The sequence below is a fragment of the Cuculus canorus genome, chromosome 1 (genome assembly GCF_017976375.1).
Source record: "Cuculus canorus isolate bCucCan1 chromosome 1, bCucCan1.pri, whole genome shotgun sequence".
Taxonomy (NCBI): Eukaryota; Metazoa; Chordata; class Aves; order Cuculiformes; family Cuculidae; genus Cuculus; species Cuculus canorus.
The window spans coordinates 167,811,501-167,883,589 of record NC_071401.1 but is presented as its reverse complement, the minus strand read 5'-3'; the positions used below and the strand labels follow the sequence as shown (position 1 = coordinate 167,883,589).

At 38.0% G+C, this 72,089-nt stretch overlaps 1 long non-coding RNA gene across 1 annotated transcript; it reads left to right on the top strand.

Annotated features, from left to right (window-relative positions):
- The first annotated feature begins 19,306 nt into the window (after positions 1 to 19,306).
- LOC128850633 (uncharacterized) lies at positions 19,307 to 47,925 on the top strand. Its single transcript, XR_008448027.1, has 4 exons — positions 19,307 to 19,682; positions 33,063 to 33,160; positions 45,244 to 45,328; positions 45,957 to 47,925. It is a non-coding gene; the product is annotated as an uncharacterized LOC128850633 (long non-coding RNA).
- Positions 47,926 to 72,089: the final 24,164 nt, after the last annotated feature.

The window sequence follows — 72,089 nt, the reverse complement described above, 5'->3', positions numbered from 1 at the left end:
AACAGTGACTAATTCAGACCAACATTTTTCTAGATTGTCAAATAGAAGCTTTCCTCCTCAAGAGTCCTACCACCTTCTCTGATAAGTACACTTAAAGTACTCTTGAAACCTACATAGATGTAAGGAAGAAAGCAGCTCAGAGTGCTATTGCTGAATTTTTTGCCTAAGGGAAAAAGGCATGTTGGGAAAGGAAATGTACATTCATCTGGTGGTTAGCGTACTTATCTGGGATGGGAAAGAGCAAGTCTTATTTCTCTTCTCTGCCCGAAAACATCCCTCATCTGAAAAGTCTCTGCAGGGCTTCCCAGCCCATAAACAATGAACCATACAGACAATCCTTAAAAGTCCCATTGAAGATCTGTTACTGTTAAAAACATATTACTGTTAAAAACCAAATCTCTTAATATTCAATGACATTTGCATGATTTTTTCTGTTTTTTCCATTTCTATAGTTTATTAATCTTTATACTAGAAATAGATGGCTAATAATTTACAGAAAACAAACATTAGAGAAATATGAGTACAACTGGAGCAAATTCCTGTTTTTTGCAAGTCAGAAAGTTACTTTAATTGTCAGTAAGTAGTTTTGTGTTTGGAGATGTTTTGTGTATCTTTATGTTACTCATTCTACTCTCATGTACTCAAACTCTGTTTCCAGTAACATTGCTTATTCGTATTCCACACAGCCCATCAATTTCTGCTGCAACTTCTTTTATTGACTGAAGTGTTACAGACAAGAACACACTATTGATTTATATAATATTATAATTCATTTGATATTTCTGTATTTTTGTTTGTAATAACATTGAAAGTTGCTTTTTTTTTTAATGAATGGAGTTATGTCATCAGCACACATATTTACTGGTGCATCCATTCTGACTGATAAGATACCTCTGTGGATGAATGAAGTTATTTTGGATCTTTGACATTTGTATGAATATTTTTCAGCATTCCTTCTTCACTTTTCTATATATCAACCCTGAAAAAGTAGTTTGATGACACATTCAGTGACAGCAACAGATTTCTCCAGCATTCTACAAAGAAATTTGTAATATCTGGCAAAGATATTGTTTGACTTCACAGGGAGAAGCTGTTCCATGCAATATTTTTTTTTTTTTATAAATTAGGTTACATCTAAATCACTAATTCATCTAAATGACTAATTTCAAGGAGCCAAGCATCAGTTTTGAAAGTTTGGCCCTATAAGTTTTGGGATTAATTTCAAATAAGTAACACAATGAATTATTTGAAGAGTCACAAAGTCTCATCTAAAGGTTAGTGAAATAAATTTGAGGCTCTTTCCTTTTTTCATTAGACTTCAATAACCATTAGATGAGGCCTAGAGACCATGAGGTTATCATCTGCAGTGAAAATCTATACAACTATATTTAAATATTCTGTGAGAAAGCAGAAAACCAACATGGTTAATTAAGTCTTTTTCCACCATCTCACAAGCAATTGAAACTTTCTTTTGGTAATACTTTTGGAATTTCTTTGGAAATCCTGTATGGCAATAGTGAATGGATAACAATATTGCAGTAAACTGGCTAAACAATTATACTTCATTCAGTTCCACCTCTTTTATTTGAAAAGGAACAAGTTATATTTGAAAATTGTGTAGAAATGTTTCTGAAAACTGACTATTCATCTTATTACCTAACTGCACAGGTGAGAAATTGAATAACTTTTTTACTGTGTTTCTTGGGTCTTACTGTAGGACATTCTTTGATAAAACCTGGTGAAGGGGCAGAATACAGCAAAAGATGATAATCTGCTGGGGACAAATCACCTAGGAAAGCTATTGTGTTTCCCTAGGCAAATTACTTCTCATCTCTGTGTAGTTATTTTCCTTCCTATCTGTGGTCTACCTCATTTAGACTGTAGGGTTTTTTAGGCAATTAGGTGAGACACACTTCACCAATACATTAGCCATCTAACAGTGAGAAATCTCATTTCAGTTATTTATCCACAGTCCCTGCACATTTAATAGCAACACAAAGACACTTTCAGAGGATAATTCATCTTTCTCGTTTAAGACTGGATCAAAGTGAATTGCTCTCTCGATGTTCCTCTCACTCATTACCTCTTCCCATTGACAACTGTTAAAAATCAGATGCTAAACTACAATAGATAAAGTTAGGTTAGATGACTCAAGCGCTTGTTGTACGCTGTCTGCCACCTCATCTCAGTCATGATTTCCAGATAGGACAATAATAGAAATAAATAACAATATATTGGGCCAAATGGAGGTCTGATATAGTTTTACATTGCTATGATGACAAGTTCATAGAGATGTTATACTTCAGGGCAGATGATATCATGTGGAGTGGGGAGGTGATGACTATTGACAACATTGACTTATTCTAACTTGCTAAGGATGCTTTATGATGAAATACTTCAAGGATCCAAGAACGAGACTCTAATGAACTTGTGAACTATATAAACCTCTTTAGGAGCAGCAAAGGGTCTCTGGTAACCTACCTCCTCAGTAGGTACTAGCCCTGCCTGCAGCTGCTGAGACAATGGTCTATCCATGTGGTAGGGAGAACATTTTAATTACCTCAGAGTCAAGAAAGTATATAGCAGGCCTCTACCTCCAAAAAGCTTTTCATTATTCCTGCTTGACTGCTAAAATTGCTTTTATAAAGCTCAAGGTACAGTTTCTTCTTGTCTCATTTTCTTCTGCCTTGGTGTTTAGGCCAGTTCCCCAGTCATGCCTTTTTCATCTAGGAGCTTCAGAAAGAACTGAGGTTCAGATCTATTTCTACTCATGCTAACTCAAATCTAAGTGTGTTATAAAAATACTCTGTCTGAATCAACTTTAATATAGTTTTATAGACCCTTAGTGCCATTCTGAAGCTGCAGAAAGCCTAGACCAAAAATCTAGCCTGTAATTCCAGATGCATCTCGTAACACTGCACCCGAATGGAGGGTGTTTATTTGACTGCTATGTTCTTTATCTTCTCTCAGTGTCTTAACAGTGCTTTCTAACCCAAGGAAACGGATTTTCAGCTCACATTTGCTGCACATCCTTAAAAGCTGAAACAACACTCAATCTTTAATGGAATTACCGCAAGAAACATATTTTAGATAATTGGTAAATTACAAATTTGGGGTTATAGGTACCTAAAGAGTGTTCAGTTCAAAGCAGGAGGCTCTGATGCAGTGTATTCTGCATGGATACCTCATTCTTTTCACTCTATAAAGGTGTTTTCCCCTACAAATGATTTCATGCTAACCTCAGCTATGCTGGATCACATGGAGCAGTGAGGCAGTGAATTATTTCAAGGCATTACAGACTATCCACTCATCCTTATCCAGACTCCATCTGGGCCAGGTGCTTCTGAACTTCACTATATCAATATTCATGTTTTGGGGAAGTTTTTAAAACTCTTGCAGTGTGTCTTACTTTACTTATGTACCTTCACATATGTAAAGCATGCCGCTATATAAGCCTTTGCACCTCTCTGTTGCAAACTGCCTTTTTAGAGAATCCGGGATCACAATGGCAAAAATGCCGTGTCTAACATTTCTGCATAGTTGTCTGAGCATCCCCGAACACTTCTGTCAGTAGTCGCCTTATCAGATATCTGAGTTCAGCTGTTGCAGGCTTTCGTTTACACTTTGGGAAAAGTCTGTCCTGTGAAATAATTGTCAAATGTTCTTGAAAAAAAAACTCAAAAGAAGAATTAAATATTCATGATTCATATGCTAAAATTCACGTTTTTTTTATAGTCTGTGAGTGTTGATTTCTGAAATACATACAGCAGAAAAAGGAAAGAGGATCTTAGCTTCACAGATGTTATGAAGGTAAAGAATCTGATGTAGCAATTTTACCTTTGCTCCTCCTTTTATTGTTATGCTAGGTTTGTTACCACCTTTTGTGCCTGTTCTGCCCTGTAGTATTTAGTCTCAGTTTACAGGACAGCTGGTCGTCATTCAGTGAGAACATCCTCCTCTTTGAAACGTTTTAAGTCTGTTAATTATCTTCTAAAGGATCTCAAGCTAATTCTAATTCACAGTTAAATATATAAATTTGAATATATGTATTATGATTTATTCTTTCACTTGCCTACAACAGGATCCAAATAAGAATTGAAATACCTCATTAAAATGTAGTTCAGTATGGCTTTTGGGGCCCAGAGAGACACAGTTTGCAAGACAACAACCATTAGAAAGGGAGGATATTTCCCCAACTTGTTATGTTTCAGTAGAAGTAACTGGCACTTCCTAAAAGTATATGTAGTCAAACAGGGAATATACTGAACTTTTCATTTTCAGCTTAGCTACCATAAAAGCAAATTCTCTTTTCTCTACATCACAAAATCTCCAAATGAAGAAAACTCACAAATATATCCCTCAGGTAGATCAACAGAAAAATAAGCTTCTATTCACAGAAGTTATATTTGTATGCTTCTGTCTCTGAAGGTTGCAGTGACTATCAAAGTTCGTCTCTAGGCACCATTGTGACCTATTTATTCTTTGTATATCAGAGCATATTTTTTTAAGGTAAGAAAAAAAATACACAAAGTGTGAAAACAATAATCTTCAAATATATTCTGTGAATTTGCGTATATAGGAGCAGAATTCTTTCTCTCACTGATGCTCTACATCTTCTGCTAAACTGACATTCATATATGAATACATGTTAATAAACTAAATACCTTTTCTGATTTAAATAATAGAGCAACATCTTCATGTAAAATTTTCCATGTGATTTTTAGATGCTGCTGAGTAGGATACACAACAATTACACAATTACTTTCAGGCAAACTCACTCAAGTATTCACCAAATCATGCATATTTAGGAATTATCAGGAGAACCTGTTTCTAAAGCCACGGACCAAACATTCAGTTTGATTAAATTGATACAGGTCTAGTAAGTCAACAGAGCAATGCTAAATAATATAAGTAGAATCTAGCTCAGCGCATAAAGACTATTTCTAATGTCAAACCCACTCATTATTACTTGATCAGATTTTGAGGAAGATGAAAAAAGTGAAGATTAATCTCTCTTCACCTTTAATTAACTAAGCATCTCTCTGTACTCATTTTGAAGATACAGATTATGAAGGCTATCAGCTAATTCTATAAAAATAAGATGTGATGATTTCTTAACGATTAGGTCCCCAGCATTGATCCTTATGCTCTTCCGAAGTGGTGTTAAGGATTCAGTATGTTGGAAGCTTGAACCAAAGCCATATTGTAATTCCATGGAGTCAGGACTTCCTCTCAGCCATTTTTTGTTTCCTCAGTCCACTGTAGTAGCCCATTTCCTCAGCCACTGTGCTGTATAATGCTGTTCACCAAGAGATCTAACTGCACTGCCTGAATGAGACTTGAACCTCAAAGCCCTCTGGATTCTTACCTGCACCGCAGCACTGACTGTGCTTCGTCTTCAGAAACCTCATGTCTATTCTTGTTTGTTTGTCTGCTTGTTTGTTTGTTTGTTTTTCCTCTTTTTCTCCCCACTAAGTGTGGCCTGGAGCCCCAGAGCCACTCAATCCTTGAGTGGAATCCAGCTTGTCCCTAGAAAAGCCCAAGTGTCTCAGGAAGAAATCCACAATACCAATAAGGAGCCTATATGAGCAAGAAAATCTGAGGACAGGGACAAATCTTAAATTTACTTGGCATTCTTTGAAAGATGCCTACATTCTCTTGAGATTCTGACTTGGGGATATGAATAGCCAGGGTCATTATCTGAGGATTAAGAGAAGTAAAGGGTATGCCTACTGACTCAGATGATGCATGAGTAACTACAGAACCCCAAGTAACAGAAGTATGGGTACTTGCAAAATGTGTTAGTGGTGCAGACTTCAGACATGTGGGTATTGAAGCGCTGTGAGTACTGGCAGCAACTTAATGCGGGCCTTGAGAACTTTGATTTTGATCCTGGACTTAAGTTCTTAGGTCCTTTATGGCACTTGTCTTACATGACTAGTCACAAGGAAATTGTGTCTGTGTTTAAGAACTCATGTTGCTCCTTTCTGTACAACTTTAAGTCTGAATCCAGCACGACTGATGGCCACTACATATACAGTGAGATGGATTTCAGAGAATTTACTGTAGTGAAAACAAATTTGTTTCATAAATTAATGCATGGACTACTTGCACTTGTGCATGTTTGCACATATTATCTTCTACAACATTTTTCATTCTAGCTTTTATTTTTTCCAGTTCTTGCTCAGTATTTAATCTTTTAGCTTCTGGTCATTTCTTTCCATCATTTCATTTTGAAGAACGTGGTAACAAAGAACAAAAACTTAGTATAACTAACAAGTATAGGTGCAGACCTTCTAGGTCTGTGATGAGCAGATTAATGATCTGCTTTGCTGCTGTCATTCCAGGAGAATTACACAATTCACAGCCATTTTGAAAACCCAGCGTGTGCATCTCTCTGCACGGACACACATGTGCCACCCTGGCATATATGGAAATACACTGCCGAGGAACAGAGTGTTGCTTGTTCATATGATCATTTTTTCAGAGTAGCAATAATTCAGCAGTAACTTGTGGAACATTTTATCTTTTTCACTTAACAAAATGACTGCAATGATTCTGTGTATTTTTATGAAACAGAAAATTTATTGAAAATGCTTGCCTTATGAGAATTTGAATTATTTATTTTGCAAGATTTCTGTTACAGCTATAGAATAATTACTATCCCATTTGCTGTTTATGATGCTTTTTGGTTTTGTTTTGATAAATGAAAGTACTTAACACTGGCCAAGACACTAATAGACATTTCAGTTTTGCTATTTAATTCATTAAAATCCAGTTGCTCAGTAACAACATGAGTTACATTTGAGAACCCCTACCTGATGCATTTTTTTTCACATTTGTCTATCGCCTTTTTAATAATGTTTTTATTTTAAAAGAAGATGGTAATAATTGTAAATATGGACATAATCTTATTTTATAAAGTATGGTAAAAGGAAATCTTTGTATCCATCTCTAAACGATAATATGATTACACAACATGAAACAAAATACTTACCTAAAAGCCTGTATAACCAGGTACGGTGGAGAATAAGAAACCTAATGGAAAGACAGAGGAAGTCAGACAGACCTACGGCTGATACAGCCAGAACAGCACAATCTGCTCACAAGCGAACAGGCTGTATATGCAAAAGAACACAACAAAATGCAAAAGACATTATTTATGCCACTCTAACTCTAAATTTATTCATTCTTCATATTCAGGTAGCAATAAAGGGAATCATGTGGTATCACGTTGTCCATTAAAGATGCATGTTCTTATCACAGAGATATATGGTTTCACCCTTGCTCTCCCAGTCGGCATAACATTAGACCTCCTTCTGTAGATTACTGATTGCAGGCTCTTAGTGAGTGACCAGATTAATCTCATGATGGAGACTGTATGCTCAGATCTGTGCAGCGAGCTAGCTACAAGCTGTTAAAAAGATATGACATTTACATAGATTCTACTGGTGTGCTGAAACATCCAGAAGAACAAGAAGTTGTAGACTTAGGTATACATATACATCAGGAACCGGAAAATTCGTTATGCACTGTAGGTCAGGAGAGCATATCTAACCAACAGAATACTTAACAACACTGAAAACCAATCCTGCGCATCAGACATAATTTCATTCCACATGTAGAGAGCAATCATTTGCTATCGTTTGTTATGTGGCCATGGTGGGTGCTTGCTATTAAAGGAAACTCTTTCCTTTCTACTGGTTTCAGTTTTGCAAAAGGCTAGGGGAAAGATCTTAGCATTTCCCTTCCATACTAACTAGAGGCTCAAGATGCACCCTGAGAGGCAATGTGATTAATAATTCAAAGCTATGTTACCAAGTGACACAGTATCTGGCTCCGCATGGAAAATTCTGCCCCAGGGTTCAGCAGAAGATATACACTCTTATAGCTTGCTCAGCTCTAGTGTTAACATTTTTCACTTCTCTGTTTTGAGTTGTATACCAGCCAGCCCTTGGTGAGCCCTTTTTCATTTTCTTGTTGATTTTTGCTTGCAGATTGTTCGCTTTGTTTCATTTTTAACAATTTGTTTTAAGATACAGAAACAGCAGATATTTTCTTCAAAGCCATTTCAACTAACAGGGCTGTACTCAAACTTTAGGACAAATCAACAAATATTAACCTCCAAGCAGTAAGAAAACAGAAAATTTTAGCCCCCAAGAAAAGCAGTTGAAACAGTTACAGAGAAGCAGAAATGGGACAAATCTCTCAGCCTTGTCAATTGTGGTTCTATATTCTTTATGTGCTCTTTTGCCATTGAGCGTGGACTGGACAAAAAAGTCTTTAAGGCCAGAAAAGCTCCTTGACCAATGTATTTAAGTATCCTTCAAGAGCATAAGTATCTTTCAGAGGAGGATTTACGAACATGTATAATAAACATGACTGTGTATATGTGAAATGTCAAGGAAGTAGGTGAGAAAGACCGACTTTTGACTTACCGATCTTATTTTTCACAACCTAAGCTTCTTCAAAGAAGAAAAATCCTGTTGTTTGGACATCTCTTTCTGTTTAAATGACCTGGGTAGCCTCAGGAAGTCTCTCCTTTTACAGATGAAGCATACGATTACAATTTTATTTGTGGTGTCAGTTTTAGATTTTAAACAACTTGTAAACTGGGTGCAAATTTAGCAGAAAGCCTTATCTTTACATACTGAACCTTCACACTGGACACTAGGACTTTCATAGTCTGTTTTTTCTCTGTATGTTCAGGCTCAATTAAGCCTAATTTTGCATGGAATGTCAGTCTGAATTTTTGTTTATTCAAGAACATTCTTTTGTTTAGTGAAATAAACAAAGAAGTTGCCAGACATATCTGAATTTGAAATACTTAGGGTACATAAGTTGTTAATTTTCATAAATTTTCAACTATCAATGAAATCTTAAAATGGTTCTTTATACAAATATTGAATTATATGACAAATACTTGTTGCTATAGGCATAATTTTAAGTTTATGTGGATGTTAGAAATGATGTTTTAAGTTCTTATGTTACAAGTTTTGGGAGTGCACATAAACCCCCGAATCTTAATTACATCTTTTCTTTCAAATGCCTGAAAAAAGCACAACTGTGAGTTTCAAAATGGAATATGCACATTCTTTTGATGTTTCATTAAAAACTCTGAACTGAAACATTCCATTCCTAGCATCATGTTCATCAGTTTCTTCACCATGAAGGTGAAGAAACTTCTTTTGGTTAGACCTGAATATTGTTAGAATTCTCTTACCTGTATGTTAATGCCATTTCACTATTTCTTCTTATTCACAGGTACTGGCCCCCACCTAATATTCCTCTGTTTGCCTGTTCCAGCAAAAAATCTTATCTGAATGAAGTGGCATAGCATTTCCCGTGGAATCTATCCCTTTTTCCCTCTCCCTGCACTATGATATAAAATGATTTTTATAACCTCTGACTTTAGTATTAAGAAGTGACATCTTAATTTCCTGGCTGAATACCTGCTGTCGTTGTCTTCAAAATAAGCAAACACGTAAGCCTGTCGTATAGCTTTGACTCCTCCGAATCTCAACAAGAACTCAGTGATGAATTTCAGGTTATGTCAAGTGTTTCTTTGTCAATCTTTCCCAGCCTCCACAGCTACTGACAAGAGGCCTCGCTTCAGCTACGTTCACATACTAACCCTGTCCTATTGCTGCTAGTCAGCTTTTGAGAGGTGATGAACCAATTTTTTTGATTGCGTTTTAATAGTAAACCCTTTTTATAGTAACTGTAGAAAGTTTAGATTTTAATGTGCATAATGAGCAAATTCTAAGACATTTAATGTTTGTCTAACAAAATTTCTGAAATTAATATTTAAGCAATTTTATAGGGACTTGATTTCAAAGGGACATCAGCATAATGGAAAAGAGGTACAGATTCAGCAGTTGAAATAGTAGCCTACAGTCAGACGATATCCTGCAAAACTGTAGACTGGAAAATTAATATTTGCCCTACAGGGACTGAACTTGTGAGATCATCGCTCATACAGTCAATATGTAGATAAATGTTTTGGCTTCTGCGGCCACTGTATTTTTTAAATTTTTCAGAATTTTTCTGGCACTCGTAAGTGAGCATTTCGAGCTCAAACTAGCATAGGGTCAAATTTCAGACATTAAAAGAAGGCAGAGAGAAATATTACAGGAATGGCAGAGTGTGTGTTTACTCCTGGGAAAAAAAGTTGAATTTCACTGGTTAGGAAAAATTTCAGCAGTATAATATGAACATAGTTGTCTAGAGCTGGCTTTTTACCTCCTCTGTTTTCAAATGCTGACATATGTCACATATAGTTGGTACTTTTAAAAACCTGAAACAAAAAAAAGAAATTATAATCATAGGAAAGATGAATATTTTGCTTAGGTGTGCTATAGCTGTCAGCTTTTTCTCACACAACAGAAAATGGCAACTTTCCACATGCTGGAAATACATTGCCTTATTATGGGATTGTGCTTATGTTTTGAGAACAACTTATTCCTTAGTGGTAAATGTAAATGAGCTCACTGAAACAGAAGAACACCTTCTTTATTCGCCAGGATTAATTGATAAAAAGGCTTCATTCCCATAATCTTATTTCTGAAATGAAGTGTCTGTTTTGTTACTGTAAACACAGGGATTTTAAAGTATAAGCGAGACAAAATTTATAAAACCAGATATATTTACTGCTAGGTCAACTGAAGTTTTAAAGAAATAAAACCAGACAGGCTAAATCTTGAAACATGTCTTTTTTGCCAACAATATTGTCTGACCTACTTGAAGATACTACTTGCAAACATGGCATGACGAAATATGTTATCTATGAGGAAGAGTGATAGTCACAGGCTTTATATCTTGTACGTTTTAAGGGCTTTTTAGTAGAAAAGTAAAATCAGGGAACAGACACCTGAGGGAAACTTGCTCATCATCTAACAGGCAATGGTAATTTAATCTAAAACTTTGAAGTTAATTTCAGTTTCCCATCAACAATATCAGCCTTTTAAATCAGAAACCAGAAAATCCTGTGGCTTTCCACCTTCTATGTTATCATGCAAACCAATGATCTATTATTGAAATATTTTTTATTAGTAGCACAAACAAATTCAACTTCTACTCGAAGAACAAGTGCTACCTGTACTTACTTTAAGGAATAAGTAGTCAAGCATTTATGAACTATGTAAATTATCCTTAAATGACTGTGGAACTGTAGAGCAGTTTTATATAGCATCCCGTATTAAAATTCTGGTGAATGATTAAAGGGTAGGTTGGTTTAAAGTACATTTATTTATTTTTAAGCAAGATACATATGGTATGAGCTAAGAAAATTTGGATTTTCTTGTAAATAGATATGTCTTCTCCTCTCTTTGTCAAAGCCCAAGTGTAAGTAATTTATATTATTATTTTCCATGGTTTGACTAAGTGCTATTACATCTTGATCTTCTACCAAGCCAAAAAAATGGTAACTTGTGCAGAGAACAGAGGTGGAAGAATCATCACTCCTGAACTGCTTCTAGTAGATACAAGGAGATATGCTAGGCTGCAGATCCGTTGATTTGCATCTCTATCCGTCCACGACTCTATCATCCCTTCTTTAGTTTTGCTCAGCTGCCAGCCCCAGTGGATGTCCACGTTCCTACTTAATGTTAAGGTCAGGCTCGTTTTGTTTGCAGTCTGTCAATGTTTATGTAAGATGGATGTGCTGCATTCACGTGGACTTTTGAAGATAAAAGGCAATGCAAGTTTGGCCCTATCAATAGCAGTCTGAGTTACTGTTGTTATCTAGAGTTCTTTATCTCTGGGTAGCTTCACAGCTTTCCCTGAAGCTTAACAAATTCTGATGCATTGGACAGGAATAGGAGCAAATTTCATATTTCGTCTAAGAAAACACTTTACCAGCAGCACCTCATCACACAGTTGTGTATAACTCACCTGACTCCAATGTCAGTGTTTATGATGATCTGTCAGAATAGAAAGCTGAGGGAAAGGGAGAACTTTTAGGGAATTTAAATCTAAATCAGACAGAACATTAAACTTCAGTGCCATTCATCATTCATATCTGGAACTGAATTAAAAGGTTACTTGAAACTTTGCTGGAATAGAGTTGGATAATAAGGAGAAAATAATAGCTGGAGAAAGATGATAAAAGCATCCCCATAAATGAATAAATTAATTTAAACTGAGGCCAAACACCCAGTTTTGGGATGTTCTTTTGAAGATCTGCTTCTTTTAGCCAGCAATAACCAGAGGAGCTTCGTCAGTGTCACTGGAGTTACTGTCTCACAGCAGCTGAGGATTTGATCCTGTTACTTGAACAATCACACAGGAATGCCCAATGTTTAGGAATTAGGGAAAGATAGACAGCCATGTGGTGTGACAGAAGCCAATGATTTGGCTTCAATTTTGTCCGATTGAAGTATGTAAAGTAGTGGTCATGAAAACAGTAAGTGGAGACAAAGCAGTTTTGTCCTGAAATTGCTTAATGAAGGCAGGACTGGCTGAACAGTAGCAATCGTTTTTAGTGACCTTTCGTAAAGAAAAGGCAGTCTGTCTGTCGTTATGCAAATTCAAGAACATCTGTTCCATGAAACCCTATAATAATGCCTGAGGTTTGCATCGAATGAGAATAAAAACTGTTTTGACAAAGACTATAGAGCAAGCTTGCCTTAGCAGACAGCTCCTTTTTCTGGTCCAAGCCTACCTCAAGAGCAGGGAGGCAGATCTTCAGCTGGGACTGGTTTCTCAGAGTGCTATTTTATTTGGGGAACAGGGTTGAAACCTAAATGCTAAATTAGACTTACAACTACATTATCAGAGCATTAGTATTTTGTCAATAACAACAACAACGGATGACCTACACAATGTGAAGTGTTTATCATAGCCTTCCTATGCAATCAACAAAAGAGGCAATGAAAACCGCTTTAATGAGGAGTTTGTCTGCGACTAACTCACATCTGCTTTAGTTTTGTAATAATAATAAAAAAACCACAAGGAATATTGACAGCGGATATAAGCAATATGTGGATGTCTCAGTTCTGTTTGATATTTAATAAATCTCAGGCATTACCTATTAAAACTAATTGGTATTTTGCAGGACTGTTAACCACCTCCGAGTTTAAATGATGGAGGGGTTGGTTTGCTGAGGGTCATGGGTACTGGGGATTTGTGCTCTCCAGTGGTGGCTAATAAAAATACTAAGAACATGGAGATCATGCAGGAACATAATGTATTGTAGCTCACATCATCCCTTCAGAAAGACCGACAGCAGACTCCTCTCATAAGCCTAACCGAAGCATAGGGGAATTGGAGCAGAATTTCATCTGCCAACATATGTCACAACTCCTTTTCAGCATCAGAAGCAACAACCTTCTTTGTGTTTACGGCCAAACAAAGCTCTGTCCTCCACCACAGGGGAAAGAGGAGGCTGCTTGACCTGTCTGCATTGGAACAATCACGTGTAATGTCACTTCTTGCTAGAGGACCTGGTGAAGAATAACCAACAACCTTTCAGAGCTCATCTGAGCAGATTAGGACTTAAAGAATTATTTCTGCCATATACGTTTTTAAATATACATATTAACTTTTACATGAATGATTCCTAGAATTTTTCATGAAACATGTTGGGCCAGTGAATAAAGAAGACATACAGATTTTTGCAAAGACTCACAATGAGCTGGGAGGGCTCTTTGCTTTTATGCTGGGTTTTGTTTGTTTGTTTGTTTTTAAAATCCAGCCTGGATTTTAAGGGTGGGAATTTATTTAGCCTATCTATAGGAATGCAAAGATTAAACATTAAATCTTAGCTATGAAGGGTACTTCCAACTGACTGCAGATGTTTAATACAAGCAAGAGGAATCAGTCTCTGGATATGTCCGCACCTGTTCATTGACTACAGAGTGAAAGAAAAGTAGCCTGCTCACACTAGCCTCGTGATTCGCAGATAAGTAAAAGTGGATGAACAAATCCTACCCTAGAGCCTGTAGTTTACCCTGCCAGAAAAAGGCTATGATAAATTATGGAACTTACTTTGCCTTAAATAACTAAAAATAGTCAAGTCTGGCATTAGTTAAACTACTTGGCAGCTATTTAGGGGGCTGATGGTGAAAACAGTGCAATAGCCTCTATCTCTGGTCCACATTCAGGAAGTCTCTCCTGCAGCCAGCAATTGCTAATGTGGGTATTTGTGGGAGATGATCTCTGTGCCCCCTTTTCTCATGGCAATCCCTTTCCTGTCTGTTGAAAATGGCAGCAGTCTAAGACCATCTGCTTTACCACTACAGCACTGTCATATTTATCTTGATCTGGAATGACTTTCACAGGCAGGATGACCATCCAGCAGTTATTGCTGCAGTGAGTGACTGCACCAGAGCTTTCGGGAAATAGCTGTCTCTCAAACACAGGCTTGCTTTCGTTCCTGAGGGTAGCATGTGAGCAATGAGTTATTTTGGGGAGTTGACATCATGGGCTGGTACACATCACATGGATATTTTTTTCTGCACCTTACAAGTTTGAGGGTGGGAGCCTGCAGAGTGCTGACAGTTTCTGTTCTTATTTTTTTCCAACATCTCTCATGTATTCCCTTATGAATTAATTTTACCTTTGGCAGTGATCCCAGCAGCGTATATATTGGGAGTCTATGTATTTTCCCCCCCGGCAAGTATCTGGGACCAAAATTATGGGAGTAAACTACACACTAAAGACATATTAATATTGCTTTCAATAAAGAATCAATCACTTGCTTTTAAATGGAATAGATGAATGAAAATAACAGCTGAATGCTTAAAGACACAACTTGTTTACTGCTAAAATTGAAATATTTTCCGCTCCTTAACATTTACACCGGTGCTTTACCCTCAAAATTGTCACTTCTATTTCCTAGGTTAAGACAACTACTTAAAAGGTGATGGGAAAAGCTAACAGAATGTTTTTCTTACAAGATATAAGTAAAAGGGCAGAATTGCTTAAAATGTGTTTAAGATTTTGTGAAGAAGTATCGCTTTAATCTGAAATTACCTTCTTGCATTTCTAAATGCAGTTATTATCCAAATGAAGAAAAATCTATTTGATGTGTTTCCTTCTCTGTGGGAATCATCTTGTGTTTCAGGGTAAAAAAAAAAAAAGACAAAGCAACAAAAGACAGAAATCTTCCAAATACAGCAATATCTTTATATTGCTTGAAAAATAATGGAAAAATATAATTTCATAAGGAATTTATAAAATAAAAACAACTGTGAACTTTTAAAGATGTTTTTTACAAATTTCTTCTATTCTTCTACCAGCTCCACAGTTAAGGTGGTCAAGCTGACTTGTTAAAGAAGTAACATGTTAATTCTACATTTCCTGCGTTTTTGATTGCTCTCATTGTTAGTGTTCTTGAAAAGTTAATAGGTACTCACATCAAACAATATATGCCTGCAGCTTTAGCTTCATCTTAACATGTAATTACGTGATTATTATATAATGCATCAGAAATGACTTCTCAGTATTATTTGTAATTATGATGATCAACTTGGATTCTTTCTTCAAAAGTCTAATTCTGCATCTTTATTTTAAATCCCAGGAGAACTTATTTCAAGTATAAGACATGCCGGGACCAGCCAGACAAATTAAGTCATCAACACTTATGTTATTACTGGTTATATGACAAGTTTGCACTCTTTGGTGGAGTGGTGTGAACAACCTTGTTTGGTCTGATTGTCCGTGGATAGTGAATAACACATTTAGTTAACTAGCTTTCTGTGGTGGCAGAATGTGAGGAAGCAGAAATCATTTATTTATGGCATAATTCATATTTAAAGCCATCATTTATTTATATTGTTGATGCAGTTTTCTTACTAGCATCATATCACAGTTGTCTATGCTTTCAAACAACATAAGATCCCCATATATTCTGCAAACCAACATCCAGTCATCACAGGCTGTTAGTGCAGCTTTTCAGTGTACACTGCACAAACATACACATCCAGCAGAACATCAGAACAAAATAATCCTTCATGCATAATTCACACTTCCAGTCTCTGCATGCTTTATGCACTGATGAATTACTTGGTAGTGCTGAGGTAATTCGGAATGAAGTAAAAAGCAAATTATGGCAGGCATGTGCTGTAGCATTATTGTTCTACAGGCCTGGATTTTGAAATTACTGTCTCTAAGATCTGATTTTGAAATATAACTTACACAGGCTCCATGATATTTTAGCTTAGTGTCTAATGTCTGAGGATGTCTGTGAACTCATTTCCAAAGCTTACACAGTCCAGAAACCAAATTTTATTTCTTTCTTTCTGCCTGAAACAGGCCCTGACATTTTAAAATCATTAAATGCAATCTCTTTCAGATGCTCACAAAAGGTCACAAAGACTATGGGACTGCCCCTGTTACGCTACACCAACACAGCTCTGATTCACTTTAGCAGGGGGACTAAGTGCCCAAGGCATTCAAAATTGAGCTTCTAATGTATTAAGTGCATTAGTAATAGTCACAGCTCTGCTAGAATTTCCATTACAAGGTCTGGATTAACAAGAGGAACAGGCTGTTTGGGACACAGTTGACTTTAGAAACGGTTTTAGCATTGTATTGGATCAGAGCCTGTGCAAACACTTGACATTTTCAGGACTTTTTTTTTTTCTTGAAAAATATGTTTTGGTTTGCGGGGGTGGGGATTTAAAAAAATATAGTTTGGGCACAGACTGAGGTTCATACCAAAAAGACAAAACAGGGCATGGATGACTCACAGTATACATTCTTGCTGCATGTAGCATATTGCATGTATCAGCAGCTGTTTACAAGCCTCTCTTTAATTTCACACCAAAAGTAGCTGATGACAACCTAAGAGAAAAAGAAATAGCACTAGAAAACAGAACAGCTGTAACATGAATACCTTTCTTTCATATGCTGCATTGTTGTCTGTTTGCTCTTAAAAAGGCAATTTCTCAAGTTACTGAAAACGAAAGGTTCATCTGTTCAGAGAACACGATCCAGAATGCACTAAACTTGCTAAATTCCATTGGTTTTACTTAGTACTGGACCAAGTTTTAAGGCTGCCTTTTTCAATCAGCGACAGTAGGATTAAGCCCTAAATCTCTTCTGGCAGGTCCGACTATGGCCAGACAGAGCTTTTTAAGAAATCTTTGCTCTCCTATTTCCAGCCCTTCTTCTGTCCTCTGGCTGCCCTCTCCTCTCCTTGTGCCAGGGCAGTGTTTGTCTGGCCATGTGGCAAAGACTATTTCTCACCCCAATCCAGTGTTCATGGCACAACTGTGTGAACAGCTGTGCTGACACAACAGAGGTGTTTGTAGGGGGTCACAAGTGGCCTGGATACTCACAATAGCTCTTCTACTAAGAAATACGCACCAACAGCTACAGCTTAATTTTCAGTTGGGTGCTCCCATGCCCCAGCAGTAATACCACAGTCTTAAATAACACTGTAATTCATCAGCATTGCTGCAGGAGAAAATCATATGTTGTAATCTAGTTTATCCAGAGGAATGTTGCCAATCTCACTGTTTCTCACAGCTCTTCTTTGTTAACAGATAAAGCAAGCATCAGATCCTGGAGGTATTTCCAAAACCACGTGCACCTCAGTATTTATCTGTGCAGCTTGGAGGTAGTAAGAGATTCAAAAGCAGTACATGGACATGCTGAAAGGTCACATGCACAAACACCCTGAAAAAAAACAATGATTTTATTAAATAGTTTTATTATTATTATATATTACACTAGTCCATGAGAGTAATCCCTCCTTTCTGATAGCATTTGAAAATGTCAGATTTTCTATCAACCTCTATCAACAGGAAAGGATGTGGCTTGGCCTTACATAGGTGATCTACATCAAACATTGCAAATCTTTGTATACCAAATACTGAAGTGACACTGCTGTTCTGAGCATATGGGACAGGTAATGGAGGCTGAAACATGCCTGTGACAGATAAGTAAACATGGCAAAATCTGTCTGGAACCCTATATTCTGGAAAGATGTGCAGCCTCCCAGCTTTATCTTCATGAGAAGTTCTTCTGAATCCATAATGAACAGGATGAAAAATAAGTGGATCTGCAAATCCACTTGTGAAAAAAAAAATGCTGAGATCAAGTCAGAGAAAGATGGCATGAACAGGCACTGCAAAATTAATGATTCATGTCCACTTGACTATAAATAATTCTGCAAGTGAGGATGACAAAAAGCATCTACCTGCAGAGATTAGAGCTGCTCCCCTGGTTCTTATGATATCTGTTTTCCAGTTCTGGTCTTCCAGGTAATAGCATAAGCCAAGTCCAGTTTTCACTGCTCTTTGTGCCTTGTGGCTTTTGTGTTATTATCTTGGTGTGCTCTGCACATAATCGAATCTCCTCCTCCATCCCTGCTGCTATTCCATTCCTCCCCAGTATCTGTACATAGCAATATTATTTATGCAGCTTATGCAGAGATTGGTGATTCATTGATTATTATGAGTCATACCTCTGGGGCTATTTCTTTCTAACAATGTCTGAATGTCAGCTAGTAGTTTTTCTTGCTGATATTATCTGTGGAGGGATTGATTCATATACTATCTGTCTGCTATGCAATGTGTGTCAGTGTGTAGGTCATCATGTGAAGCCTTTTTTTCCCATGAATTTCTACTACTTTACTAGAGCTCAAACTTTTCTAGAAGCTTTCCTCATATCCAGGTTTTTGTGTTTTCTGTATATTTTGTTAAACTTTTCTTGCCGGAATAGAGATGCCAATCCAACAAATCATTTATTCAGATGCTTCCTAAGTGTATCCCTATAGAACACAGACAACTATTTGTGTGCCTAAAATTAAACAACACTAATCAAATGCTTTATTGCATTGACACCTTAATTTGCATCACATGTATCACCAGAGATGTGATGTAGGTGAAAATGTGAATGTTTGTATTAGCTCTGAACCTTATAATGAAGAGCTGACTTGTAACACCTACCTACCCTGGTAGAAATCCAGCTTCTTTTGTAACTGAGGAGTAAGAGTTCAATAAGGTGGTCTGGACTAATATTGCTGCAAACAAAACTAACGTTTGCATTGATTTTTTTTTTTTTTTTCCAAAATTTATACAAAGTTGGTCTTTTGGACACAGAACTCTTGTTTGCAGCTGTCTTGATCAAAGCCACAATAAAATGCCACTGCAAATCTCAGAGGAACCCATTCATATTAGTGATATTTTTTGCCAATTTCAGCCACAAAATAATGCAATTTACTGTGTGCGTATTTTACCAAGATAAAGGCAATAGTTCACCAGTGTAGACTGCTTCTGGTCTTATTTGTGCAGTAACATGGTAGACTGCAGAGATTGCCAAGGTTGGATACAGAAAACTTTGTAGCTCTCTGAAGATTTAAGGTTGTGGAGTGGAAAGTGAGATCTGGGAATCTCATTTCAACTGTTCTTTATGAACCACAGCTGCAACTGAATTTGTTTTGGAAAGAGGTGGTGCAAGTGAAGGTCCACCCACTACAGTGATGTTCTAGAGATACAAGGGTGAGATTCCTCACTCCTCATTTAGAAGTTTACAGCACAGACTTCTGTCTCTGAGCTAATAGTCTGGACTTCCTTTATAGTCACTAGAGAGAAACAGACACTTCTAAAAGGCAATTTATCTGATCCATCTTAAATGAGTTTGTGAGAAGAAAATGCTTTATGCTTTGGAAGTTCCTGTTTCTCTCAAGAAATAAGAAAAGGCACGTGGACAATGACAAAGATGCTGCAAATTAGGTAAGAAGGATCCCACTTCAAATTAAGGGTTCACAGGTAAATTTATTCTGGCATTACCCAGATTTAGAATGTAAGTAATCCCCATTTGTCTTCTATTTTGAGTGGGCAGGAAGAGGTGATGTTTTACATACATCTTTCTCTGACTTTTGAGAAGCATTGTACCTTTTGCAGATTTGTTTTGTAGGCACCCAAATCTGTAAGCACCCTTGTACTGACATCTGAGAAGCAAAGCAATGTGGAATACACAGTCTCAACTGGAAACTGTTGATAAGTGAAATTTGCTGGCCCTAACCTCTCACTGGCTGTACAATTAGTACTGTTGTAAACTAGGACAAGCATGATTTTGTAGCCAAAGGGCTGGCAGAGCCAACAACAATTAAATGCAGGTTTATTCTAAAGAAGTGATTGGTAGAAGTGGCACGAAATGCCTACAGACACCCACCTACCCCACTCCCTCCTTTACTTCATCATCGTGTTTGCTTGATCGTCAGATTAACTGTAGCAAAAATATTGTTTCTTCTATGTTAATTTTGCACACAGGAAGTTAACTCAGAGTTACTGTAGCCAAACAAAGCTCCACCTGTCCTGTCTCTTATCACCTGTAACAGCTCTCATAAGCCAGGAGAGGCATCTTCACAAACCTGGTAGTATCAAGTGCCCTGTGTAAGCTCATGGATTCCACAAGGTTCTGTAGCACGAAGGGCTGTGCTCACAGCAGGACTCACAAAACAGCCCTGAGCACACCCCTCCTACCTGTCTGCTGTTTCCCCAGTCTTAGAGACAGTCCTTCAACTAAATGCACGTGCAAAGAAGCCACAGAGGAAGATACTCCCCTGTGGCTATCGTTCCCCCTTTGCCCCCTGAGGTTATCTATACACACCTGCCCATTTCCAGATTTTCTCCTTGTTTAACTTATCTTTGGCTGGATCTTGTCACAAATTTGAAACCTAGTGCTAAAGATGACTGTATCTATAATCAAAACAAAGAAGATGGATAAATTCTGCATCAGAATAAATCTACACAAAGCAGTCGGAAAAAAATAAAAAGAAGTGACATTACGAGTATTTATGTTGTGTTGTGGTGTCTGTACCATTAATTGAGAAAGTAATCTAGAACAAAGTAGCAAGATATTTTTAGCATATGACAGTTCAATACTGCTAAACTTCTGTAATCCTCAAGTATTTTTTTATGTTGCACTTTTTAATTACATTTTACATGTATGTATGGCAGTTTGCAGTCTTAAAATAAATATTTCCTATACATCCATATGCATGATCCACACTTATTTTGTAGTACAAGATGTGCTGAAAGAGATTAAAAGATTGCAACATAGCAGAAGGCATTGTGCTTGCTTGCACAAAGTAGGTACCTTTATCTGAACCAGTTTTTAGAATCTGTCTTCCAATTCATAACAGCTCTTGTTCCACATAAAACTATAATCACCTCTCAAGCCTCGTTTCTTCAGGCACTGACATTTTAGGCTCTTTGGGGTTGTAGCAAATAAAAACCTAAATGGAAGTTTAAGTCTCAAGGGTGAAAATGCTTAAGCTGCAAAGTTTTCTTATTGAAGTCTTCAATAAAGCCTTTGTGCTGGGGGAATACACTGGAGCTTTTCAAGTGGCTTAGACAATAGCTAATAATTCCTATTTTTGTTACAAGGATGTGTCATGGTTTAGCTCCCCTGGCTTGGTCAGCAGCTAAAAGTAACACCTTGCTTGTCAGGGTGAGGTTAGGGAAAAAACCCTTCATGAAAACTCATTTTCCTTTCCAAAATGACTACCTAGAAAAACTCTGGAAGCAGGAGTTTTGTTTGAGGGAGAAGTTAAAAATTGCTTTTCTTTTTTTTTTTTGTAACTTGTTTACTTGTGCCTCATTGTAAAGGTTACCTGATTGTCTTAAAGCTGTACCCAGACTCGGTTAGCAGTAAGGCATGCTGAGCTGCAGTGAGCGATGAAAGTACATGAGGAATCTCGCTGTACCTTTTTTCCCACCTGACAAGGATCACAGCGTCCCTTCCTGCTGAGGATACTGAGGAGTTGGGGCACAGCCACTGACAGTCAGTTTGGGGTGTCCATCCCTTTGGGGTGTCCATCCCTGAGGAGTCTGCAGGAGCGAAAGCACACTGCAGGAATGCCACTTGGCATTGTGCTGCAGCCCAGTCTGCCGTTGATGATGTTGCCCCTCATCACCCTCCTGTCCCACTGCTGGGGCACTGGTGTCAGCCCTCCTCACTTCCTTCCCTTACTAGCACCACAAAAAGGACACAGTTCTGAGGATTTGGCCCTGAGGAATCATGTTTGCTGAGTTGTCTGAAAAACATTTCCCTGCTGGACCTGGATTATGATCAAAGCCAGGCCGGCTGCATGAAAAGGAGAACAGTGTTGTCCTCCTGCTAACACAGTAATGTCAATGGAATCATAGTTATAAATTACAGAAAGAAAAGTGTTAATCCTATATGTTGTCCCTACCGCTGCTTCCAGCACCTCCTTTTCACATGCTTGGAAGATGGTTTATAATGTTTTTACCAGCGAAGAGCTGTGTTTTCTGTATAACAGGCTTTCTTGTAAGGAAAGAAAGAACAAATAAAGAAACACAGTTTAGACGAAACTAGTATCAGAACTTACAAGTAAATGAGTGAGAGAATGAACTGTGATATTTCAAATGCACTTCCTGATGCAGACTAAGAAAAAAGTCCCTCACCTCTCAGCTTGTCACCTCACGTGTTCAACAAAGGGAAAATCCTGGAGGCTGCCACTGTTTCAGAAATAAAGGCTGAGAAAAGAATTTGGCATCCAGCTAATGGATAGGACCTCTAGGTATCTGGCTTTCCCTTGGGACTATGATCATACTTCACTGGAATTGCCTGAGCTAAGCATGGGTTTCCTTACAAAAAGAGACTGAAATCTTCCCCATTTACTCCATGCCCTAAAGTGAAAAGTAAGTAGCATGAAGTGACCAAAGCAAGCAGCTCCATGATCCAAAGACACATCCACTGCAGAAAAAACACCTTTGGAGAACAAAATAGTCCTTTTAAATATTTAAATAGTACAATTAAAGTAATAAATAATATAACATTTAGAATTAGTAGTATAATTGTTAAAATATTTTAAGCTACCAATTTGCTAGGAAATTTTCTGAGAACAAGAGATAAAACAAACTCCATCATCTCTCTTAGAGCAAACAAACTCTTATTAATCCCAGAGTCCTGAGGGAATTGGCTGATGTAATTGCCAAGGCTCTCTCCATGATATTTGAAAAGTCACAGCAATCAGGAGAAGTCCCTGGTGACTGGAAGAAGGGTAATGTTGTGCCCATTTTTAAAAAAGGTAGAAAACACAACCCTGGGAACTACTGACCTGTCAGCCTCACCTCTGTGCCTGGAAAGATCATGGAACAGATCCTCCTAGAAGACATCCTAAAGCACATGCGGGGCAGGGAGATGATTAGAGGCAGCCAGCAGGGCTTCACCAAGGGCAAGTCCTGTATGACCACCTTAGTGGCTTTCTGTTAAGGGGTAACCACAGCAGTGGACACGGGTAAACTGACGGATGTGGTCTATCTAGATTTCTGTAAAGCCTTTGACACGGTCCCCCATAACATCCTTCTCTCTTAACTGGAGAGATATGGAATTGATGTGTGGATGGTTCAGTGCATAAGAAACTGGTTGGATGGTTGTATTCAGAGAGTAGTGGTCAACAGCTTGATGTCTAGATGGAGATCTGTGACAAGTGGTGTCCCTCAGGGATCCATACTAGGACCAGTGCTGCTTACTGTCTTTGTCAATGATATAGACAGCGAGATCAAGTGCACCCTCAGCAAGTTTGCAGTTGACACCAAGCTGAGTGGTGCAGTTGCCTCTCGGGGAGGACAGGATGTTATCCAGAGGGACCTGGACAAACTGGAGAAGTGGACCCGTGTGACCTCATGAGGTTCAACAAGGCCAAATGCAAAGTCCTATACCTGGGTCAGGGCAATTCCCAATTTCAATACAGGATGGGGGATGATGTGACTGAGAGCAGCCCTGCAGAGAATGACTTGGGGGTGCCGGTTAATGAGAAGCTTGACATAAGCCTGCAATGTGTGCTCACAACCCAGAAGGTCAGCCTTATCCTGGGCTGCATCAAAAGAAGTGTGTCCAGCATGTCAAGGGAGGTGATTCTGCCCGTCTATTCCTCTGTTGTGAGACCTCACCTGGAGTATTGTGTCCAGTTCTGGAATCCTCAACATAAGAAGGAGATGGAGCTGTTGGAACGGGTCCAGAGGAGGGCTACAAATATGATTGGAGGGTTGGAGCACCTCCCATACGAGGACAGGCTGAGAGCATTGGGGTTGTTCAACCTGGAGAAGAGAAGGCTCCAAGGAGATCTTATAGCAACCTTCCAGTACCTGAAGGAGCTACAAGAAATGTGGGGAGGGACTGTTCATAAAGGGGTGTAGAGATAGGATTGGGGCAATGGGTATAAACTGGAGAGGGGCAGATTTAGACTAGACGTAAGGAAGAGTTTCTTCACTATGAAAGTGGTGAAGCACTGACACCAGCTGTCCAGGGAAGCTGTGGCTGTCTCATCCCTAGAGGTGTTCAAGGCCAGGTTGGATGGGGCCTTGGGCAGGTTGATCTAGTGGGGTGTCCCTGCCCATGGCAGGGGGTTTGGAACTAGGTGATCTTTAATGTCCCTTCCAACCCAAATTATAGTATGATTCTATGATTCTAATTGTTGCTTTCGAGCTCTAAGTTTCCCGATATGTTTACTAGAAAGGGGAAGAAAAGAACCTTTGGTATGGAAGCTTCTTATTTTGCATAGATTTTAGAGTTTTTTTAATAAACTTCCTCTACCTGTGAATGTATTTCACAAGGCACTGTAGGATGAGCTGTTGAAACCGTCTTTCAGCCAGTGTTTTAAAAGACAAATACTGAAGTGCAAAATTCAGCTGGTGCTAGTAAGCTGGCAAAGAGGAGAAAAGCTACCCAACAGAGGAAAATAAATTTGTGACAAGACACTAATCTAAGAGGAAGATAAATTATCCCTATAATTTATTCTCTGACTTTCTTACATTTTAAACTGCAGTATGTACAGGTCAGTGGAAAGCAATGGATATTTAACTTTAGTCCTACAATATGAAAAACGTTTTTCTGAAAAAGGATATGGCAATTCATACTGCTATTGCAATTTCTTTTTTCCAGAACAAATGTCCTTTCCAGGTCAATATTAGAGAAACAGAAAAAAACCCTAAAACTTACAGGGTCAAGAATTGTCACATCAAAAAATGACAGCTGGGTTTCTAGTAATTTAATGTTTAATGCAATATTGAATTATGCCTATGGCAATCATTGTTGCACATTTAATTTTGCACAAAATTCCTATGCCAGAGAACAGACAGTCCTCCCTGCTCAGCAGGTATTCTGTGTTTTACTTGTGATTATTTGAATCTTGAACTCATCCTCATACTATTTTTAAATAGTATTTTAAATCCTCAAATTATTTTTAAAATTTAGACTCTTAGAATTTTTAGGTTCTTTTTCATGGTTTTTTTTTTCCCTTCTCATCATGATCTAGAAGTGTGAATAGCAATTTTTGTAGTTTCTACATAAGCACAGAAACATTTATTGATTCTCTTTTCTGATAAATGGATGTGTTTTACTGAACTAGTCCTGCAGGAGATAAATGGTAAATGCTGCACAGTTGTGTGAATGCAATTTCTTGGATGAATGTGGGACAGAACAGGCAAAGATCATAGTCATCAAGAGCAGCCACCATATACTTGCCCTGCACTTTAAGATATTGAGTTTGGCAAAGTCAGTAGCACTGTCTGTTACAGCTGTAGCTCCTGTCGCCTTGCTCCTTTGCAGTTCATTAGCAAAGAATTATAGTGGATAGCACACAAATAACTGCCTTTGCTGGTCCGTTATATTTGTGGACATCAAAACATCTGCTGATCCTCAACTCACTCCTGCTGATCCTGCTGGTAGCCCAATGCCTACCTCCAGCCTTGTAACCTCCACCTTCATTCCATGCTCTGCAGGAAACTGAAATGTTTTGAAAGATGAAATGGGAAGAGAAACACACTTTTCCCTTGCACCTTGGGAAAGATTTATGCTAAAAGTGGAGATGATACTACAGCCAAGAACCATCAGGTGCTGAGATCTTTTTACTTAGAAATAAACAAAGCTCTCTTCTTGGCCAACTTTACTAAAGTATGTTTGAGGGTCCAATTTGTTGTCACTAGAAGGCATATATATATATGTCTCTGTCAGCAAGTGAGAAAAATGACTTGGAGATATCAAGGCAACTATGGTTGAAGTCAACAGGATCTGTCACACATTTATGGCTTTTACTGCATTGATCCTTAAAAAGGTTTTGTAAAAGCAAGCAAGTTCACCAGAATGAGTTGAGCTTGGCCAAATGTCCCAAATGTGTCTTCCTACTTGGGAAATTTACTCATTATGCTGAGGTTTGGGTAAAGCAGAAAATTAAAGCATGTACACCACCAAAGTACCATTAACTCAATACTCTTGAACCCCTGAAGAGAAGGGAAGACCAGAATCATAACCTCTATATGCTTCTCATAAGAATACAATAATTAACTTTATTCTATATCTTACATGTTTGTTCCAATGTTACTTTATTCACAACAGCAGTTTTTCTGGAAGGAGCTAATAATTGATATATTACCCGTTTCAGACAGTGAAGGAAAAATTGTGTGCCCAAAGTAACTCGACAGAAGGGTGGCATGACTGAGTGCTAAGAATGTTTCTCAGTCCTTAATTTAGTCTTCGCAGCCAAAGCAATGTAGCTTTGAAGCAGTAAATCCTTTGGGTTTTATCCCCTTCTGATCCTTTTACCTAAAAAGCTGTGGTGAGATGTGCCTATAGGGATAGCTGAGCTGTTTGTATTAGATCATCTACATATTCATGTTACCACCTGAGCAAGCCAGGAAAGAAAACCATAGAACAAAGGAGAGGAAAAAATATTTGCGTGTAAGTTAATAGCGTCAGGAACACAGCATCATTTCTAAGCCACAGGCTACTTATAAGAGTTTATTTGTTGTTGTTGCTTTTTTTTGAAAGAGAGATATTAAACCTTGAGTCTTACCCATGCAATATGAGCAAGCTCTCACAGGTAGGGGTGGTAATTATAAGGCTTCATTCATTGGGAAGAATGTTGAAAGCCTGAGGGACCTGGTTTGTTGGTATGCTATTATTGTGCTTCCTTCTCATAAACAGGCGGTACTTTTTTCCCATAACAGCCTGGCAAGCATAAATGGTTACCGTTACCAAACCCAAACCACTATCCATTCTTGTCAGGGGAAAGAGTTTCATTGTCCTCACTGAGTACTGCTGGATTGAGTTCATAAACCCTATCAAATAAAGCATTTAAGCATGCATATAGATAGACTTATTGCTCTAAATGGGAACATTCATGTGCTTTGCTATGCTAGTTATAGAGATCAAGAAATATCTCAATATCTACATGAACAGCAAGTCAGAAACAAGAACAGAATTGCAAGGACTTCAATTGAAACAAAAAGCTAGAAATCCTCAGCTGGACAATACCAAGTTGAGAGCCCTGTCATGTGATGCCCTTGCACCTTCAAACCTTTGGTAGAATTGAGTAGGCTGCAGCTGTGTCCCTGGGTTTTCACTAGTTTTGAGGTTCTTTAGTTTCCTTTGCTTGTTTCCAGGGTTGTTTTAGGCCTCTTAATAAACCATCACCTGCCTTTGGCTCCCAGAAAAAAGATCTGATCCACCTCACAAAAATCTTCTCAGCTTCAGAGCACTCATTCCCACAGCTCTCTTGTGATGAATATTCAGGGTCCAAGGATCCAACGTTAGAGCTGAAGCTGACTACAGACTTCATCAAGAATCCCATACACAAATTTGAAGGAAAGCTAAAGCCTTAGTCTTTTCCCTACCTCTGCTTTTCCAGCAATCTTTTATTCCTTGTGATTAAGACTGTAAGAAAACAAATTTTCTCTCTCTAGCACATATGTTATTTTCTGGAAGACTATTTTTTTTTCATCTCTTGATCCAATCTGGTAATTTTTTTCCCTTATCTTTTCACCTGGTCTCTAAAAAGAGCAGTCTGAAAGCTTGTCTCCTTTTTAAGAAATTCCTAATTAGATTAATGAAAAGATGATATTCTCCCCACAAACATCTAATTTGTCATCTCCCCCTTTCTTTCCAAAGTTCAGTCAATCGCAAGTTTCCAAGAGTGGTTCACTTGAGTGGACAACCATCATATTCAATACCTCTCATCTTTCCTCTAATGACAGTTCTAAGGATTTCTCCCATTAGCTCTTGTAGTTTTAGCTCAAGACAAAGTTGATAATGGAAAAGGCAAACTCCTTCCTCCCATCTGCCATACCCTCCAACAGCAGTAGAAGCATTATAGCACACACCTGAGGAAAGTCCTCTGTGTCAGGCATAATAAATGAGTAATATGTGCATTCCTCAAATCTTCGCGTTGGGTATTAATGTCCAAATAAACACCAAGAAGAAGCAAAAAAAACCCCAAAACATTAAATTCTGCTTCAGCTGGAAATATGGGTAGGGAAAATTGCAGCTGGAAAGATTAACAGTTCATCCACATTTCAGGGGTTGAAAACATGGTCAATCAGGAGAAGTCCCTGGTGACTGGAAGAAGGGTAACATTGTGCCCATTTTTAAAAAGGGTAGAAAACACAACCCTGGGAACTACTGACCTGTCAGCCTCACCTCTGTGCCTGGGAAGATCATGGAACAGATCCTCCTAGATGACATCCTAAAGCTCATGGACTACGGGGAGGTGATTAGAGGCAGCCAGCATGGCTTGACCGAGGGCAAGTCCTGTACGACCACCTTAGTGGCTTTCTATGATGGGGTAACCACAGCTGTGGACATGGGTAAACCAATGGATGTGACCTATCTGGACTTCTTTAAAGTCTTTGACACGATCCCCCACAACATCCTTCTCTCTAAATTGGAGAGATATGGAATTGATGGGTGGATGGTTCAGTGGATAAGAAAATGGTTGGGTGGTCATATTCAGAGAGTAGTGGTTGATGTCTCGATGTCCAGATGGAAATCCGTGACAAGTGATGTCCCTCAGTGGTCCATACTGGGACCAGTGCTGTTTACTGTCTTTGTCAATGATATAGACAGCGAGATCAAGTGCACCCTCAGCAAGTTTGCAGATGACACCAAGCTGAGTGATGCAGTCGCCACGCCGGAAGGACGGGGTGGGGGGTGGGTGGAACAGAAGGGACAAGAAGACCAACCCTATCCTGGGCTGCATCAAAAGAAGTGTGGTCAGCAGGTCAAGGGAGGTGATTCTACACCTCTACTCCTCTCTTGTGAAACATCATCTTAAGTATTGTGTCCAGTTCTGGAATCCTCAACATAAGAAGGATATGGAATTGTTGGAACGGGTCCAGCAGAGGACTACAAAGATGACACATTTCAGGGCTTGAAACCATGGGGAAGGGACTGCACAACCTCAGGTATAACCTTTTTGGAGCTATCCTGAGAGCGGCACAGTCACCATTGTAGGTCTGAAACTAAATGTCACGATCTGGTTCTTAATCAGCTTCTCACATTTAAAAGTTTCTTCCATGGGACTATGTATTTAATAAGAACTGAGGGTGCTGTCTCCTAAAATGTTGGGTGTAAGCAGAACCTAAGGGCTCTTCCACAATATTGCAGCTGGCTGGAACATCTGAAAGTAAACCTCAGCCTGCTCTAGGAAGATGTATTCAATGCATTTCATCACCTCTTCATTTATCCCTTCTCATACCAAAACGCTGGCAAATAAAACTCTCTAAGACTCATTTTGGAGTTTTGGAAAGCAAGCATGCTTTATCAGGCCTGGGCAACATGCAGGGAAGATCTCCATCAATCATGTGCAATGAGACAAAGGCTAGTTACAGAATGTATTTCCCACTTATAGGCATATGTATAAATTTTCCCAGAAATCTTATGCATATTCTGTTACTTTCCTAGGCCTAATTTTAATGTTATGAAACTTTGCAACAGTTAAAACTCTTGCTAACTTGGAGCTGGCTCCAGCTCTCTGCTTGACCTTGCCTCTCAGATTAGTATGGATTCCAAACAGAGGTGATTACAGAAGAAGAGACATCTGTTCAGCACAGAGCATGAGGAACACAAGATGTTGTCATCTTCAAGAAACAATGTCTGGAAAACACCACTTTAAAGAAAACATGCTATCAGAGGGACATTCTGTGTAACTTTCAGAAAAACACAACTGCCTAGACGAAACTCAAGTGCACTCTGCCCAAATCAAAGTATTCTACTTTGAAATATTCCACATATTGTATCACTTCAGGTACCCGTGGCCTGTGTCCCATGACTCAAGGCCTATTGAATCCCACAACAGTTGTTTTTATGAGCACCTGTTTATCCCCCTCCCCCAGAGCAATTTGTTTTGGAGAGTTTTAGTTTTTAAATATTTTTCCTTTCTAGAAATTTGAATCAAAATTTTCAAGGTTGACAATGTGTCCTGTAGTCCTTTTGGGGAGAGCAGGAGAAGTTGCAATGCACAAAAACTGTAAAAATCAACAATTCTTTCTTTAATCTGGAGCAGGATATTATTGTGTTCTTCTGGCTACAACTAAGAAGGTGTTCTTGCAAAAGCAGATTGCCATGTGCTGCTCAAAATGAAAATTTATACTTATGAAGAAAAAAACTTGTAGTATTATGAGTCTGATGATGAGAATACACCTGTAGTCAAACCATAGTCATATAGAATAATTTCACCACAACAACAGAAAGAGAGATGGAATAACTACCCGTTCTTTTATTAAAACAATAATAGATAAAAACCTATCAAATAGGAATTTTTAAGGAGACTTTCTTAGAAGTTAAAACCAAGTCAATTTATCATCTAGGGTAGGTTGACAAAATAAATTGTTTTAAAGGGGATATACGCAGTTGTAAGATGTAAAGTAGAAAAAAATATTGTCTTATAAGTAAAAAAAATCTTAACTGTTCATTATTTTTCAGGGTATTCTGATATGCTTATTGTGGAACTAATATTTTTCATCAGAAATAGTTAATTTAGGTTTTAAGATTTAATTGCTTGAAGTCAGTAGATTGAGAATTACAATTTACCTACATTTTCTAAATTTGAGCAAGAACTTTATGCAAATGTATCTTTGGCATTACCCTTCTGACCAGGCACTGTAAGTCCAGTCCTGAAAACCACAACCTTGTGGTTCCCATCAAAATTTTTCTGCTGTTGGTTCACTGCAGGAGATTCAGACCAGGATGTAATATTGAGTTCTTTCAAAATCTGAAGGGAATTTGACTTTGAAAGAAGCACAAGATGAAGGCGGGATTGCTAAGATCACAGGTTGCTCTGCAAGAGATCTTAGGATGGCCTGTGTCAAAATGGAAAAGTCTCATTAAACTTGCACTGCTGAGCTGATACATTCCCAGGGAACTGGGCCAGAGCAGCCAACGTGAAACACACACCATCTCCTGCCACATGAGCAGTGTCCAGGTCCAAGACCAGGGCTGGAAGCCTTCTACCTTCCCATGAGCCCCAGCAGGTGGTCTGGGACAGGCTGGCAAAGAAGCCACTAGTTCACCCTCCAAAGCTGAGCTGTTGGTCACGGACCAGCATGACATGTGCCAGGCTGGGCTGGTGACTCAACCTCCCTCGCCCAGCGCTGCCCCTGCCAATGGCAGGAATTGCCCACCAGCTGGCCAGCACTAACAGGAAAAGCGCAAAGCTTTGGATGCAACTCTGAAGTGGCTGGTTGCATGCCAACACAGACTTTAAGCTTGCTTGAAACCACATCTGCGTAGACATAACAAAGGGCAGCCCTCTCCCATTCAGTCTCAATCAGCCCACAGTACACTGAGATTGTTCCTGCTGTCTCATAATACAATTAAAAATATTTTATTTTCCTCCTGAGTCCTTGCAGGATATGTGTGGGTACGTGTGTGTGAGAGAGAGACTAAGCACAGATAAATGTGACCTCTCTAAATATGTTAGCATAGTCTAAGAATTTCGCACTCTTTATTCAATTTTCTAATTAAAAAAGTCAGGGCATTAGTTCACTATAATTCTATCTTGGAAGAGAAAAAAAAGAATGGACAGCCTAGAAAAGTAAAATATATTAAAGTCTCAATGTTCTGGTGAGCATCCCACTGTGTGCAGACAAAGCAAAACTAAATCTCTCCTTGGATTCATAGTCTGCACCTTATATAGGTCAGACTGCAGCAGCAATGTAAGTACGGAGCAAGTCAGTCCTCAGTCCATGCTTCTAGAATGCCTATTTCATATAACCTGAGTGGCCCACCTTTGCCTCCCCGCTCAGAGAGCAAAGAGAAAACTACAAACATCCCAGAAAAAATGTGAGAAACATATAACATACAAAATAATTTTACAGACTGTAGTTTGGCTGTTTTGTGAGTGCCAGAAGTTTTATGAATGAACTCTTTATGGTGTTCAACCAATAAACATCTCACATTTGGAGGTTTAATTACTACTGCATTTGTGAACACCATTACTCTTTCATGTGCCTCATCTGTATTACCCAGCAGTAAATTTCAGTGTCAATATTTCTGAGACTATATGTACTGTATTTAGCTTCTCTCAGTTTTGGTCAGGTGCTGATTTATTATTCCTGTGTACCAGGAGCTGTCTTTTAATGATGCATAATAGGACTATTTTAGTGCACAACGCGGGAGGAAATGCATATATAAATCATTCTCACCACCACCACACTCTTTTGGGAATCACAGAGAACATACATTAATAATGACTGTTGTGAAGACTAGCACTTTGTTGAAGCTAAAGTGAAGAAGAAACAGTTTCCTCCCAGAAAACAGACATCTTGAAACAGACATCTTGAAACAGACATCTGCTAAGTGATATTTCTTCTGGTTAGCTAACAAGGCTTTCTGGTTTCCTAGTAATCACCAAAGTTTCTTGTGCCTCTTCATTCCTGGACCACTCCTAAGGCAGTGGTTATTGCAGCTGGGCTGGGTCTGTTTCTAGGGCTCTTCTCCTCATTTTCATTCAGGGAGTCCTGCTACTGTAATTAACCTTCAGTGATGTGGTAAGATTTCCCATTAAAGCACCAAAACTTTGTCCAGGTGATGAGAGAGTGTCTTTTCTATTTGGAAAAGCCAGGAGGAACAAAACTTGTTCTAAATCTGCTCACAAAGAAGACTTGACCAGACAGAGTGATGCTTTAAAGACACAAGATCTTTGACCGAGTGTTCTCTGGCCTAGACCTCTCTTTTAGAACACCCTGGAAATAGATGCAGAAATCCTTTGCATCACTCTAGAGTTGAAACTCTCCCTCCCAGTGAATGAGAGCAATCCTATCCCTCTCCATTTTCAAATAAACTGTTGTGGTGTTGTGCTACCATAGGAAAAGCTCAATTACACCGTTCCTGGATGAGTTCTTGGTCTTGGAGTCCTTTTACAGCACTCCCTTGTAGTGTCTGCTTAGAAGACGAGTGAACTGAGGTGAGTGTAGTAATTTCCCCTCATGCTTCCAGCAATTAGTGTTTTAGGGGCTTCTCTTGTTGGAGGTTGCATCCAGGCTTCCGTGTTTAATCTGTCCTTCGTGACTTTGTCTCACTGCTCTGCTGAGCCGTGATAGCTGTTCCACATCCCTCATCACCCTGGACAACGTTCCTTCTACTTAAATGATGCCATCAAAGATAAGATAAGCAGAACTAGGTGTAGTTTTCAAGCTATACACACATAAGATATTTATGCAGTGGCCAAACAATGCTCTCTGTTCTGTCCTGTGCTCCTTTCCCAATAGTTCATAATATTTTATTTGCCTCTGGCTGCTGAGCGCTGAGCTGGCATTTTCAGAGAACTATTCACAAAGATGCTAACGTCACTTTCCTGAATGTGGTAAAATAAAATTTAGAGTTTTCATAACCTTCTCCTGGACTATTTGGATTGAACTAAACTCCTCGCTGTATTGCTGGAGGCTGCAGAGCTTTTTTGGCCCACGCAAGGCTTTTTCCCATAGACCAGCCCTTCTAGTGTTTTGTGCAACTGACATGGCACTGTATATTTTTATCCTTGGGATATTCTGGATTGTGCATTTGTGTCCTGCAGAAACACCCACTAGCTGTGGCTTATTCAAGAGACTGTTCTGCCTTTTGCTGCACTATTGACTGCCCTCCTTCTCCAGCATATCCCCTCCTTTTAGCAGAACATTTAAATACTTGACTTTTGGAGGGAAAAATGTTCTTTTCAGCTGAGAAACTACTTCATAAATCTGTGCAGGAATCTTTCCAGTGCCTCAGACTTGATATTTTGTATAAACATGCAGATTTACAGCCATATTTTATTCAAACATGTACATACCGTTTATGTATGAAGTTCATTAGTGGCTCTTGATTGGGTCTAGAAAAAACAAGGATGTTTTCAAGAAGAAAACTCATTATGCATATGCAGTTAAGTGGGATGAGATCTGTAAGCAAAATTAATACCTTTCATTAGACAATTCGTATACTTCAAAAAATAAAAAACAATTCTTGAACACATAAGAGATTCAGATCTGAAAGAAACACAGCAGCTTTCAAAGCCCAAGACAAGCACAGACCAATCACTCAGAATTTAGATAAATATGTATCAATTAGATCATCTCTGAAAATATGACAGCTGGCATCGGTGAAGCAGAGGTAGACTACCACTAGAAAATGTAGTTAGGTTTATTTTTTCCTCAGCACTTGGCTTTTATCAACATTGAATTTCATTTGCAATTTTATCACCCTGTCTCTCCAGTAATGCGAAAGCTTTCTGCACCTCTTCACAGCTCACTGTGGATTTAATTATCCTGAATAACTTTGCCATCAGCAACCTTTATCACCTCACTATTCCTTGTTTTTACTAGACAATTTAAATTAAGTATCCATACATCCTGGTTTATTACACAATACTGGCATAGTGGTACTGTATGGCACTACAATCATGATCCAATCTGTACTCATAGTCAAGCTTTTGCAGACTTTGAAGCACAGGAGAGTTTCATGAAGGTGACCATCACACATGAGATAGTTCTTCAGACACTTAAGGATGTCTGAGGAAGGATTCAATTGACAGCTCAATTTAATATTAAAACAAAAGCAAGAAAACTTAGAGCATGCAGTATAGCTCCGCTGAGAAATATTTATTTACATGATCTGAAGATCTATCTATGTGTATTTTCTGCTTTTATTTAGGTAACACATTCTATAGGTTTTCAAAGACGATTGCAAAAAAAAATTTGTATTTTACTCTGAACTGTAAATGTGCTGATCTATACCTCCCTGACTTGTGAGCCAGACAGCATACACTTTGACTTCGAACCTTGTAACAGAAAGAAATTTCCTATGTCTCAGAATGGAACAAAAATAATCAGTTCACCAGTAAATAAATGACTTGCCTCATGGATTGGCATTTTTGGCAGGAAATGCTATTTCTTAAATTGGACATAATATATCGGCATGAGATTTGCCAGGGTTTCATTTCTGCCAAATATTTAACATATTTTACATGTATTTTTGGAATTGGGCAAGCTATTATTTAAATGCTGTAGTCTATACTTCAGATAGAACAATGTGCCTGAAAAGCACAGTAGACAGTTTGAAAAATACTAATTATCAGTATTTTCAGTTTCAGTAAGATTTGATAGCTCTTTTTCTGGAATTCTGTTACCTTCTAAATTTTGTGTTAAGAGTTTGGTAAGTATGAAGACTACTATTTTTTTTTTTCTGAGTTTTCCTGTTACCATAGAAATGTGAATTCTTATTGACACTATAAGTAAGACATCAGTCACAGTAGACTGCAGACCCTCAATCTGTCCTTGGGCTCCAGATTTTTCGTGCTTGTCTCCTGGAAGGGGAACAATAGATGGGCATCTCTCTACAATATTCTCTACTTGGCAGCAAAATGCAACTTCACCCACTCTAAACTGTACAGAGAGATGCTGTACCCTCTAGGCTACAACAGCTGGAGATGTTAATCCTTGATCATTATCAGTGGGCAGCTGAATTAAGACCTCACTGAAATAAGTAAAGAAGCTAATGCTGCTCAGTACAATACTGCTATGCCCTTTGTTAACCTATACTGTGCCGGTTTACAGCAGACAAGAAAGCACGGAGATCCCAAGTGTTTTCTCCACTATGGTCACTCTTATATCAAAAGCCAAAACACTAAGTCAGTATAATGTTCAGTCAAAGCTCATATAATACAATATGAGACTGAATTGTGTTGCACTATGTAGGCTTGCTCACAAGGGTTTTTACACATAGATTTGCTCTCAAGCTTTTCTGTATTTCTTACTCCTTCTTCAGCTCCTATTTTTTCTTAGAATCAAGTCATGCAGAAAATTAATTCAATATAAAAGAAACATGGCCAGCAGGTGGAGGGTGGTGATTCTGCCCCTCTACTCCATTCTAGTGAGACACCATCTGGAGTACTGCATCCAGCTCCGAAATCCTCAGTACAGACAAGATATGGACCTGTTGGAGTGAGTGCAGAGGAGGGCCACAAAAACGATCACAGGGATGGAACACCTCTCCCATATGGAAAGTCTGAAAGAGTTTGGGTTGTTTAACCTGGAGAAGAGAAAGCTCCAGGGAGACCTTATTGCATCCTTTCAGTACTGAAAGGGCGCTTACAAGAAAGACAGGGACAAACTTTTTAATAGGGTTTGTAGAAATAGGACAAGGGGTAATAGTTTCAAACTTAAAATATGGTAAATTTATATTAGATATTAGGGACACATTTTTTACAGTGAGGGCAGCAAGACATTGGAACAGGTTACCTAGGGAGATTATACATGCCCCATCCCTGTTAAGGTTGGAAAGACAGGTTGGATAGTACTCTGAGCAATCTGATACTGTTGAAGATGCCCCTGGTCATTGCAACAGGGCTGGACTAGATGACCTTCAAAGGTCCCTCCCAACCCACACTGTTCTGTGATTCTATGATTCTACTATTTTATGATTCTATGATTTTAATTTCATTTTAAAATGTTAAATAGAAAATGCTGAAGAACAAGATTTGAAAATGTATCTTTCAAGAAACTTTTCATGGAAGGCAATTTTATCTCATCCTTCTCACTGAAAGACCTAACCCTCACTGCCTTAAATTAAGTTACACAAAAAAATATTCTGTCCATCAGAACCAATTTACTTTTTTGAGAGGGGTGATAACAGTCATAGAAGAAGTTGTTTGGTGTCTATAACGTTAAAAGAATTATTAGGTTCCCGTTTCCTATTTTCCTGACAATTTAGACTTATTTTGTGAAGATATATTCAAAAAGAAAGCTAGAAGTGTGTATGATAATAACTAAGATTAATCTTAGAAGATTCTGCTGACTGTATTTAGACACTGTTTCATTCTGGATTTAGGTCTGACTGAAAAAAGTTCCTACGTGTCTAAAGCCAGGAACGTGAGTGAAAGCCTTGTTTATCTGTTGTCAAACCTTGAGTCTCATAAATATAACAAATGCCTTGGCCTTCCATTTGTAGAGCTCTCAAAAATGGAGGAAATGCATATCCTCTGAACCTGGAAAACAGATACGCTTTATAAAGAAGGAGTTTATTTTATTTTATTTTACGTTATTTTATTTTATTTTATTTTATTTTATTTTACTTTATTTTATTTTATTTTATTTTATTTTTAAGGAAATAGTCTGCATTGTTTTGTGTTTCTTTCTCAAGATAAGATGTTATTAACTTTAAAGAAGAACAGATGGAAATTTGTTTTGAAAGGATATAATTAAGGATCAAGAGAAAACTAATATGGATTAAAATAGCTTAAAGATGAGGTTGAATGTATCATTGTAACAAGATATTAAACTGCAATGCAACTCAGAGACTCTGAAAGAAGCCCAAGGTCTCTAATCTACATGCAGTCATGCTGAAATTTGGTGCATACGAAGAAAATCCATATGTATTGGTATCAAAACTACTTAAAGAATTTTGGTCGCAAGATGGAAAATTTGACATTGAGGTCTTTCTGGTTTAGCTCCTCCTCCATGGTGTCTTAGGTCTTAATTCAGTGAATGTAGGAAAAATGACTTGGAAAGGCAAAGATCCCATGTTTTATATATATTGGGTGGAGTGGGGTGCATGTGGGGGGTGAGTGTGTGGATGTGGTGGGGGGTGGTGGGGGGGTGGGAGTGTGCGTGTTGCAATCTTGATTCGTTTTATTTTTGCCTTCTTGGGATGTTTGAAGAATAAATACCTAGAGTTTAAGAGTGGTTTGTATTGGATGCTTGTAGGTTTTATTTGTATTTTATTTTCTGAGTAGAGTTTCATTTTTTTGAGTAGTCCTTCATTTTTTTACCAATTCTTTTTTAAATTACAACAAAATAAGAGTAAAAAAACCTCCTCACACCTTAATGCTTGCCTTAATGAAATATTAATTTAATCATTCCTAACATTCGGCACTTTTCAATAATGGATCTGAGATAATAGTTCCAATTGCAATAAACTGTCATGTAAACGGTGATTAAGCACCGTAACAATACAAACACCCACCTATTGATTAAAAAAAACGCTTTTACAGCTTATGCCAGAGAGGTAATATCTCAAAAGATTGATAATAGCAAGACCAAACCCTCTCCCCGACACTAAAATATGACACAGGCAGGATTTGCACAGCTGGGCTCGGGAGAACAGTCCACTCTACTGTTGCTCTTGGTGACTCGCAGAGAGCAGAAGATGCTGGTGGAGGGTAAGATGTAGGGTCTCCTTGCTGCGTTTCCTGACAGTGGACTGCAGGGTAACAAGGCTTATTCCAGGTAGTTTGATTCAGGTAGTTGGTTTCATTGCCAGTTTATTGCCAGCTTCCCATGGGGAACTTACCCTGCATTTTCCCCATATGAAACAGTCAGTGGCAATATTTCCTTGCAGGATTTCTCTCTACACATCAATGGTGGACTATCTGCTCATCCAAGCCCTTACCACTCTTGCTGTGCTGTGAAATACATCAGGAAACTGACCTCTCCAAAATCAAGTTGGAGGGTGGGGAGGGGGGTAAAGTTCCTTACCCAGAAATCATACATTAATTTCTCCTCACATAATATGTTTGTCACTTGTTGTGTAGTGTCTCCTTGCACTGTTGCTAAGATCAATCCTGGTTAAAGAAGATCCCAACTTCTTTTAATCCTGCACACCCATTCCTGCTTCTGGGTATGCACAGATCTCTGTAGGGATGTGCTACCGCTTGATATCTCAAACCATTTTGTGGCACAGCTTCATAAACAGCTTAAAACTGAGAGGAAGAAGACCCAGGAGGGTGGTGGTGGGAACAAAACCCTCACGATGGGAACCTCTCAAACCAGCTTTGCCAGCAGACATATTGCAGTATGGAACTACACCCCTGAGCGCTTTATGCAGCATCATGAATTTCAACCTAAAGTCATCGTGTAATTTTCAAGCACCGTAGGACTGAACATTATAGCATCCAAAACCTTTCCATTTCTTTTTGCCTTTTCTTTTTAATAAATCCAAAATGGTTTGTGCAAATCTACCCTTTTAAATCTGAAATAGCTGATCCTAAAAAGGCATAAAACCATAATTCATGAGCTTGTTAAAACTGTTTAATTGAATTGTGGTATAGCCTCTTATTTCCTTTGTACTTTTTAAAACATCATTTAGTGTTGGGGTGCTAAGTACAAAGAGTTGTTGGAACTGCTAGTCAGAAACAGAGAAGCAACAGGACAACCCAGTGACCAGAGATATATTCTCAATTAAGAGTGAAAAATAGCAGAATTGGAAGGTTTGTGATGGCTTGACAGTTATGTTTGATACATTTTTCTAGTCTTATTTTAGATTAAATTGTGAAACAAGTCAGCTTCTCAATTCAAACACTGAAGTCTGGTCTATATCACCAGTCTCCTTTTGGATATGCCAATGATTTGTTAATGAAGTATGAATTACTTACTATGAAACATGAAAAGATAAAATCTAAAATGAATAGCACACACCCTCTTACAGTTGAGCAGGAATTAAAGTCTAATTGTATTGATGAAAATATGATCTTTTTGTGGATGAGAAGAATAATTCAATGAAATTTGTGTGATTTTTTTTTAGTGTCTTTCTTTAATTCAATGCATGGCTTGTAATTTCATTACCTAAATGAAAACAGTCACTGTCACTGTAGCTCTGTGTGTATATACATACGCACAGAGTCAGAAGGGTGGTGCGAACACAAACCTCATTTCTGGAATTCAGCCATTCCCAGGGGTGGAGAGCAACATGGTCTGTGCTTGAGCAGTTTGGTTTGTCACTGCTGCAGGGGATGTCATCAACCCTCCTCCTGCAAAGAGCTACTTTGCCTATCTGGGGAGACAGGGGGAGGAAGGTCGTGCAGATGCACAGTCCCTCTTGTGGTGCGTTCTTGTTACCGGGAAGGGAACTCTCCTTTTAGGCCCTGTGCAGTCCTTTTTAAACAACTTAAATTAACTTTGAAAATAATTTGCCACTTCCTCAAGTGACAGATAGTAGCCCAGGAGCCCGGTCGGGAAGGGAACTGCCCATCGCATCTGAATAGTAGTAAGCACAAAGAGGCTTTGATCTTGACTTGAGTTTATTTATACTATTTCTATTATACTTGGTAAATCAAGTACTTTCATAGGCGAGATCTTAAAAGAGAAGTTCCCACACGAGTATTTCCCAACTTTGCTGAAGATAGCTAAAGATTAGGGATGAGGAAATTAAAAGGGCAGCAGACCTATAGCATGGTTCAGATGCTCCAGGTAGACCATGAAAGCTCAATGAGAACCAAGCAGAAGGTTCAGCTGCAGGGCTGGACACTTCTCTGGCGGACCTCCGCCATACCCAGGTGCAGCACCTTTGCCGCTGCACCTTCTACTTCTGTTCTGCAAAAGCTTATCAGACCGTGAACTGAGTCTGAGTGAACTGAAACCCATTTCCAAATCTTCTTTTCCCTGTTTAAACCAAGTCCAGGTTCAAGAGGAGATTTGCTTTCATCCCAGTAATTTGACAGTCTGAGCTCCCTTGAATTAATGGAAAACAATAAATCCTGAGCTCTCTCTGGTCACAGCTCCATGTTGTCTGAAAAAGCAGTCTTGAAAAGCTGCAAAACAGAAAACAAATTTTATTTCACAAAATGGATACTGCTTCTCATTTTTCTGCCTTCTGCTTTGTACTCTATTTCCCCTCTTTACCTGTGAGACTTAACATTTGTTGATAGCAAACCTCATCTACTTGCCTGAAAATCCTCACGGCTGTGTCGACTTCGATGCCAGGCTTCCCTGATTGTTTATAGCCTCTCCAGTTTTGACATTATCTGGAAATATCAGGGTACTTGAATTAACACTATTAAAACACTCACCAGCATTTATTCTGAGTGCAGGGCTGTCATATTTTTTCATTTTAGTTTTATCTATTTGGCCTCTGGAACGACCATAATTTCTAAAAAGGATCTATGTGTGATCTATAACCGGTAAAATTGTTTTAATTTTTTTTTTAAAATGAAAAAACTACTTTCTGAAGAAAGAAAGTACAGGGATTAAGTTTGCTTAAACCTTGCCTGAACTGGACTTCAGGTGCTTAGAACCCAAGTAATCCCCAGCCTGTGAACAACATCTGCCTCTTTACCAGGACTGCCTCGCCCTGGAGCTATTTGTGTTCACTAGGCAACTCCCTGCCGGGTTTGGGAATTCTCTTGGCATGTATCTTGGTTTGTACACATGATCTAGAAACAAGGAGCAGAGGCTGTTATGATGTATGGTTTATATTTCTTATTTAAAAATTCAGTCAAGTGGTGCTTAAAGTAGAGAGATACAGGGAAATAAATGAAGGGAAGAATAAGGAAAAAACAGATTAATGTGTCTACACATAATTTAGGAGTTTTCAAATTATTTGGGCCAGATCATCTGAATTTTAGGATGTTTGAAGCACTGTCTGAAGCAATCACAAAACTATTGCCTTTGAAAAGTGATAATGAATGAGATGTTGAATGATTAGTTAAGGACAAATACACTGAATAACTTTATAAAGGAGTCAAGAAATTAAAGACAAATCAGCTTGCTTTCTGTTCTAAGGGAAAATCCTGGAGCAATCAGTCAAACAAATATTTGAAGACAATTGCTTTAAATGCATGCTCCCAAGTAAGCCAGGAAGTCAGTCTTGAAGAAACTAATGTAAGAAAGCTGCAAACCTATCCGCATACGCGTAACTAGAGATCAGTTACCTATAGAAATATTCAAGGGCATAAACGAAAGAAAATATTTTATAGAAAAGCTTAGCAACCAGATTGAATTTTATCCAATGATTTTATTACTTCCCAGATAATAGAATAAGCATGATCTTTGGGGGAAGATTGAAATAATTGGTTCTTTGTAGCCTAAAGGGAGGAAGATTGGAGCTAGTTAGGGAATACGGAAAAAGGCCAGACTAAGCGTGTAAACATTTTTGCCAAGAGGAAGGGAATAATCAATTATCCATGTACAGAATTGGTAAAAAATAGGAAAGGATGAGTTTAAATTACAGCAAGAAATGCTGAAGTTCGACATCAGAAAACCTTACATGGAAAGATTATGAAATATTGTAAACTATGATCAAGGAAGCGGTGGATATGCAAGTAGTAAAAGTTCTTAAGTAGCTAAATAGCTGTGCGTCAGAGTGTATATAGCTGATCCTGTTTTGTAGCAGAGGAATGCAGTAAATGATAACCTCTTGGCATCCTACTTTCCTGTAATTTTATTACTGTGTGAAAATAACAGAAACGTGTTTACATTAAAAAAACAAAAAACTCTTTGCAGTTAATTAATAACTTGTTGGAAAAAAACACAATAGCCTTTATTATGAAAGCTGAATCCAATGACATCTATCTCCTATTGCTTTTCTGTTAGTCTAGAATAGATTGACGTTAAAGCCCCTTTCTATCCCAAGGAGGAGAGGCTTTCTGTACTGTGCTGCAAGAGAGCATACTACAGAAAAGTCCATATTCCACAGAGGCCACAGGAGGTTCTCAGCAAAGGAGAGCTCTTTGTTACGGTTAAAAAAAAAAAAAAAAAAAAAGTCTTGGACTACAGCTAAAGAAAATGTAAATAATCCAGGGAAAAAGTGTTTTGTGGATGTCTGACAAGCTCACATATATTGGTGTCTGGGGTCATTGATGCTCTAAAATGAGTTGGGTGCTCTGAACTCCTGAATAAACTCTCTAGGCCCTACGTAGCTACACCATAAACGTGCCCAAAGTGAATAAAAGAAAATTATCAAGCTCAGGAAGTGAAAGAATTGCCTTTAAGTATAATACATCTGATATTTAATCACAGTAGTGTTCTGAACAATCAGTATCAAATGACCAACACATGAAACAGAAGGAAATAAATATTTCAGGGAAGAAAAACATTGCTATCAAAAGAAAACCTGGAGATTACTTTCTTTTCTTTTCCCTTGAAAGACTTAAAGCACCATTGAGCTCTTTTGCTGTTTTATCTATTTAAAGAAATTTACCCTTTTAAAGGTAGGTCAGCACTACTGCATATTCATTTGCATTAATATAATGAAAAACATGAAAAAGAACATATTTACTTATTGTCTTTTGCTAAAACAAAGTACCAGTTAAGTATTGTTGCCAATGGAAACACTATACAGGTGCATAAACACACAATAACTTCCCTGTGCTATCTTTAGTACAGACGAATAATTCTGGTCACTACGGTTTGCTTGACAGTTCCTGAATTTCTGCTGATGTGTTCAGCATTTGGTTGTAATTACCTGTTCATCTGAATGAAAAGATTGATTGCTGCAGTCAACGAGTGATACAAAATAACATAGAAGAGATACATTAATACCAGAATTTTATGTAAGCATTGTTCCAGAGGGAGAAGAACATATGCAACAGGAAAACCAAGAAGACATCTGTCATGGTAGCCAAGCCTCTATCAAGCTTGATAATGATTATGAAACCATTACCAGTGATATATTGCATAAAGCTCTGGGAATAGGAAGCTTTTCACATTACAGAGAGTAATCAACATCCAACAAAAGTAGTCCCATCACAGACACACACCTGCTGCGTGCCTCACATTAGAATATGTTATTTGCAAGTCTAAATGTTATTGGCATGGCAGAAGGAGACAGGCAAATGATGAGATTCACTTATGAGCTATTTTATTCCTCTGTTAATGAGGTTTTCTAATAACAAAACAAGCATTTGGTAACTTGCATATATTCCCCTGGATGTGTTGACATACATAATATAATCAATACATTTCAAATACAGTCAAGTAATATTTCCAAACTGTTTCTTCTGAGGAAGGTCCAACTACAAGACATATTTCTTTCCTATATATTTATGTATTTATGGTTATGTATTTTTCATGCACATTTATACTATTATTTAAAAGAACCCAACAACCAGAAAAAACTTGGAAGTATTTGGGCATAAGTAAGTTCCCTATAAACCTATGGCTGAAAAAAAATGAAGCAGCATATGTCTCTATTTCAACCATGTTTTCCAGAGTTGAATATAACATGAATAGAAGCGTGTGTTTTAAAGACAAGAAAACTCCTAGAAAATTATCTCTGTCTAAGAAAATCAATGTGCAGCTCAGAATCTTTCTTTTTTTTTTTTTGGTAGAATCATTTAAAACACACATGTCAGATGGCAGATTTATGTACATGAACTGCAGGCTATGTTTTTCAAACAGTTTCAGAATTTACCAAAATATGCTCTCCCAGCATGAGAAAATACATACACACATATGCGTATGAATATATACAGACAGGATGTTTCAGCATATACATACACATAGAGATATATAAACAGAGTGTATACACATGAATATATTATAATACACACTATATATTTTTATATATGTATATATAAATTAGTTTCAGCAAATATTTAGGTACTTCTTTCCTACCAAGTGATCTAACTTTTCAAATCTGTATCATAAAAGTTAGATGCCTTAAAGAAAATGCTGTAATATTTTAACATTTTGTTCACAGGCATTTTTAACACTTGAATAAATGAATGACCTTATTACTACCTTTTCATTTGATTTATTTACTATACTAAAAAAAGAGAGACATATCAATTACAGAAGCTAAAATCAAAACAAAAGTATTAGCTTTTTTAAATGATGAAAAAAAATTAAGATGGCTATAGAAAAACATGCTTTTTACAAATGTCTGTTACAGAGAAACACTGTGGTAAAATAGGCTGACAGAGATTAAATCATCCCTTGTTCAGGGAAAAAAGTGTAGAGAATAACATACTACTACAGTGATGAGCTGGTGTGACCCATAAAGGATAATACAGTCAACAGGAGAAACAATAGCACAAATAGCAAACCGAAACTAGTTTAAACATTTCTCTCAGACAGGCAGCAGTCTGTTCTCAGAGTAAAAATGGACAGATAAACATCACTGTCATTGCAAATCACCATAGTCTAGCCAGGACAAGACAAAGGAAAAACCATATAATTACCACTGTTCTATAAAAAGAGACAAATGTTATGTGACACAGAAAAGGAATCCTAATTTGGTCAATGTGAAGAAAGTTCAAGTAGCTGCTGGGGCTTTTCTTCCTTAATTTCTTTTTTTTCTCAGCAGAATCCAAGAACTATGTATTGGTGCAGAGTCTGTTCCACTAGATACACTCTGAAAATGGCTACTGAACCGTGTCCTTCAGGCGCAGGTACATGTGGTCTGTAAATCACAGAAGTCCTTAGCTCCCGAGCTGCTCAGCACTGCCAAGGCTGGGAGAAAAACTGGTCTTTAGGAAAGCTAAAAAAAAGAGAAAAAATATTTGCCGGCTTCGAACTCCTTATGTAAAGTGGCAAAAATTTGCTTCAAACCAGCACCTACTGGGAAAGATCCTTGGCACAGGCATTGATAAGTGGGACAAGAGTTTTTATTGTTTCTCTGTTCAATTCCTTTTTGATGTGGTAAAGAGTCATGTTGGATGCTGGCTGTAGTTTAAACATCTCCTAAATCCCACCTAAGAACATGACATAGTATTAGCTAGGTGTTGTTAAGAAAGATGGGTAAATATAAGCAGGAGTAGAAGAAAGAGGAGTAAAAACTGAGAAGAAATTAGAAAGGTGAGAAAGAAATGAAGGCACAAGAAGTTTAAGCTTTTTTCTTTTTTCCTGAAAAGATCTCCTTGGCCAGGAAAATTCTGGGCTTATGATAATGAATTCATGTAAATATATCACTCCCTTAAAGATTGGTGTTTTGAACGGCATCAGCTGCGTATGAAAAAAAATAAAATGCATTTCTGAAACCTCCACAGCCTATTAGAGAAATGTGTTCTGTAATTTCAGGCCTCGGTTTGTAACTTGAGATCTAAGTCTTGGGAAAAAGTTTCTTCTTTGGAGACTCTGATTTCAACTTTGAAGAAACAATGGTGGTTGGAAGGCCACGTGGCAGAACCAGAGAAGAATGAAAGCCCTGGAGATAAAAGAAAACAAGAAAAGAAAATCTGAGATACACAACCAGACCGAGGTTGCAGGAAGCAGAATATACCATGTGTGGAAGATATCATGACATGTATCCAGTGGACAGAACTGTTCTATCTGCAAGAAAACAATACCAGTTCCCATAGACAAGATTGCCCATTGCTCTAAGGAAACAGAGTAAGCACACGTGAATTTTTCAGTGATGCAGGATTTTGCAACACACCCTGCAGCAACGCATAGCTCCACAAACATTTAAGAGATTTTTCTTCAGCATCCATCAGCACTCATTTGTGTGAACGTGCAAAAGAGATTGAGTAGATGGAATATTGGTTGGAATAAGAATGGAAATCTTACGACATACAGAACACAGAGATCTTTTGGAAAGCGTACATCAAAGGGTAAATGGGCTGGTAAGAGGCTGGATATGCTGCTTCAAATCAGCTGTTGGTCATAAAATCCATCAGCATTTGCACCTACCGATACAGAAAGCTCTTTCTCTTACTATTCCTTGCTCACATAAATACTAATTTTTCTCTAGTGACCTAATGAAGTCTTCCTATACGTTCTGGCACAAGCCCTTTGTCACAACCCAAAAAAATGTCACCTAATCCACTTTACCCCATTCAGGATGATGGTGAGGTCACCAGGCTGGCAAACACTAGCGCCCAGGTGGAAGCAGCGTGGCTGTGCCTGCACATGCTGTACTTGAAGTACCAAATGTTGCTGAGGGTAGGGAGGTGCCTTGGCAGAGTTCCCCATCCTGTGGTGCTTCTCCAAAGCACAGCATTGGCCCAAGCCGATGTCCAAGCTCTCAAAGCTAGCTTATGGATCCCTTAAAATCCCTCCAGACTCTGTACAAATCCTCACAGAAACACACATATGTAAGGAAACTTCAGTGGCAGTGGGGAAAGAGGTGTTAGTGAGCCAAATTTCCAAAGCAGCACTAAGAAGCCTCTTAAATCCTCTCTATTCCTCTAGGGTTCTAGCATACAGTGCTTTCAAGCTAGCTGTGTGAAATAAGTAGCAGTAAAAATCCTTCGCTGCATTTTAATTTGTTGTTGTTATTTTAGTGAGATTGAGGTGGATTGAGAGTTTTACAACTTGCTTTAGCCAGAAAATGTTTCCTTACTTTTTTTTTAGTAGTAAATATTGCACTTAGATGGTTTTGGAATAAAATACTGAATTTAAGAATTAAAAAAAGATATTTAGTTTTGTAATTCAGTTCACTATAAGTGCATGTTTCTATAGGACAGCATTTGACTCACTAAAAAACAAGCAATTCAATTTTTCTGTTGCAATGTCACGAAGTTTGGCGAAAAAAATCTAGTAGTTTAGTCATGTATGTACCTTTCTGTCTTTGAAAGAATTGGAGTTGAATAAAAATAGATGCTATTCATACACTCATTCATGTAGTGAATATTTGCCTTCATAAAATCATCACAGGACAGCTTAGCCACATGATTATTCCTCAGAATCTGTTCCTGCCGCCATCCCTGAAAACGAAATATTGTTCTTATAAATGTTTATGGAAACTTAATTTAATAAAAGTAAAAATGCAGGTTCTTTTCTGCAGGCTAATTTTATTTGGATTTTTGTCTGTCTTTATTGCTGAGGAGTACTGTAAACAGTTTGAGTAATCTCAAAGAAATGAATGTGCCTATTCAATAATAAAATTCTAACTAGTGTGAGTAACTGAGAGAAAATCTGGATCTTACAAATTTGTGTTTTCACTGTACATGTATTTTGTGGCATTGTGTTATTCATGGCTGGAAATCTTTTCAACATTTACATTAGTGATGTAAACCCACAAATTTCAAATTCTTTGAAGTTAGTGAAATCCCTTCCACTTACTTCCATAGGATTTTGATTGGTCCTATATGGAAGTTTATTGAAAACTAAGTATGTAATTTCTTTCAAATGGAGAGAAAATTAATAGCTTTTATTTTGTGTACCCAGTGCACTTTAAAAACACAGATAAGAAAAAACACTGTAACTTTGGCCATTATTAACTGCATCTCATATTTGCTGGCAAACAATTTTGACAAGAATGGGACTAAGATTATAGTGAGTTTTACCAGTGCCTCCAAGAAATGTAGGATTAGATCAACTACAGAGGAGCTTTTGCTCATAGTCTTTATAGTGATCTCCTTTCATCTGATGAAAGTACCATAAAGCAGATTCAGAGCTTTGTTTTCTTTATCTTTCCTCCAGTTCAGGCTTACAGTAATTAAGAAGTATTTTTCTTGAAAGGTTCAATTATTGCCATGTGTTATCTATAATAATTGGTCTTTTCACTTAAAGCAGATTGAATAACAAAATAAAACAGCCCTGCTAGCAACAGTATGAAGTAAGGCCAGACACTGATGTTTGCCTTCTCATAAAGGGGAATGCACGTGTGCATTCACTGAGACTGATAATTATATTCGTGACATAATTATTAAGAGAAGAGACGAATCTCATCGCTGAATGCTCCTGTATCTTTTAATGATGATTAACTTAATAAGCAAGCAAGCTCTTAGAAGTACATGTATGTCAGATACAACTTATCCTTTGAGTATTTTAAATAATTCAAAAGGTCAAGCTTTTATGCATGCTGTTTTCTTATAGAAGAATTAAGTAAAATATACAAGCAGTAGATACTAATTTTCAGTGTTTCTTTCATCAGGCAATACAACGTGAGATTTTTTTTTTTGAGAAAGCACATTAGTGTGTGGTCTGCTATTTAAAAACTGAGCAAAATAACCCCTTGTAGAAAAGCACAACAGGTTTCAATTTAAAAGAAGAAAGAGCTTTTCTATGGACTTCTGTATCCTCTTATTAAGTTTAATAGAAAACTATAATCTTCTTTAGAATTCTAAAGATTAATATAAAACACGGTGGCATGGACACTGGCACCCTCCAATTCTAACTGAAAAAATTAATTTCTACAGATCATTATTGAGTTCGTCTTTTTTAACAACATGATAAGATTCTTGGACTGCATGCAAATTAGTGCTGACTTTATTTATAGAGTTAGTAAGAAATACTACAGGCAAAGAGCAAGGCTGGGACCACCTGTATTATCAAGTTTGCTTCTATTCAAAGGCAGGCAGACCTGTAAGAAAATATGTGCTGTTATATCTGTTAATTTAAGGCAAAATTAATGGACTATACTTAATTTCTGTTTTAAGAAGCAATACTGATATGAATTGTTTTGAAACACAGCACAAAACAGTCTTCATATTTCCTACTCCAGTTGATTAAATATTCTTGAGGAACTACCAACTTCATTGATGTTATTGCCCTGAATTCAGAGATTGGCACTGTGAGATTCACATTTAGCTGAAGCTGCAGAAATTCTGCTTTCTGAAAGCCTGCCCAGTGACTTACGTACAGCTGGCTGGATTTTTTTCTCCTGTTTTTCCTTTCCATGGCAACTGTGGACTCATCAAAAGGACACTATTTCCCTGTAAAAATGAATGGATTTCATGACTCCTGTTGCCTTGCCCATTCCTCTGACTTCTGTACAATTTGGGTCCCAAGAACTGTACAATTTGGGTCCCAAGAACCTAGGTTTGATGAGTGAAGGGCTAACCAGGGCTCCTGGGCATCCAAAGTGCCTCTGACAGCTGTGGCCAGGTCTCATCTAGAGGGCACAGAGGCAGGTGGCTCAGTTTCATTGCTTTGTTGTATTCACGCGGTTGAACTCATTTGTGACCATTATTTCTATGGGCTGGGAAAACAGATTGCCGTGCTGGTTTGGGCCAACGATCCTGTGAACTCTCCTTCATCTGGTCCAGTATTCTGTCTCTAATAATAACCATTGCCTATGAAAACAAGACAGGATAAACCCTCCCTGTGAGTTACTGGCCCTCCCTTGAGCCTCTCTGAACTAAGTAATGTTTCCCCTGGCACAATAAATATTGTATCTGAGGGAAAAAAATACTAACCATAAACAGATGTCTAAGGAAGACTAAAAATAGAGCAAGCTTATATGATATTTCTCCTTAATGTTTTTCTCATCTCCAGTCACTTTCAGCCAAGTAGATTTCCTGAGCCTCCTATGATTTTTATGTTTGGTAACCCCTGAATTCTCTTTCTTCCATTTCAAGTCTCCCCTTGAACTGTTTTGAAATGTTTGCACCGACAAAACCCTTTCGCGAGGAAGTTGACAGAGTAGTTCTCTGTTGCCTGAAAAGCCACATACTCTTGTTTGTTTTAAATCTGGTTTCCACTAATCTGTTTGACCCTCAATAGTTCTAGTTTGGGAGGCATGATGAACCGTCGACCTCCCTCCACCTTCTCAGTGCCACATATGCTTTGGTTGACTCCATCACTTCTCCTTTAAGTGACCCATGAAAGGTCCTCAGCTGTTCCCTCTGTGAAAGCAGCCCTAGACCTCTCTTTCAATTATTTCTCTGCTTCTCCCTTGGATACTGCCACGTCCTTTTAATGCTGGCCAGTAAGATTTAATCTTTTAGCTGTCCCTTTCGGTTGCTTTTAAACAAATTCTCGTATCTTGACACAGTTATCTTTGAAGCTGAGCATGACTGCAGTGGACCTGTAGAGAACCCCATTGGGATAGTGACCCATGGGAAGTGATTCTGCCCCTGTACTCAGCACCAGTGAAGCCACACCTCGAATACTGTGTTCAGTTTTGGGCCTCTCACTATAAGAAAGACATTAAGATCCTGGAGCGTGTCCAGAGAAGAGCAGCAAAGCTGGTGGAAGAACAGGAGAACAAGTCTTATGAGGAGCGGCTGAGGGAACTGGGACTGTTCAGCCTGGAGAAAAGGAGACCTTATCACTGTCTACAAGTACCTGAAAAGAGGTTGCAGAGGGGTGGATATTAGACTGTTTGCAGAAGTGATAGGTGATAGGATGAGAGGGAATAGCCTCAAGCTGTGCCAGGGGAGGTTCAGATTTGATATTAGGAAAAATTTCTCCATCAAAAGGGTTATTAGGCACTGGTACAAGCTGCCCAGGGACGTGGTTGAGTCACCATCCCTGGAGTGATTCAGGGTATGATTTAGTAGTGGGCAAGTATAGTTTGGCTTGCTGATCTCAAAGGTCTTTTCTGACCTAGTGATTCTACAGTTCTATGAGCCTCATGTCTACTGTTAAGGTACATCACTTCTAAAACTATATTTTTGAATCTGATCCTGGACAGATGTTGGCATCAAATTAAAAATGCTACTTCCTCTCATGTTCTTAATCAGCAGTCATGGAGAGCACCTGAAGGTTTCAATTCTGATTCATGGTCCTCTGTGACATTTGTCCAGTTAGGATGGAGATAATTGAAGTAATCCAATAAAGCTGTGGTTTCTGCCCTTGCTGCCTCTTTGACCTGATCTGTCTCCACACATTACAGTCAGCACCGCTGTCCTGATTGGGCTATCAATGATATAGACCCAGTACTATATTCTCCCCGCTTAGGCATCAGATTTCGATCCATACAGATTTGGTGTTAAACACAGAATAACCCATACAGACTCCATTGAAGCAACTAGTGCGTTAATTAGATTTGACTTTAAGCTCCCCTTAGTGTATAGTACAAAGCTGCCACTGACACGGTTCCTTCCAACTTTGATAATATACTGTCCTGTTTATTGCTCACCCCCTACTAAATTTCCTCTGACCTGTGCTCTCACTGGGAGCCATACATTTTCTTTCCTAGATTTCTTCCACTATTTGCGCAGAAGTGGATCTACTGCTGTTTCGGGTTCTTTCTTGGTGTTGTATTCAAATGACAATGTTTGTTTTCCCTGTCCTTTTTCATGAGTTTCTGAGTTGCAAAGTACCTGAGTTCCTCTGCATGGGACAGGACTAGGCTAAAAGCCAACATATCTGGGCAGTCAGTATATTCTGGTGTGAGCATATACCCTGCCAAGACTTGAACATGAGCCTACCCAACTGTATAGATAACTCATCCAGGCTTCCTGCCACAAATCTCAGGGTTTGTGAAGCCTGGTAACCCTGACAGTGAGCAAAGCACCTGATTCAATTTAAAATGACTGACTGCATAGTCACAATTAAGATATGCAATTTAGCAGAAAACAAGGTAAAGTAGCATAAAATAACAGGTTTGGATTTGTAATGGAGTCATAGAAGGAATTAATTTCCCCTAAATAAAAGTGTACCTAAAAATAATCAAGCAAAAAGTATTAAAGGGAAAGAAGAAAAGCCTGCCAGGGAAACCTTCAGTAACAGAAAAACGATAGTGGAGGCTATAATGGAAGTATAAATAGTTCAACACAGAGGATTTATTAGTGCCCAGGGATTTTTTTCTTCCCTATAGCAACAGTCCTGCACTCCCAATATCTGACAATTCTCTCTCAGAGAATTTCTTCACTTTCTGCCATAAATCCTATGTATCAGGTGCATATCATTCAAAAAGAGGAACGGGGAAAGCACAGGAGTCTATTTACTTCTTTTGCCATATACATAAGCAGATTTTTCTGTAAGAGATATCAGACCGGGTGAAAAAATATTGCCTGGCAAATAGGTCAAGTGCTGCCCTTAACAAGCCTCTGTAGAAAACAAGCAGGTTGCACATCCAATAGCCTTAACCATTGGAAAGGTTATAATACGAAGACATACAAAGATATTGGGTGCAATAACCTGCATGGGAAATATTAGGCTTTTTAGAGAACATTGGTAGGTCCAGGATTTAATTATAAAACTAGCAAAAGTAAATGACTACATGTAAACTTGCTGGTATACAAAATTAACTGCCTCAGAGAGAGGAATATTTGCCCCTTTGCTTGATATGCAAACTTCCCAATAGTGCAGCTCTGTGTAGTACCCAAGCAGGTTGATCAGGATCAACAGGTAAAATCCTAAAGCTAATAATCAGTTTATAATGAATCAGATCTCAGCTGAACTCAGAGGCCCTTCTGCCTGAATATGCATTTCTGCATTTTGTTTACAGGAAAGGTTTAACCACCAGGGATGCTAAGAACTTTTATTTCCCTTTCCTTTTGTGGCAGAAGAGAAAAGTACCCTTGGTTCTTACTTCCAGTCCCAAAAGTGTCCTCCTTCCCAACCAATTTTTTTGTGGTTTGTTTCTATCCATCACTGTAACATTTGCAAACAGGATTTCCAGGTGCAGACAGAGTTTGCTTAGCTCTGTCCTCAGCACAGTTGGTATGACCTTTACTGCTGGTTTCAGTAGAACAAAGTTAAGACAACAATGATCTTTTGAAGATTTTGGAGTTTTGAAAATCCAGGTTTACAATAGGAGCGATTTCTGCCAGGCTTCCTAGATACTGCAGGTCATTCTTTGGGAGTAAGATGAGCAACACTTTCTTAACTGTCTTTACCAAGATTATGATTTCCAAGGGAAATAGTGTCTTCATTATACTAAAGAAGCATTAAATTCCATGCAGGAGTCAGCTTCATGTCATGGGTGAAAGGAAAGGGAAACGGCTGGGGTTCCTTTTCAGATAAAACCTTTTGCACCGTGGGACTGCAGACAGGCAAACCCATACAGACTCACTGCCATGCATCAACACTCGTGTAGCAGAAACTTCACTGACTAAGAACTGCAACATAAAAGGTGAATCAACACAATGCCAGCTCCGGTGTAGAAGCAGTGGTGAATGAAACCTGAAGCAGGGATGTTATACTTCAACATGCAGAACAATGGAAAGACAGGTGTTTGCAGGAAGACACGGCAGAGCAAATTAAAATGTGTTCTCAGCTCGTAGAACAGGAGTGGCAGAAATGCAGGGTAAGCCCTTCCCATGAGTGACTGGGCTGCTTTGGTCAAGAATGGGTCATTTGACATGATTTGAATATCCTGGGACCATTTGCTGCAGTTCATACCGTTTCAGCTGAACAGCGCTTGTATTAGTAGGGCTGACAGGGTTAATAGGGATGTGGCTGTTGATTACGTAAATCCACTGAACCAATTTACACTAAGGATAATGTAGCCTGCCAAAATTGGTGATTCTTTGTTACCTGGGATGAAAAATATAGCAGATATATATAATTTTACCACAAGTCAGGGTGGAATAAAGAATATTTATGTCATTTTCAGCCCTGTTTAAATTTTTTGTTCATTGAAAATTTCTGCTTTATGCCCACTACAGTCGTCAACGTTGCCTTTTGGCAGGCCAACAGTCATGTATTATCACTGCCCAGCATTGTCTTACTTAGAAATAAAATGGGGTAGTTAGAGTAACAACAGGAGATTGCAGGGTTTTTTTTCAGATTTAAAGAAAACGAGAAAAACAGAGATTGCATTCCTGCAGGTTAGCTAACCAAAACAGGAAGCAAAGTTTTAAACAAGGCAGAAGATGACACAGGATTGATGCAGTTGCAATCTATTGATTTTAAACTCTCTCCTCTGACTGATGTTTAGTGAACTGGGGGGGAAATATCACATTTTGTCCCCATTTTGTTGAATTTATGGAGGCTGTGTATGATAGCCCTTCATTTGCCTAAGATTAAGGCAATATAATCAATTCATTTTTCACAGAAAGAAAGAAGCTACTGTTTCACAAAGTCACGTGCCTTAGCTGGAAAAACCTGAATTTTGAGTTTTCCCTAATCCTTAGCATGTCATATAGTGACAGGTGGTGAGTGGCCTGTGGAGGGGAGATTCTCTGATCCCCACCCCAGGAATGGAAAACTAATTCTTTCCTAATGTTTCGACTGATATAAGAATCATAGGCTACTTTCAGTAGTATACAAGTGTTAGTTTTCAGATGCTACATGAGAGGACCAGAGCACGCATAATGAAACCATTGGAATGGACAAGAACCTTCATATGAACTTTGTGAGCATGATTAAAGTGAAACGTGGTCATAACAAGAAAAAAACGCAACCAAACAAACAACCTCGTTCTTTTATGCAGGTAGGCGTAGTGCAGGAAAACCCTGACCCAGATATCACAAAGATGGTGATTCACAGATTTACTGCCTTCCAAGTAACTTCAGCAACAGATTTCCCTTTTGATCAGTACTGTTACACTCAAAGCAAACGCATTCTTATCTGAGCAAAAAGGCTTTTTGGTCTGAGCAGGCTCCAGTTAGTAGTGTGGCATCTAGAGACAGGAGGTTGCTCTGCCTCTGAAACAGGACAGTTAGATATACCACCTATTGAAACAGAAAACTTTCCATTTTTTTTTTCCTATTTCCAATCCCAACGCGAGATGGGATTAAGCTAAATGTGGTATATCACACTTCCAGTATTCCAAATGACTTCAACCCATCATTAGCATGACCCCTTCCCCTTATTTTACACCAATAATACATGGAGGCTTTATCCTTCAGGATATTTCTGATCCAAATCCCTAGCAAATGTAAGCTGCTTTTGTGCAAATTTAGATATGGAAGCTCAGTAGGTTAGATGGACCATCACATAAGTGTTTTTCCTGACATTCAAATAAAGCCATGCTAAGGGAACGATATATCTCCACATATAATAATAGAGATTTCTTGAGACATTTGTCTTTGAAACTACGTATTGTATTTTGTTACAGACTGTTTTTGCACAAATATGATTGTACAACTTGTACAAGGAAGTTACCCTAATTGCAGAGAGGAAAATATTTACATTTTGATAGCGCTGAAGATAAAAGAAGAAAAGCAACAGAAGGAGTGTGTTTCATATACTGTGTCACTCTGTTCCACGCTGTTGCCAAGAATTATCTCACTTTGTTCAGGCCAGGATTCCTTCTCAAGTTCATCTCTGACAATAAAGGAGGCTTAACTAAATAATCGTGAAACACTGGGATTGCATTTCTGTACAAGTTTTCTGAGAATGGAGGAGGACTCAAAGCAGATCTGAGAGTTATGCATTCCCTCATGTCTGGAACTGCATTGTCTAAGAGAGTATGCAATCTTAACTTTCTGCATCTCACTAAGAGCAAACGACCTCTGTGCTGTTTCTTCTTTTCTTTACAGCCACTGCTTCTGAGCTCTGACTTTCCCTTTGTCTCCCTTTTTCCACAATCTTTATATAAATACAGGAACAGGGAAATCAGAAAGTAATAGCTATTTTATTTGTATGTACTTCGCTTACTGTGTTTAACTGACTTTTTAAATGTTAGGTATCTTATTTCACTGGCTTCAGCTTATATGGAAGCTGAAACATACTCTGTCACTGGCTCTGCAGTATGATGTGCTCAAAAACAAGACTACTCACAGAGGCTAAAATTAAACCAGCAGTCTCTATTTTTAGATTTAGTAGCATTAAAATTTTTAAGATTCCTTTGCTGTAAAAAGAGTATACCAGGCATAACTAATTGAAATGAATAGAAAATAACTCTGAAATTTGAATCCATCAGTTTGCTGTGGAAATGGTGATGCGAGCTGAAAGGAGGAGTCTCTAGATATCTGACATACAATTTAAATTAATGGATTTCAAGAAGCAAAAATTAATTTAAGGAGAACAGACCTACAAAGCCTCAGTCACTTGGAAGGCAATATTAGTCACTGTTGACATTAAACAACATCACCTGTACTTAGTCCAAACTGTGTTTACTGTTGTTTCATTTCTTGCCGAAATTCACGTTATTACCCTGACATCCCAGAACATGGTAGCTGTTAATGCAATTGTAAGAGAAAAATAAACAGAATAAAAGGAAAAAAAAACCAACCAAGACCATCAACCCTCTAAATATCTGGTTTATTTGAGTTAATAATAAAATTACAAGTGTCTACAAAATAAGACTTTTGTGAGAAAATATATCATCAGCTGTTGCTTTACATTTTTAAGAAAAGGTAAAAGATAGCTGCAGCATTCTCTCTTAATATGCTTCTGTAATTATAAATTTCTTTGTAAAAGTTAAATCAGCATTTACTCAACACTTGCAATTTTTAAGAAATAGAGGCTTGGGAAGGTCATCGTACATAGTGTGTATATAAATGCTCATCATACATACAGTGTAATTATTAGGTATCAGTTCCTTATGCATTTATACAAATCTTTAAGATAATTTTGAGGAATAGACCTTTACTCTTCTTTCTACACTTCCCTTATTGTTGGCATGAACAGCCAACGAAACTTTAAGAACAGATAAAGAACAATGGGGTTGTTTTAGTAACTTCACTGAAGATGTTTGTGCATTTGGGGGATAAAACAAGAAGATGAAGCTTTTAAGTCTTGCTTCACATTCCAGCTTCAACTTGAGATTAGACAGCCGCAGAACCAGACAAATCTTGAACAACTGTTTGGGGCTGCAGGGCTCAGCACTGAGACAAAACATCTCCCCCTCACTTACGTCCATATAAAACATGAAAAATAAATATAGGAACATGAAACTTTAGAATATAAAACATCAACAGGGTGCTCAGGGTGGAAGAGAAGAAATACATAGTATCAATGAGAATATTACAGGGTTAAAAATCAGAGCATCTACATATTTTGCATGCAATTAGCCAATGAAAGGTAACATAGACCATTAACTAAAGAATACATGCAATTGTGAAGTCTATTTTCTCCTCAAATTATATTATCATTACACAGAATATGCTGAGAGCATTTTAAATCATGCAATGAAAATCAAGCAGAGATTTCATAACATTCTAGATTTCATGGTAGTAGTAAATCATGTGAATATAGTCCCCAGAACAATATATTTATAGCAGTAGATGAAAACTACAATAATTCTGCTTATTTTGAAGTTATTTTAGGTGCTAACATGGTTTACAACAGTGAAGGGAACAACGAAACACTTCCACAGAGGAAAGAAAATGTTTAAGAACACAAACCATAAATTCAGATGCCAGCACTTGCCCTGTTTGTTATGTCCTATTCACTTATATATAATAACACATGCAATTGCCTAAGAGCTAAGACTATGATTATAGATACATGCAAGATAAATCACCTCTCATGAAAACTAGACACATAAAAATTCCCTTTCTACCAACTCTATTTCAAATATTGGTGCAATATCAAGAAACTGAGGCAACGTCTCCAGTTATATGTACAGTCTATATCATTGTAGAACCACTTGAAGTCATTAATCATCAAGAGATTGAGCAGCTCCTTTTTCGTAGTGTGCATAGAAAGACAGGAGTCCTCCTTATTATGTACCTGTCTATAACTGGTCAAAGACTTAGTACAAATAAGAAAGACTTTATACATGTCAATCAGTTAAATCAGAGTCAACTTAGTATAAATAGGATTAAGCATAGCAAATAGTGACAGTTCTTCCTCATAACACAAAATTTTAACTGAATGCTGAATTGAAACATGATGAATTGTTTAAAATTGCAATAGGAACTGTATTCTCCTATAACTATAAAGTAAATTCATGTATTCTTCAGGTGACTAGTTCTTTTCTTTCTGACATTAACACATGAAATCCTAGTCCATTTGAGTCAGTAAAGCTTTGGCTAGATATTTCATCAGAACCAGCCCTAAAGCCTTCTCTATTATGCCCTTTCACCAAAGAAATGTGATCTGCTGGAAGAGATTGAAGTCCATATGAACACTATTCACCTACGCCAATTCTTCCGATTTGTTGCTGTAACTGGAAACTCATTAAAATGCAATGGTTTTAAAATGCATTTTACTGCAAATTGCTTTGTTTCTCCATGTAGTACAGCTTTTCCCTATGACTATGCATAAATAAAGTTGATACAAACTTAGCTATGGGACATGTAACTGTAAAACAAGATTCAGCCGATGAATAGTAGCTATTTAAAGCTACATGGCATGACCAGTTGAAAACAGCCTTGGTGAAAAAAAATGAGCTATGTGATTATCTTAGAGACATATGAACTTCAAATCTACTTTTCATTTTTGTGGTAAGCCATGATTGCTAACCAGTTGACTTGCATTAAAAAGAAATCCAGGATAGAATCTATTTTAATTGCTCTAATCTTATTCTTCTTAGATAGAAAGTATATATTATCCCATTGATCTGATAATCAGAAAAGATTCCTTCTCCTATAATATTTTGACACTAGAATGCTAAATTTATCTAGTGTAAACTGAAAGTATCTACAGAATTCAGTGGTGCTGTCTGCTACAGCTGAGGTTTTGATTCAGCAAGTTCACGAAAAGCACAGTGTGGTCTACTTTTGTCATTAATCTTCTGAGTTCCTTTAGGATTCACCTAAAGCATAGATACTTCAGAGCAACCTTCTCAGATATTCACAGAAATGCAGCACAGAATAATTTGATGTCAAAAAAATACTACTTTATAAACATTTTAGAAAGCAAACTGTTTGAATGGTTGAATATGAAGTCTTATTAATGTCTAATGAGTCCACTGTGTCATTAACTCACTGAGAAAAATACCAGATATCTCTTTCAATGGGTAAAGGCACATTGTAAACAAAATCATAGCAAGCTGCGTTATCCATACAACCAAGAAAAGCACATACTATTTCTTCAGCTGTTAAATAAAGCTTAGACAAGTAAAGGCCTATCTTGTTTCTGGGCACTAATTATAATCTCCCAAGAGCAAGAAGCAAAGAGAATTTTCTCTTCCTGTTTACATGAAAAGCATAAGCATCAGAAAAGAATATGGCTACCATAGCATGTTATTTTGCAGTACAAAATCAAGGAAATGTAAATTCTTTGGAACAGTAATAGGGCCTTTCTTCTTGGTTTCCTAGGAAACTAAGTGGCCTAGACTCCTCCTGTGCCAAGAAGCAACTGGAACATCAGGTCAAAGGCTTAATTAACTTTTTATGTGGATTACTCAGCAGTAAAAAACAGTTAGTTGTTCAGGAAAGAAGATGCTTCTTAAGTCAATCAGAAAAGCACTTAGGTGGAAAAAGTCTCCACAAGTAAAAGCCAAATAAGCAAAAAAAGAAGCCCTGAGATTTAAATGTGCCTGCTTTATTGTTTAAGGAGCTGAGCATAATAAATATTTCAACCCTTTAATTCTTCCTTGCAGCTGATCTTGACTTTACTGCCTGTTTCTTACAACTAATAGAAATAACCTAAGAACAAGGTAAAGAGGAAAGTGTACTCCTTCATATGAGACATGCCTCGATCATGGAGCTGAAGAAAACAAGTCTCAGAAACATCATTGAAGTTCATCTTCATTGAAGTTCATCTTCATGTTGTCAGATAAAAAGAATGTGTAACAGACTTCATGGTAACCTCTTCAAAATAAACAAAATATTGTCTTGGAAATGCTCCGGGTACAAAGTATACGTAAAGGTGCAATGAAACCTGCTCAACAGACGTCTCTTGTCATGGTGTGCCAGCTGGCTTCTGCTGCTCCTGTTCAGCAGGTACATTTTGGCTATTAAAATCTACCCTTGCACGGCAGTTCCTCCATGTAGGCTGCCTTACCTGGACTTCTAAAATCAGCAGCTTTCATCACTGATGTTTGCCTTGTGAGGTCCAACATGGCTTGCACAGGGAACAGAGACAAATTCTGTCACTGTTTCACTGCTGAAATAGGGTTAAAGCACGTGGACATACCCCAAATTTACACGCGTAAACAAAGTGAGATTTTGGCACCACCTCTTAACTTTCTTGTTTATAAAGTATCTCCGTGATGCTAATGCTTGACAGTTTGCATTAATAACAGATCAATTTAACAGGTAGTATAAACCTTCATAATTACATGTGAATGTAATGTGATGTGATGTGATGAAGTACATCAGTTCTTTGCAGATCAGAGTCCAGCACAAAATACTTTTCCTTTCACTATTTCATTGAAGCGGTTACAATTTTAAGGGAACTTCTACATACATATAATGTAAAACATTTGTCAGAACTGATGGAAAAGTTTAATATTCTGCTTACTTTTAAAGAAATAAGTAAGAAAACGTTGGAAAAGTCTCAAACTGTAAGAATAGACATCTTTCTTACTGACTGAACTTGTCAGTGATGCCATAATATGTAATTTTGAGGTTGTCATCTCCTGGCAAAGAAATACCTGTGGTATCACTGTTTCAGTACCATGACTTCATTGACAGACTGAAAAAGAACAGCAGATGGTTTGCAGAAAAAGAGACTTCAATTAATGAATATTTTTAACAACCAATACCCCCCAAAGTTGGAAATAACATTAATGTTAAATAAATGTGTTGAAATATTATTAGTTCTATCTTTAGAAGCCTTCACGTACACAGACATTCTTCTATTTTAAGTAAAATTCATATTTTGGAAAATGGGTTTAGGGGAATTTAATGTCTAAAAACACAGGGATTATTAGAACAGACCAAATGTAGTGTACCATCTCAGCATTTCCAGTTCTTGACCTACATATCGCTATTAGACCAGTTGTTACTGGATTTCTTTTCCCTAGATTTCTATTCAGTTGGTAGCATGCTGTTCACTGAGTATTAATATTTTACCAAGGCATTCATTTCTACTTGATACTGAATATCGAATTCAATTCCAAGTTGTGAATTTTAGACTTGGCATTAACGTGTAAGAAGAAAATTCTCAACTTGATAGGGCAATTGTTCTTTTATGATTGGCTGCTTTATATTTTCATTGCTGTTAGAATCTAACCCACATTTCTGGTTTTGTAATTCTAAGAACATGATTTTCAGGAAACATTTAAAAATACCTAGCTGAGTATTGTATGAATATATGTCTAAGGCTCATACTGCTTTTTAACGTATGTGCAAAATGTGTTTATCTTACTGCAGATTTTATGACCCTATCAAGGAGAGGAAAGGAAAGGAAAGGAAAGGAAAGGAAAGGAAAGGAAAGGAAAGGAAAGGAAAGGAAAGGAAAGGAAAGGAAAGGAAAGGAAAGGAAAGGAAAGGAAAGGAAAGGAAAGGAAAGGAAAGGAAAGGAAAGGAAAGGAAAGGAAAGGAAAGGAAAGGAAAGGAAAGGAAAGGAAAGGAAAGGAAAGGAAAGGAAAGGAAAGGAAAGGAAAGGAAAGGAAAGGAAAGGAAAGGAAAGGAAAGGAAAGGAAAGGAAAGGAAAGGAAAGGAAAGGAGAAGATCTCTGTTTCTGATAAAGAAATACTTTGGAGTACCATCATGGTCTTCCAGCTGTTCAGTCAATTCCAATTTTCTTTGCAAATAGCATGGTTAATTCAGCTTTTTGAGGTTATTGAGATGAAGACTTTTGTTGTTTTATTATATTTTTATGCTATATATTTTATTCCTTTAAACAATATATGGCTTAAATGCTTACAGAATTTCTGCAAGAGAGAGAGCAAAATTGTTTATGTTTGTAGTCACTGATAAGATCATAGTATCATAGTATAGTTTGGGTTGGAAGGGACCTTAAAGATCATCTAGTTCCAACTCTCCTGCCATGGGCAGGGTCATCCCACTAGATCAGGCTGCCTAAGGCCTCATCCAACCTGGCCTTGAACACCTCCAGGGATGGAGAAGCCAAGGCTTCCCTGGGCAACCCGTGGCAGTGTCTCACCACTCTCTTGGTGAAGAAATTCTTCGTAATGTCCAGTCTAAATCTGCCCCTCTCCAGTTTATACCCATTACCCTGGTCCCATCACCACAACCTTTATGAATAGCCCCTCTCCAGCTTTCCTGTAGGCCACCTTCAGGTACTGGAAGGTCACTATAAGGTACTGGAAGGTAGCTATAAGATGAAAGGTTGCTACAACAGAAGTTCAAATTCTTGCACAAGCTTGTCCAAAACTTTTGGAAATCTCCCTGGTATCAGCTTACTTTGTGGCTGCATTGTCATTTCACTGCCTGGATGGCTAATATATTAAAAGGAGTATGTTGCTGAGAAGTAAATTGGATTTTTTATTGCCAAATTTTCTCTCCAGTTGCATTACTACCTTGCAGCCTCCAGTGAAGTGAAAAGAAAGGCTATATATGCATGAGTTTTGGTGGACTGTGACCTTTAAAACCAAAGCATTTCTGAGTAACACAGGAAGAAAGATACTGCTTTATCCTTCTTTTCCAGTTTGAACCTTATGAACCTTATGAAGAACCTTTATGTTAACCTGGATGCTCTGAGATACTAACCCAGCACCTTTTCCCACTCCCCTTTCTTGAGTAAACTGTCCTACAAAAATTTATTTCTGCCATGGAACTGTCCTGCCTTCATCCCTTGTGCAGTCTTTGGAAATGCCTACAGACATGAACAAATGATGGCTCTGGAAGATGCCATAGGCCAATCTACATCCTTCAGTGTGTTTTTTTATTTCATTAGTGTCTTTTTGTAGTATACATTTGTTACGTGCTTTTGCCTGAGAATAGCAAAGCAAAGAGTCCATGAGTGTACCCATATATACATACATAAAATATGTTTTCTAGAGGTTGCATTTCTTTGGATTTCAAAATTATTCTAAAAGCTATATCTTCTTAGTACTAGATCATGAGAATTCTTTAATATCTAGTTCACACAGAGAGTGCACTGCAGGATTTGAATCTCAGTTCGCAATTTCCTCTTAGAAAAAAAACCAAGCACTTTAGATATCCCCTTAACTACAAGTGAAATCATTGTAGAAAAATAAAGGCAACTATAAATGAGCAACATTAAAACCTCTGGCAAGCAACTTCTTGCATGGGATAAAACAGTGTCTTTGAAGTGTTTCTTGGAAAGTCCTGGTGATTTTAGCAAAACATCGTCCATATGCCGTAAAGCTAATAGTTACAACTCTCAGGTTAATTCCTTATTTGGTAATCTTAAAGGAAGCTATCAAGTCTAGGTCTGTGATTATATTTATGGGTGGAAAGTTGAAGCAACCAAAGGCTAAAGGAAAATGCCCTCACATGCATGATGAAGAAATGGAGATTGGGCCTCGACTGTTTAGACCATGGTCTCCTTAGTGTAACATGCTCAGACAGCCCCCCTCCAACATCACAATTATCTGCCACTTCCAAAAATGAAAGTGTACAGTTTTGATACAGAAAATGTACATGCTGATAGTTCAAAATTTAACATGCAAATAACTCAACTGGCTTTGATGGGTTGCTATAAATTACGTTCCTTCCTGAGGTTTTTGTTTGTTTGTTTTAGAAGAACTAGGACATAAGTAATTGAAATCATCCCGTGGGTCACTCTCTCGGTCACACAATGACTCATCTGCTGAGCTGGTAACAGAACTGTCTCTGATGGATCTGCATTGCTTTCCCTGTGTTTCTGGCACCAGGCTCACTGCTAGCTCAATATGATCTGCAAACTTAACATCACCATCTGCTACCACTCAAGTGGTACAACACTTTCCCAGAATTCCTGATGTTTTGTGTGCCAAAAGCAGAAATTTTAGAATTTGACAAGTGCTTTGAAGTTGGAAAGTGCTACATCAATTTTATGTCCAGTCTGCCTCGCTACTTGTGTAACCTGAGTTGGATTTTGGAGATCTCTGAACCTGATTCTACAGAAACTTTAAAAAGTAAAAGTAAGATCAGAATGCAAAGGTCATTCTGGGAGTTTAAGTTTCTGCTGGTTGCCCTGAGACACAAACCCTATGTATTCCTACTGACTCCACCGTAACAGAAAGACAGAGACAAAACACAGTTGACAAATCATAAAAATCCCAGTGAATCTGATCCTTGCCAATCTTGAATGTGAATAGCTGATATAAACACAGAGGACTTTGGTATGAAAATAAACATTGGTAGAAAAAAAAAGAAAATGCCACCCATAAAAAGATGGCATAAATTCCAGATAAACCTAACTGAAGGAAGGCTTACGAAGACTATCATTCTACTTAAAACTGCCCATATTACAAATCAGGAAGACTGCAGGAACAGAAGAGGAATTTGAAGACAAAAGCATAACAATTTTTAAGCTGATTGCTTTTGTTGTGTGTTGATATCCACTCTTGTCTCACACGTCAACCACAGTGAGTAGGACTGCAAGTGCCTGAAAGCCATTGACCAAACCATGACAGGAAGGGAATACAGAAGTACCTGTGTATCTTCTAGCAAGTACAAGACCATCCCCCAAATCACACTCTTAACACATCCCAGATAAATTTCCAGAGACTCAATCTACTTGTCTCTTCAACCTGATAGGAAAAGAAAGTGAAGTGGGAAATTCTACAGCGCTACAGTAGTTTTAAGTTGCAAGGACGAGGCCCTGAGCAATACATTGACACCATGAAGCACCTGTCTGAGTGAGAGGGTGGACCAAATAACCTCCAAGGGTCCTTTCTGTGATTCTAATTAGCAATTGCTCTATTGCTTTGTGTTACTACTAAAGAAATATGCATTAGAAAGGTATATTTGCTCCTTGAATCTTCATACCTTAGCAAGAAGAGTAGGAAGTTATTATGCTGGCCATGAATATAAGCGTCCATTGTTGATGAGACAAAATGACTGCTGAAACTAGTACTCTATACCTATAGCAGCAGCAGCTAATCATCCATGATAAAGAAATGGATAAGAATGGATAAGAAACAATAAATAGAACAAATGGAATAGAAACAATAAATAAAACATTTTCCGTTTCATTTCCAGACACTTCATTCTTTCATAGTCACTTAACTCTTTCATAGTCACTTCACACCCCAAAAAAACGAAAACCCAAACCCATTTTGATAAATCTGTCTTGATTGTATCTCTTATATCGGTTTGTTCAGCATATAGTGCTGTAGACAGCATGCAATGCCCTGTGGTAGGCAACACAGCACTTCCCATTTGATTTGTCCTGTTGTTCTGGTTCATGAAAAGCTGCCCTAAAGCCAGGGAATCTGCACCTGAGTGCACCAAATCTGGAGGAATTATCTGTAGTGCAGAGTGAGACAAGGCAAAGGAGGAAATGCTTTACCAAGACTCCTAGGGAAAGTGAAAATAATATTTCTTTTGTGATTTGAAGAAGGAAAATAGTGACTATTGCAGTGCAGGAAGCTACTGAAATGTTATGTCCTGAGAGCAAGCAGGTTGGAGGGAGAAACACTATAACTCTCCTGGGCAGAGAGAGAACTGACTGTCATTGCTGCTCTTTTATTCTACCCCTCCTGCCTAGCATATCTGAGTTTTCTCTTTAAGAACAGTTAATGCTTCCCAGCACATTAGATGCTGAAAATACTTTTGATGTTCTTGATGGACTCATTTTAAGTAAAACATACAGAATGTACACCTCCAGACTGGTTGATCTGAGGTATCGTTGAGCCAAACAATTGCTACTTGAGAAGAATCCAAATGATTTAGACACACACAAAAGAAAAAAATAACATGAATATCTGGACATAGAAATAAAATCCTGCCCTATGCTTGGATCTACATCTGTTGAAGTGACTATAAGGCTTTCATTATGATTGTTATTCCTTCATGGTCTGGAAAGCATCTGTAAGGCTTTTGCATTAGGTCTAAAATGAAAATAATATCGCCATCTTCAAGTATTTCCACAAACTGGAACAGTATTTAATTGATATCTGCTAGGAGACAGGGAAGATGAACTGCCCAGTCTGAAATATATGTTTTGCTTGCTTCGTGTTACATCTCCAATCAAACTCGGGGAACAGATCCCCTCCATATGGTCTTCTGGTTTCATCCAGAGGCTACAGAAAGCCCAGAAATCGTTGGATTTCTTCCCACAGCCTACTCAGAGTCAAGTCTTTCTTCCCCCAAATAAAGTCACATGAAAAAGGTCCAGAAGAAGAATTTGTAGTTAAGACTTCGCCTTTTCCCAATTCAGCCTCCTAGATACAATTGGCTTTTTTTTTTTTTTTCCTTTCCCCCCAGGATATAATAAAATAATATACAAGAACTGGCAAAAGACAAAGACAATTGGACAAACATTACAGGGTCCTGGCAGATCTGGTAGTATTTGTAACCTGACCTTTTCTGATTAGCATCTTTGGTGTGGGAAACCCTCCCACAACCATTTTCATTCCTTTAAAGAGAGTCAAGGAGCCCCACGCTGTGACCTATTGCTCAATGTAATGCGTAGCTGGAGCTGGAACTGAGGTCACCTTCTGGGGATTCAGAGTATGACAGAGTTGCTCTGGGGCACACTCTGCCAAACAACATGTATTCTGAAGGGGCCTCTGAGGTAAGTGGTAGTCTCAATGGATTTGCCTTGTTTGAGTGAAACTTGCATATGGACATAGTAGTGAAAGCCTCAGCCTACTGAAGTCAGTGGGAGTCTTCCCACTGTTTCCAAGAATTTTTAGAGCTGATTCAATAGGATGCTAATTTGTTTTGAGAAAATACACATGCAAAACATCAGTATTTCTGCCCAGGGCTTTGCAGATGCATTCTTCCATTCAATGAGACATTTATTGTGTATAGCAAAAATTCCTCGGTTTCCTGTCCTTACTTATATTTTTCTAGTATTCAGCACAAAAAGACCTAAAATGCGATTATGTCTTTTAGCTACTACTGCAATGCAAAATATTATTATAATAATCAAATCAGTTTGAGCTCCAGGAAATCTGAGGCTGGTTTTGTTATTCCTCACTATCAAAAACTCATCTTGAATGCTGTCTTTTGGCTGCTGAGTTCCATGTGCTGTTCAAGGATCTTTGGAGGATGGAAAGATGTTATATTTTGATATAATAAATTGAGCTTTCTAATATATCCAGTTGAAAGAATACAAAGTACTGCTTGACGACTTTGTAAGATTAGCAATTATATCCACACAGCCATTGCCATGAGAAGAAGTTGAATTAACTGCAGACGAGGCTCCTAAAAGCTAAAAGAAAAGAGACGTGTTCAAACAATTTCTGCCGTTTAAAATAAAGAACAAGTTGGAAGAGACTATCAAACAGATCTCTTATCAAACTTCTGAGTATGAAATTTTAGTTCACAGTTGGAGATATCCCTGGTTTTTTTTTATTAGAACTATTTTCCTCCATACTGTATTTGCATAGGTCTACACAACTTGATGATTTACAGGAGGGGGGAATAGTCAAAAAGTTCATGTTCCGTTGCACATCTTCAAGGTTTCAACTGATCACAGATGCAGCAGATAATGCAGTGATTTACCTGTGTGAACCTTATGAGCCCTGTAAGGCTTATAATTATTCAAATTAGACAAGATTATGCATGTTGCAGAGAGAAAAAATAGCATGAGAGCCTTGAATTTTTTTTTCTCCTTGTATTCCATTGATAATCCAAATTTTGTCATGTCTAGATTCTTCAACATTGAAATTAAGTGGAAAATACATTTTGGCAGCTCACTAATGGTTTTGCCATTTGCAAGAAAAGTGGCTCTAGGTAGAAAAAAATAGTGTTAATAGTTAATGTTCACCATGCTCAGCATATCAATTTGGCTTTCAAGTCTGGCATGGTCTATTTTATACTGATGGATTTTTTGGAGCTAGAACTAGTGCTGTCAGACATGTCAATTTCCTTGATTTCATAAATATATTATATTGCTCCATTTTCTGTAGTAGAAAAGAACGATAAGATTATTTTCAATATTTTCAAACTTTAAGTATATTTCTTATTAAATTACTATACAATAGTTCACGTTCGGTTTCAGGTTCTGGAAAAAATGCACATTGGAATGATTTTTTTCCCATGCATATTGTGCTTTCAACACCTTGGATCTCAAAATAGCAAAATCATATTAAACATTTCTTTGTTTCTGTTGCAATGGAAAAACTGCAGGGACTGGAGTTCTGTTTGGAATTACCATTTCTGCAACGGGATTTAATAATCTGTAGCTAAGAAAAAGGCCAAAGCAATGCATATGGAGAAAACAGTAGATCTTTTCTGCAGTACTCTGCATAACTTGGCTAGGTTTATTCCAGAAAGACAAGAACTGTTCCTGCTCAGTTTTTCTGCTACAAATGCTATTCCTCTTGCCTTGCAGCACGAGACCTTGGGGTACACCATCTGTGGGGGACAGGACATAGGCAAGCCTGCTGTCCCCGCAGAAGGTTCATGCATCTCCACTCTAAGCAAATGTTGCTTCTGCTTGGGAGATGCACTCTCATTTTGCTGCTTATAGGTGTTTCTTCGCAGGCAAAGGGGAGTCCTGAGCTGTGAAGTAGGCAATCCCGCACAATCGCAGAGAAAAAAGGGACTGCTGATAAACAGTGCAGCCTGTTGAACCAGTACATCAGGGAAAGTAAGAGGTGCTATCACCAACAGTTCCACAAAAAAAAAAGGAATCTAAAACTCGTGTTTTGGCAAATAAACATAGGCACAAATATTCTTAAAAGATGAAAATCTGCTTTCTCAGACACCTGGAACTGAAGAATTCCTTCACTGTAGGGATTTGAGGACATAAATGTTTCCAAGTAATAATTTTTCTACATTTTTTTTCCGATCCTTGGAAAGGATCACCTTTTTTTTGACAAGACCTGATGAGCTGTCTGCAAAGCCATATACTGAAAACTAAACTTTCAAAAGAAAATATTTCAATCAAAGACACACAAGTTTTGACACTTGGTCAAAAACAGTTGGAGAGGAGCCAGCACCTTACACCCTACCTAGGTCAAAATTCAAAGACAAAGTCTTTTTAATGTAATTTCAGGAATTTGACTCAGATTGCTCTGAGACCTAACTCTGAGGCTATCAGGCCCTGTAAATATATATCTGTCATTTTCTTAAAAGATCTAGACTGTGCTGTTCCTTCCTATAATGGCTCGAACTTTTAACAGGGTAGAGAAAAATCTGAGTTTGGTTCTCTGTTATCCTAAAGATTACTCCTGCTCAAAGCATTAGGATATGAGGAAGGGTGATCATATCTGCTGAAACTATGAATGTAAGAGAAAACACAGTTCTGCAGCCTGATGTGTAAGGGCAGAAGTGTACAAAAGGGATCCTGGCTTCTGGCCCCCACTATATAAATCTAACCTGCAGGAACTAATTTGAGGGAAAAAAATCTCCTTCAGTTTCAAAGGAAGAATTTATGATCCTACTTTCAGGGCCAAATCTGGGAGATCAGATTAAACAGGTAGAATCATTTTGCTGAAGCATTCAGCAAGGAGGTAAACGCTCCAGAGGAGCCAAGAATTAGGACACAACATTCTTCTCATCACTTAGCTCCAGGCTGTGCCTGCCTTTCTCACACAGAAGGACTAAGATTGTCTCTAAACTCAGCTGTCACTATGAATTAGGAGGTTAAAGTAATCACTGTCCACAGCCAGTAGCACACCGGGAAGCAAGATGTTTAATACTGCATTGGCTGCTGTGCTGAGCGACCAGTTGTGCACACTGGGGACTACGTGAATTCAGGGAAGCCTTGAGCTTCCAGACTTAAAGCTGTGGTGAAACTTTAGCTGCAGCCTGCAGTGATTTGGGGTAGTGATCTGAATTATACCCTCAGGATCAGAAACATAAAGAGGTTGTATTATGTTAACATGATAAGAAATAAGTCCCTGGTTTCTATTCTTAGCAAGGTTTGAAAATGTTCAACTAAATATATCTGCAAGAAACTGGCAATGAAAACTGAAAAATGAGTTGTTTGATAAAAATTACATCAACAGGAAAAAATAAAACCAAGATTTTGGAGTTATACAAAAAGACCTGTCTACTAAAACAAGAGATTCCTTTGTAGGTGTTACAAATTGTTTGCTTAGACTACCTTTGCAAGAAAAACAAGAACCCAGTAGAATTGCAGAGGACTTACTTTAATGCTAGACTTTCAAGGAAGGCAGCAAAATTGTTTGGATTACTCAACAGAAAGCATAGCTTTGAAAAAAAGGCAGGGAGTGATGTAGGAAGAATTCCCACTCTCGGAGAGCTCTCTGAAATTTGCATAAGGAACCCAGGAAAATCAATCACACTTCAGTTCACTTTAACTCCCTTAACAGGATACACCAGTAGCTGGGGAAATATAGTGAAAGACACCATTAAAACGTGACTTATTTTGAAAAGTATGTCATAAAGAAGCACATGTACTTTTACATCGGAAGCTGCTACTTCTCCAAATTGCAGTGTCTGGGATTCATATCTCTGGAGAGAGTTGGAACAGCACTGAAGAGAAGCCAACTCTTTCTGACACTGCTTACCTGTGAGCCTGCTAGCCCTGCTCCTGACATAAAGATGCTAATTTTTTGATGTTGATCTTGTTTCTCTTCTTGGTTAATAAAGACCAGACTTTACTCTCTGTTGGTCTTTTTTTTTTTCCCTTAGATTTTCAGTTTAAAAAACCTAATCATTAACTTGGTTTCTTTGGAAGAAGAAATAAAAAAATATCAAAAGTTGTGCATTTTAAATAATGACTCAGACATAGCATTTCTAATTCTTATGAGAGCCAGGGAAATAATTCAATGCATTTCAGGCAAAATAAATGTCACTTTCACCACCAATCTGAAACTCCAAGTTAGTCAAGTGAAAAAAAAATGAACAAAAAGAGAAAAAATTCTTTTGTTGCATCAGGATACTGGCTGATAGCCATCCTATGAGGGATAAGTACAGATTTGTAACAATGAGCCAAGGACCTATCTTGTGCCCATACTATAGGTGAGTAGAACCACGGAAATTAATGGATCTAACCAACAGGAATAAAGGTCTACAAGATCGGGCACCTGATTGGCAGTATTTACTTCTGCCCTTTTTGGAGTGCAAAGGACTTTGGAAGGGGTAGGGTACAAGGAGAAGGAAAATACTGCAGCAGAAAATACCGTAGGACTGGGAAGGTCATCTAAATAAATCATAACTAATGAGGCATCTGCCATTAAAAATAAATCATTGTCACTTTGTCACTATTCAATTTCCCACTGAATTAGTTTCCAGATATGACATCAGCTGTGATCTTTTTCTATCAACATTGATGCTTTATTATTGTAAAATGGGAGCACTGGAGGGATGAAAATGCTCATTGTGCATTAGTAATCAGATTCAGTAAACAGTCTGCTTGGAAAGGTATTCCTCTTGGTGTGTTCCCATTCCTGCTGGCATTTCTGACATACAAAATACAAACTAAACAAATAACTCCTGCTTGTGGACTTCTGGCAAGGTAGTATGTCCTTCATGTAAGTAATTATTGCTTGATTTTTTTTTTTTATCTTGTAAACACTATTAGTGGAAAAATACTATGGTAACAAAGACTGTCAATCCAAGAATTTCAGAGCAATCTAACAATCCTATCTTAATTAAAATATTACCCTGGAGAGAGTCATTTTCCCTCAAAACATTGCTTAGATATGCTGGATGACACTATCTTACTAATAATAAATTAAGAAAATTCTGTCAATATCATTGTCTTACCAGTTAATCAATGTTGCCTGTTTCCTTGTGTTCTTGCAAGATT